Source organism: Mya arenaria, chromosome 3 (assembly GCF_026914265.1).
Source record: "Mya arenaria isolate MELC-2E11 chromosome 3, ASM2691426v1".
Taxonomy (NCBI): Eukaryota; Metazoa; Mollusca; class Bivalvia; order Myida; family Myidae; genus Mya; species Mya arenaria.
In genome coordinates this window covers 69,497,263-69,569,351 of record NC_069124.1, presented here as the reverse complement: position 1 = coordinate 69,569,351, position 72,089 = coordinate 69,497,263, and the positions used below count along the sequence as shown (strand labels likewise).

At 36.9% G+C, this 72,089-nt stretch overlaps 3 protein-coding genes across 3 annotated transcripts; all 3 read right to left on the bottom strand.

The window, feature by feature from the left end:
* Nucleotides 1-14,108: 14,108 nt before the first annotated feature.
* LOC128229303 (uncharacterized) lies at nucleotides 14,109-15,974 on the bottom strand. The gene is made up of 2 exons (XM_052941143.1): nucleotides 15,211-15,974; nucleotides 14,109-14,889 (listed from the first exon to the last, which is right to left on the bottom strand). Exons 1-2 carry the CDS (start codon nucleotides 15,774-15,776, stop codon nucleotides 14,109-14,111), a joined length of 1,347 nt encoding a protein of 448 aa, XP_052797103.1. The 5' UTR covers nucleotides 15,777-15,974.
* A 5,856-nt stretch (nucleotides 15,975-21,830) lies between these two features.
* Nucleotides 21,831-53,562, bottom strand: LOC128226822 (lachesin-like). The gene is made up of 8 exons (XM_052936893.1): nucleotides 53,333-53,562; nucleotides 29,107-29,219; nucleotides 25,324-25,528; nucleotides 24,305-24,451; nucleotides 23,608-23,736; nucleotides 22,945-23,232; nucleotides 22,375-22,548; nucleotides 21,831-22,093 (listed from the first exon to the last, which is right to left on the bottom strand). The coding sequence occupies exons 1-8, from the start codon at nucleotides 53,406-53,408 to the stop codon at nucleotides 21,993-21,995; spliced, it is 1,233 nt and encodes a 410-aa protein (XP_052792853.1). The 5' UTR covers nucleotides 53,409-53,562; the 3' UTR covers nucleotides 21,831-21,992.
* Nucleotides 53,563-64,130: 10,568 nt separating this feature from the next.
* LOC128228506 (N-terminal Xaa-Pro-Lys N-methyltransferase 1-like) lies at nucleotides 64,131-68,177 on the bottom strand. Its single transcript, XM_052939852.1, has 2 exons — nucleotides 67,912-68,177; nucleotides 64,131-65,159 (listed from the first exon to the last, which is right to left on the bottom strand). The coding sequence occupies exons 1-2, from the start codon at nucleotides 68,089-68,091 to the stop codon at nucleotides 64,647-64,649; spliced, it is 693 nt and encodes a 230-aa protein (XP_052795812.1). The 5' UTR covers nucleotides 68,092-68,177; the 3' UTR covers nucleotides 64,131-64,646.
* Nucleotides 68,178-72,089: the final 3,912 nt, after the last annotated feature.

Here is a 72,089-nt window from a genome sequence, read left to right as displayed (position 1 = left end):
CCTATAACTGTTCATGAAGTTTGATATCCCAACGAGGCGTAGTGTGCATATATTCAAAGGATTACCTAAGCCGAAAAAAATGATAACTAGCGATTATTGCTTAAAATACAGAGATAATGTTTCGTTTAACGTTTTCATTTACCAAAACAAAAGTACTAGCGGCCTAATTTTTCTCTATTTCAAAGCAATTGCTAATGCGTTTTTTGGAAACTATGATAAATCAAAGTGTTTCTTATTCATACATTAACATAGCGGCCTTAAATTGTTTTCTATTCAGAGCATTTTTCTATATGTTTTATTCTAAAACAATAATAAATTAACTGTTATAATGCACAAGTTATCACTCTGAAGCGATCATAAACATTTTTTCAAAAAAGTCGATCAAGCAGTTAATTGGCCTAACGGCCTAGCGGCGTGAAGTTAGCGGCCCGGCGGCCTAGCGGCCTAAAATGGTATCCTATTTAAAAGCATGTATACATGCCTTTTATTAAAAAAAGATATATTAACTGTTTTATGCACAAATTATCACTCTGAAGCGAAATTCAACATTTTTTTCAAAAAAGTCGATCAAGCAGTCAGCTATTTCAAAGCATTCAAAATGCCTATTCTTCTAAAACAATGATATATTTACTGTTTTTATGCACAAATTATCACTCTGAAGCGTTTTCCAACTTTTTTTTTAAAAATGTCGATCAAACACCTTAGCGGCCTAGCGGCTTAGCGGCGTGAAGTTAGCGGCCTAGCGGCCTTCAATTGAATCCTATTTCAAAGCATGCAATTCTTCTAAAACAATGACATATTAACTGTTTTTATGCGCAAATCAACACTTTGAAGCGAAATTGAACTCTTTTTTTTTCAAAAAATGTCGATCAAGCAGTTAGCTAATTAAAAGCATGTTAACATGCCTGTTCTTCTAAAGCAATGACATATTAACTGTTTTATGCACAAATTAACACTTTTTCGGAGTTGACGACGTCGGGGATTTCTTCCGTCGGCCATATTTACGCTATTTGTAACAAACTTACGGATGCTTTTTTTAACGTAGTTTTACGCAAAAACTTACGTGCATATCTACGTACGAACTGATTAGTAAAACGCAGTTACGCTAAAAAATTGTGCGTACGCAAAAACTTACGGAAATATTGGAGTTACGCTTACGTAAGTCCGTTAGTAAAACGGGGCCCAGAGTGATAATTTGTGCATAAAAAACAGCAAATTTATCATTTTCTTTTAAAGAAAATGGATGTTAACATGCTTTGAAATAGCTGACTGCTTAATCGACTTTTATGAAAAAATATTGATATTGCTTTAAAGTGATAATTTGTGCATAAAAACAACAAATTTATCATTTTTAAAAAAAATAAAATAAAATGGATGTTAACATGCTTTGAAATAGCTGACTGCTTAATCGGCTTTTATGAAAAAAATATTGATAATTGCTTTAAAGTGATAATTTGTGCATACAAACAGTTAATATATCATTGTTTTAGACGATAAGTCATGTATACATACTTTGAAATAGGATACCATTTTAGGCCGCTAGGCCGCTAGTCCGCCAGGCCGCTTACTTCACGCCGCTGGGCCGCTGAACTGCTTGATCGACTTTTTTGAAAAAAAATGTTTTTCATCGCTTCAGATTGATAATTTGTGCATTAAAACAACTATTTTATCATTGTTATAGTAGAAAACGTGTAAAAAATGCTCTGATTAGAAAACAATTTAAGGCCGCTATGTATATTTATGAATAAGAAACACTTTGATTTATCATAGTTTTCCAAAAAAACGCATTAGCAATTGCTTTGAAATAGAGAAAAAAATTAGGCCGCTAGGCCGTTAGGCCACCAACTTCACGCCGCTAGGCCGCAAGGCCGCTAACTTCAAGCCGCTAGGCCGCTAACTTCACGCCGCTAGGCCGCTAGGCCGCTAACTTCACGTACATTGTAGAAATGGCTAAACAGAATCGATTTCTAAAGGAGGAATAAAATGCGTTTCCGTTTGAGAGAATTTCAGAAAGCAAAAGGAAGTTACGTCATAATTTATTTCGGTACATTATGCGTAGGTCACACACAACTGATAGTTGACGTGTGGTTAGTAAATGATGCAGCGATAAAACAGGTTACTGAGAGCACTACATACTACACCATTAAACGAATTAAAAATTAAACAAAGGACAGTCTATGCCGATTAAAGAGCACTGTCTTCGTATTTTACCCGAAGTTTCATAAGGTGGTTTGGTTTATCAAACACTTCGACATACCTGTTTCCAAAATGATGTTTTGACAAACAGTGTTCTTCAGACGGCCGTATTGTGAAAAGGTTTGTCGAAGTGTTTTAAGAAACTGAACTCTCAATCAAACTCTGGTAAAAGACCGAAGGCAGGGCTCAGTAAGCGGCGTAGACTGTGCTATGTTTCATTTAAAATGGTGAAAAAATAGTGAAGTTATCTTTGTTTAAAGTCTTCATTTGAAGCAAAATATTGCCTTCCGACGTAGCATTATGACGCAATTCATCACGTGGTATACACACACTGATGATGCAGAGTGGATTAATTCCGTCTGCATTTTCATTTACGGGTTCTATCCCGGTGTGTGTATCCGACGTAATAAAGTGTTATAACTTATAAGACACTAAACTATCAATCACACTCTAGTAAAAGACCGAATGTGGGGCTCTGTAAGCGGCGTAGACTGCACTATGGTTCATTTTAAATGGCAAAAAAGACTCGATATCTCCGGAACCACGAAGGCGGGGAGGTCAGGACCGGACTTGTCGTTTAGGTCTCTCGATTCCCTATGTAACGCTAACGTCGGCGCATCTCTGACGTACCTGCGTCACCGTTTCCATTCGCATACAAGTTTCTTCTATACTGTCAAAATGGCCCCGAAATACCGTACAATGCGGCAGCTTGTGTCGAAGAAATCTCAGCATCCCTGCACGTGCGGAGGTTGGGACCAGTTTTTGTGTTTAGGGTACTCTTATCGGGACCGGTCTTGTCGTTTAGTACTCTCTATTCTATACGTAACGCGACCATCGGCGCATCTCTCACTTTGTTGTGTCACCGTTTCCATTCGCGTACATGTTTCTTCTATGCGGTCAAAATGGCCTGAAAATACCGTAAAATGGGGTACATTGATTCGAAGATAGCTAAGCATCCTTGCACGTGCGGAAGTTGGGACCAACATTGCTGTGTAGGGTTTTCTAATACCTATGTGGAGCAGTTTTCGACGTGACGCGACCGTTGGCGCATCTCTGATGTGCCGGCGTCAACGTTTTCTAACTCGTGCAACGTTTTCGCTCAAGATCTAAATGACGCGAAACTGCCGTGAAATGGGTTACCTCGTGTCGAAGATAGCGAAGCATCCCTGTAACTGCGGAAGTTGGGACCAATTTTGCTGTGTAGGGTTTGCTTATACCTACGTGGTGCAATTTTCGGTGTGCCTAGGACGTTATTCGGTCATCGGCTTCTAAGGCGGCAAAGTTCGTGCAAAACCGGAGTTTTTCAGCGGTTACCTTACAATTTAAAGTAAGTGGTACGGACCGGTATTGGCGTTTAGGTATCTCTGACGTGCCGGCGACAAGGTTTTCTAAAGCGTGCAACTTTTTCGCTTAAGATCTAATTGGAGCGAAAATGCGGTAAAATGGGGTTCCTCGTGTCGAAGATAGCCAAGCATCCCTGCACGTGCGGATGTTCGGACCAATTTTGCTGTGTAGGGTTTGCTCATACCTACGTTGCACAATTTTCGGTGTGCCTGGGTCGTTATTTGGTCACTGGTTTTTTTTGGACCGCAAAATTCGTGCAAAACCGTAGTTTTTCAGCGGTTTTGCCGTACCTTACAATGGAAAGTAATTGCCGACAAAATCTCCGGAACCACAAATGCGGCTCGGTCCGGACCGGTATTGGCGTTTAGGTACCTCTATTCTCTACATGACGCGACCGTCAGCGCATCTCTGACGTGCCGGCGTCAACGTTTTCTAACGTGTGCAACGTTTCCGCTTAAGATCTAAATGACGCGAAAATGCGGTTCAATGGGGTTCCTCGTGACGAAGATAGTCTAGAATCCCTGCATGTGCGGAAGTTGGGATCAAATTTGCTGTGTTGGGTTTGCTCACACCTACGTGGCACAATTTTCGGTGTGCCTGGGACGTTATTTGTTCACAGGTTGCTAATGCCGCATGTTTCGTGCAAAACCGTAGTTTTTCAGCGGTTTTGCCATACCTTACACTGTAAAGTAAGTGCCGACAAAATCTCCGGAACCACAAATGCGGTGCGGTCCGGACCGGTATTGGCGTTTAGGTATCTCCATTCTATACGTGACGCGACCGTCGGCGCATCTCTAACGTGCCGGCGTCAACGTTTTCTAACTTGTGCAACTTTTTCGCTTAAGATCTAAATGACGCGAAAATGCGGTAAAATAGGGTTCCTCGTGTCGAAGATAGCCAAGCATCCCTGCATGTGCGGAAGTTGGGACCAATTTTGCTGTGTAGGGTTTGCTCATACCTACGTGGCACAATTTTCGGTGTGCCTGGGACTTTATTCGGTCACCGGTACTATAAGGCCGCAAAGTTCGTGCAAAACCGTAGTTTTTCAGCGATTTTGCCATACCTTACAATGTAAAGTAAGTGCCGACAAAATCTCCGAAATCACAAATGCGGCGCGGTCCGGACCGGTATTGGCGTTTAGGTATCTCCATTCTCTACGTGACGTGACCGTCAGCGCATCTCTGACGTGCCGGCGTCAACGTTTTATAACGCGTGCAACGTTTTCGCTCAAGATCAAAATGGCGCGAAAATGTCGTTCAATGGGGTTCCTGGTATATTAGATAGCCAAGCATCCCTGCACGTGCGGAAGTTGGGATCAAATTTGTTGTGTAGGGTTTGTTTATACCTACGTGGCACAATTTTCGGTGTGCCTGGGACGATATTCGGTCACCGGTTTTTAAAGCCGCAAAGTTCGTGCAAAACTGTAGTTTTTCAGCGGTTTTGCCGTACTTTACAATGTAAAGTAAGTGCCGACGGAATCTCCGGAACTACAAATGTGGCGCAGTCCGGGCCGGTATTGGCGTTTAGGTATCTCCATTCTCTACGTGACGCGACCGTCGGCGCATCCTTGACGTGCCGGCGTCAACGTTTTCGAACGCGTGCAACGTTTCCGCTTAAGATCTAAATGGCGCGATAATTCGGTTCAATGGGGTTGCTCGTGTCGAAGATAGCCAAGCATCCCTGCACGTGCGGAAGTTGGGACCAATTTTGCTGTGTTGGGTTTGCTCATACCTACGTGGTGCAATTTTCGATGTGCCTGTGATGTTATTCGGTCTCCGGTTTCTAAAGCCGCAAAGTTCGTGCAAAACCGTAGTTTTTCAGCGGTTTTGCCATTCCTTACAATGTAAAGTAAGTGCCGATGGAATCTCCAAAACTACAAATGTGGCGCGGTCCGGACCGGTATTGGCGTTTAAGTATCTCCATTCTCTACGTGACGTGACCGTCGGTGCATCTCTGACGTGCCGGCGTCAACGTTTTCTAACGCGTGCAACATTTTCCCTTAAGGTCTAAATGACGCGAAAATGCAGTAAAATGGGGTTCCTCTTGTCGAAGATAGCGATGCATCCCTGCACGTGCGGAATTTGGGGTCAATTTTGCTTTGTAGGGTTTGTTTATACCTACGTGGAGCAATTTTCGGTGTGCTTGGGACGTTATTTGGTCACCGGTTTTTAAGACCGCAAAGTTCGTGCAAAACCGTAGTTTTTCAGCGGTCTTGTAAAACCTTACAATGTAAAGTAAGTGCCGACGAAATCTCCGGAACCACAAATGTGGCGCGGTCCGAACAAGAATTGGCGTTTAGGTTTCTCCATGCTCTACGTGACGCGATCATCGGCGCAATTCTGACGTACCGGCGTCAACGGAAGTTGGGACCAATTTTGCTGTGTAGGGTTTTCTAATACCTACGTGGCGCAGTTTTCGGTGTGCCTGGGTCGTTATTCGGTCACCGGTTTCTAAGGCCACAAAGTGCGTCCAAAACGTTCTTTTTCATCGGTTTTTTGCCATGCCTTAAAATGGAAAGTTAGTGCCGACTATATCTCCGGAACCACAAATGCGGAGCGGTCGGGACCGTTATTGCCGTTTAGGTATCTCCATTCCTTACGTGACGGACCGTCGTTGCATCTCTGACGTGCCGGCGTCAACGTTTCTTTAACGCGTACATGTTTCTCGTTTACGATCAAAATGACGCGAATACCGTACAATAGGGTATCTTGTGTTATGGATAGCTAACCATCCCTGCACGTGCGGAAGTTGGGACAAATTTTGCTGTGTACGGTTTTCTCATACCTACGTGGTGCAATTTTCGGCGTGCCTGGGACGATATTCGGTTTCCGGTTTCTAAGGCCGCAAAATGCGTCCAAAACGTACTTTTTCAGCGGTTTTTGCCATACCTTATAATGTGAAGTTAGTGCCGATGATATCTCCGGAACCACAAATGCGTGGCGGTCGGGACCGTTATTGCCGTTTAGGTATCTCCATTCTCTACGTCACGCGACCATCGGCGCATCTCTGACGTGCCGGCGTCAACGTTTCCTTCACGCGTACAAGTTTCTCGTTTACGATCAAAATGACGCGAAAATACCGTATAATGGGGTACCTTGCATCGAAGATAGCTAAGCATCCCTGCACGTGCGGAAGTTGGGACCATTTTTCTGTGTAGGGTTTTCTAAAACTTACGTGGTGCAATTTTCGGTGTGCCTGGGACGTTATTCGGTCACCGGTTTCTAAGGCCGCAAAGTGCGTCCTAAACGTACTTTTTAGCAGTTTTTTCATACCTTATAATGGGAAGTTAGTGCCGACGATATCTCCGGAACCACAAATGCGGAGCGGTCGGGACCCTTGTTATCGACTGAACTGGTTCAAACCGGTACTGTTGTCGAGTGTGGATGGCTCTCGAGTGAGCGAGAGTTTTCAGTCGATTGAAATCGATTAATAAAATCAATTACATCGATCAAGAACGTTTCGCGTTTTGGTCCTAATATAAAGCTTTTTGGTATGCACTTTTACGCCCTTGAGCTCGACTGAACCGATTGAGCTCCAGAGAACCAGAGCTTTTAATTGGCCAAATCCCGCTGATACGCGGGAAACTGTTGACGTCATAAACTGGTTACCCAATTCTTTCTTCGTTCTAGGACAGTCGCATACCCTTACTCGATCCATCATATAAGAACGGAAGCAGAACCGGCCAAATCTCTCACGGATGCACAAACTCCTGAAGGCCATAAACTACGTTTTTGAACGCATTTTGGAAGCATATGAAATGTGTATTTACCATAATCAATCTTTTATTAAAATATTTCATTTACGACTTACTCGTATAGTTGAAGTTATATACACTGGTTATTTATTGAAAGTTATAGTGGTCTGTTACTGTTTTTATCCTTAATAATTATTTGCTAATTTTATATAACTTCTTACATTTTTAATAAAAAATCACACCCTTTAAAACCTATTTTGTTTAGATAGTGTATAATAAAATTTGGGGTATCCACGCCGCTCTGTCCCAACGACTCTAAACATGCGCGCTTATAAAATGTAACGAGTTTTACCAAACGCAGTAAACTGTTGCCTGTCACCATGTGAAATGTCTAAAACTTTGTTTCTTTTTTTGTGAAACTTATTCACAACTGCAAGCCTGTTTTACCTGTTGACAGGTAAAAGCTTTACACTGTTCTCAAATATAATTATTCAAGGATAAAATTTATCGATATTGCTGAATGAAACTACTTTTTATATGCTCAATTATTTTACCATGCATTTTCATAGTCGATATCTAGTGTGAATTGTTTAAAGCAGCTATTAGACCAGACCAGATTCTTTTTTTCTTATGAACACGGTGGCTTCTCTTTCATGCTAATTGGTAAGTTTATATTTTTGTGGAATCCATACTACATGAGATAACGCACATATTACACATTTATTATAAGCCCTGGTGTAAGCGAAACCGGTCGGCTTATTAAACAAGGGGAAGGACGAAAGTTCGTTTCATGCAAACATTAAAGCTGCACTCTCACAGATTGAACGTTTTTTTATTTTTTGTCTTGGAACGAGCAGATTTTTGCGTAAATATCTGCAAACCAGTGTAAAAAGACTGCTGACAAAATATCAGATCGCAGATTGTCATATTTGAGTTCCAAATTAGATGTTTTATGCATTTTTCTTAAACCGTTAGTAACGGTTTAAGCCATAAAACATCAATTTTGGAATGGAAATATGAAAATCTGCGATCTGATCTTTTGTCAGCAGTCTTATATTACTGGTTTGCAGATATTTACGCAAAAAGTTGTTCATTCTAAGAAAAAAAATTTAAAAGTTGGAAAAACGGTAAATCTGTGAGAGTGCAGCTTTAAGTGAGAAAAATGTTTCATGGCAAACAAAATGGCGGATTTAGAATGAAAAGTACCGATTCTGGTACAAACTTTTGCCTGGTAAGTGGATTATTCTTTAAATTTTGAAAAATGAATGCGTCCAGTATGTGGCGAAAAATATATTCTTCGATCGACATCTGAGTTTGGTATCATAACTTTAAAGATAAAGAAGTTATTGAACAGATTGTGGCTTATGAGGCAATTTTTACAAATAAACGTGTTGATTTTATCCACAATTTTTCGTGTTTTCTCGGCAAATATGGCATATCTGTGCATGTTGTAACTGTGTTTGCATGTATATATTAATGTTTTCCAAACTTCATGGTTATTACTCGACTGGACATATTTCCAGACCGATTTTTGTACCTTAACCCCCTCCCCCCATTCTTGCAAGCATATTACCCACATTTTGGTAAAATATAAACAAACTTATGCACACTTGTTTAGCCTTGAGAGGATACGTTTTCAGATCAGAGAATCGCTAATGATCACGAGTCTTTCAGTTTGGTATGTGATGTGTATCATAATTTGAAATCAACGACTTCACTTCAGGAACGGGCTTTAACTTCAACATTGCCCGATTTAGCAGGCGAACGAGAAAAATCACAGAAAATCACACAAGACCACAGTGACAAAGACTGAAATCCGTCAATAAAACAAAAGATATTCTGATTGATAATCTGTGAGGCTTGTTCGGGTTGTCGACGTGATATATACATTACGGGGTTAGTAGGTGACCTGATATGGGATATAGGGGATATAGGACTTTATTATTTTCAGCATGGTTATATTTTGTTGTTTCCATCTATGACATCAATGTAGCATTCGGGTAACGGTTTAAAGGAGCATTTTGTTTTGTATCATGTTAGTCTCAATTGTCAGTTTTATGTAAAGAAATGTCAGTTAAGTACTGGATGAAGGTAACTAAGAACCCTGGATCACTAGTAGACGAGAACGCTGGACATTTGTGGATTATAGAAATGTATTTGTAAATACTAATTTAAATGCTTGTATGTAACATAGAATAATAATTGTTAAATAATCTTGGTTTCAAAAATGTATTAAATGATCTTAATCCGGGAGCTAATTACTTACATATGTGATGGTAAAGAATACGATAGTACTTTACAAACTTGGCACGATACATTATCAAATCAACCTAAATAGAATTCCTGTGCTTATATTTAAACACGCGTGGAAAATGAAAAATACAGGAAAGAATTATAAATATATTGACTCTCGTCACATTCTCTGTATACTGTAACTGGTAAATATATAGAGGATATTTGTTTATTTCAGTGTAAGATCGTATTTCTTTTCACGAGTGCCATAGAAAAACATATTTTTACGAGTGGAGTAGCCACGAATGAAAATATAGTTTTTCTATGATCACGAGTGAAATAAAACTTTTGAAAAGGGTGTTTTTACATCGTCACCCGTGGGGCGCTCCTCACGCAAATTCTATAAATATAATAGCAGATGACGTAGCTGTCAATTTTCTTTTTCCGGTTTATTGAGAAAAAGTTCTCTAATATTCTTTTTTAAAGTTGATTATTTGCTCGGTTTTTAGTGCAAAGATTTTATGAAAAGTAATAAATGAAGTTTTATTAGTGCATCTATGTTCCCAAATATAATGAAAACACTTTTATTTTAAGCGGGGCAGAACACAAAACCAAATCACTACGCCGCAATTTATTGAATGAACATTTGAAAGGTCGAATGTGTTAGCAAAACAATTGCGGATAATCATTTTCTATGTGTAAGAACGTGTTTCATGATACATGGATATTGTATTTTCCGGGAAGTTCGTATTACGTATTACAACGACAAACAGTTCAAAATACATTTGATATAACATTCTATTTATGTTCGAACAGTTGTTTTCGTCTGTCATTTGTATGGTATGAAAGCAAATGTTCGAACATTCAGCTTCAAGATTAAGAAAATATTTAAAAGACGGGATAACCATTTTTCTAATAAACGGTAAGTTGTTAATTTCCAAATATATCTTTATTTAAATTTGTGTAACATACATTTAAATATTAATATTTTATTTGCCAACATTTTCTGGTTCAAAGTGAAGTGTTCTGTTTTGATCAAGGGGAAGTAACTACAGTGGATTTTAAAAGTAGTTCTGAAAGTTGATATTTTCACTCCTTATTTTGCAGTGAAAATATCAAATTGATATTTTCACTGTTGTTATTTCACTGATAAAACTCAATATTTCATCGAAAAGAATGAAAGAAAATAATGTTAAAATAAAACATTTAGTATGTAAATTATGTGTACAACATTTTGTAGAATCCTGCTATACTACAGTTATTTTGGCTAATTTGCGATAAAATTAAGAAGTGGGCTTTTTTTAGCTGCTTCTTGGAAATGATATATGGCGTCAAAAATTATATTATAAAACAATTATCTATAGAGACTTAGTGGGCATTTAGATTGTTCTATGTATGTTCATTCTCGTTATATTCTTATTTAAATCATATCCAGTTTGTTTTTAAATGTCGTCAAAAGTTTGCTAGCTCGGATTTGGAAGAACATGTACAGCACGGGGATATATAAATTTTGGGCGACTTTTTAACGACTGTATATTTTCTGATAAGGCGGAGCTTTCTGTGTTGGCACTGTTTTATCATTAATAGTGTTGTTTATGATATCATGTATGTTGAAGTGTCTGTTATCCTTATGTGGTCGCGCTTTTTGAAGTCGATTCAAATCTTTTAACGCTACAGAAATTTGTATTTGTATGTCAAATGTATCCACTTATAGAGTTATTAATTTAAGGTTTAGGCCTGAACTATTAGAAAACATTTCTAGACATTTCTTCTCATTAGTTTCAAATGATTATCTACTATTTTTATGAAGGAATGTTGAGTCGTCATTTATAACATTCCCGTTAATTTCAATAGACCCTTTTCACTATACAGCGATATTTTGCCAAGATAAGCAGTCACGTGACTCGCAGAATTCCAGAACGAGGCTCTACGTGTAAAAACTGCCAGTTAAGCTTGGAGTCACCGGTACATTTACTACTCCGATATTCATATTGCCAACAAATATTCATAGTATAATTTCGACATGGCCCATGATGAACTTATTGAACGTAATTAAGTTACTTCTACCTGACCTTTTCTTTCATAAATATTTTCTTTCTGTTCAAAATATTTCTTGGTTTCAATTTAACATCTTCGGTTTCAATTTAACATCCGTTCTTATGTCAAATGTCAAATGTAAAAAAAGATGAAAATGATTTAAAATTCTCGATTCTCGTTATATTTTGAAAGTACAATTCAGGTGAACATATATTTCATTTTTAAAATTGGGAACTTTTAACTTACCGGGATGTATGTTATACGCTAGTGGTTAAAAAGTTGTCAATACTATGTTTTAAAAAATCCTACCCCACCCACAAAATCCTACCCCACCCACAAATCTCGAAAGAAGGGTTAATGAATGGACACAGGATGCTAAGCAATACAGTACACAAATTTAATGTATAAACTTCGTGGTTTAATTTGTCATGCTTAAGTATTAAGTCATGTCCCTTTCTTTTCAGTGTGTCATTGAACCATCATCTGGGCAAACATGGCCAAAAATAAAAAAGTCGAGGACAGATGTGTTGTGTTGTAGGGTGCAACAACTTTCGGTATGATAAGGAAAACCAAAAGAGTGGCGTGCACTTTTTTCAAGTACCAAGCATGTGATAGAGAACAAAAAACTTAAAGACAGGTGGTGTTCATTAATAAAGCGCCAAGATGGTAAAGGCAATTTTGTCATGACACCACGTACAGTGATTTGTGATAAGCACTTCCTACCATCTGACATTAACATTTCTTTAGTGACAAGAAAATATACTCTCAAGACAAATGTTGAGCCATCAGTGTTCTTGTGGACTACGAGCACACCAGTAAGGAAACCTCCCAAGGAACGTATTCCCCTGACAGTATCACCAGTGAAAGGCACCCAAAATCAGCAAGCAGTACACAACATCAGCCAGTCTTTTGAGTCTATGCTAGGCATTGGATTCCAAGACCTGGTATGCATGGTGATTTTGTAATAACATTTCATGATTTTAAGACATAGTAAAGTCTATACACAAATCTAATGAGCATTGTATTTGATTATTTTGTAATAGTTTAAAATAAGTTTTCAGACTTGTACCTGATTTCCAAAGCGAACTAGTAAACATTTTTGTATGTTTAAATTGACACCTTTTAATATCGTCACATGATGTCAGCCAAACGTCATTGATGCTTTCTGCCAGACCTCCGGACCCACAACAAGAGACATAGGATGTCAGACCGAGGATGTCATTGCCACAGAGACTACTACATGTATACGTATACCAGCTGATCATGAATACTGTTCAAAAGCAAAACTTGCATCAAGTAAAGTAGAAAGATTAGAAACAGCAATATGTGAAAAAAAGGCAAAAATGGAGAAAATGAGCCAGAAAATCCAAGAACTTAATGAAATATTAACTGATTATGAGTTAAATAGATTTGGACTGGACAAAATATGTGATGATAAAAGTGCAATGCTCTTTTACACTGGTTTTCCCAGTATTGAATCATTCAATGCCTTTTATAATTTCCTAGAAAAGAAGTGTAAAGGTCTAAAATATTGGAGAGGTCAAAGTGGTCACGAAGAAGCGCACACATCTGGAACAAATAAGGTGGGGAGAAAGCGTGCAATATCCCATCAGGAAGAGCTTTTCATGGTCCTTGAGACATTTCCGAGCGTTTTGGAATTTCAAAGGGTCACTTCAGTAAAATATTTACAACTTGGATCAACTTTCTGTCGCATGAACTTCCTTCATTATTTCCATTCCCAAGCCAAAGGAGCATTCGCAAAAACATGCCATTAGAATTCAGCCAGTATCCAACTACAAGAATCATAATTGATTGCACAGAAATCTTTATTGAAGTTTCATCAACAATGTCAACACAGTCACAGACGTGGTCAAGCTACAAACACAACAACACTTGGAAGTTCATTGTCGGAATAAGTCCCAATGGAACGTTAACCTACATTTCGAGTTTATGGGGTGGAAGGATCTCTGATAAGGAAATAACAAAGAAATGTGGCTTGCTAGACTTAATGGAATCGGGTGATAACATCATGGCAGATCGTGGTTTCGACATTGGGGACATTTTGCCAGAGGGGGTGACACTGAACATCCCACCATTCTTGCAGGGCCGGGGTCAGCTCTCTGCCATGGAAGTCACTGACACCATGGACATTGCATCGGTCAGGATTCATGTTGAAAGACAAATTGGGCGCATGAAAAACTATCACATATTAGATGGTGTAATGTTCTTGGTCCATGCATCAATGTCAGATGCGACCCGTTCAACATGGACATGTTCATCTGACAGCCATACCACAAAGTCAGCCCATGAAAGACCCAAAACATACATCTGTCCTTGAATTTGAATGTAGTAGTCATGGGCACGATTGAGCAACATTTGCCCACTTGAGTCCTTCACTAAGCAGAATGGGGTTTTGTCACAAGCTTCTGCAATAGTCATTTCCTTTCTTGACATTGGGCATTTAACTTCAAGGCAACCACTTGTGCCTGTAGTCAGGTCATTGACTATTCCATCAACACTTGCACCAATGCCTTGATAGTCTTTGCAAACTACTAGACCCCTTTTCTCCACAACAACATTATTTCCTTTACTTTCCATGAATTGCTTATAAGCATTTATATATGGCATTTTGTTCATGTTTATGCCCATATTGCATGGCAACAGTGAATACATCGCAATGGAAAATTTGTTTTAAAATTGACACAGGTGAACTTTTGCACTTTCCAAAATTTGAAGCAGTGAGTTTCACCTTATGTAAATCTTTCCACAAGGAAGATTGATTTTGTGCCCTAGTTCTTTTTTCAACCTCATCAATAATGTCATTTTCAACACGAGTTCTTTCAGGATATTGGTTGACTGCTTGTGACACATTTTCTTCATAAATATGTTCATTACAACCAAACTTTTGCATTAAGTGTTCATCTGACAATTTGGCTTTAACAGAATCATCAAGGCAAAATGAAGTACCAACTTCAACATGTTGCCCTAGAACAAAACTGTCATCTGTCACAATAGAATCTTCTTCCTGTATCTCTTCTTGTTTGTGAAACAAGAAGAATCCAGATGCTGGCATGCAGTCTTCAAGCTCTTTCTGAAGGTTGTGGAAGGCTGCGTGGTCCATGAAGCGATCTTGTGGAGCTCGCGGATCATATGAAGTGACTGTGAGTCTTCCACCTGTCTGTTTGCCCGGCTGGTTTCTGTAGATTTTAAGTTCTGCTAATGGTGCAGCTGGAATCTGTAGGTCGCGAGGCACATTCCAGTTGCTCAGCTTAGAAGTGCAGGTCAGGGTATCTAGTGCCTTCTGTAACTCCTTGCGCGTGAACTCTTCCACACGAAACAGGAGACCGCCAATGTGGTTGCATTTCCCTGCTCCATGCAGACCCAGTCTGAAAAAGCCAATAACAAATTATAAATATTTCAGGTTCAGAACATAATATATCATGTACTTATATACATTTTCAAATATATGTTTTTCTAAAGCATTAATAAAAAAATAATCTGATTTGTATCTTAAATTGAAGAATATATTTTATCAGTAATTAAGAACTATTAAATCATTTCCATTCCAATAATTGCACCATTCGAAGATGCATTTTGTATGATTTTTTTTGTATAAAATAGAGTATAGAAGAAAATAATATATATATCACAATGTGTAACTGATTGTCATTCCTTTAAGTATTGACACTGAAAGTACATGAACTTACCCTGCAGGACATTCACATGCTGCATACATCACATCTCCAATCTCACTAAATACAACAACCACCTTGTACCGACATTTCTTCATGGAGGCAATAACTTTACATTTTGCTAATGTCACATCTTTATTTTTAGCAATTTTCATGTCCGATATATGGTTTTCATTATGAAACTGATAGGCACGTTCACGTTTGTAGTTTGTCCCTTTCAAAACAATGGCCCCATACTTGCTGGTTTCTTGTACTAGATACTCGTACAGCTGGTGGAAATTGTGGATGGGTAAATGTCTCAAATCAGACGACCATTCTGAAGTGTCAGCCAACACGATTAAGTCCGAGAAAGCACAATTTTCTGGAATGTTAATATCAACTTTCCCCACCAAACAGTCGTCAACATTTTCACTTCCGGGTTTCGTTTTTTGTCTTTCCTTGCTTATTACAGCAAACAAGCGCGAAACTAATGATGCCTTTGACGCGCTTACACTTTCATCGTGAGTTCTCAATAGTTCTTTTAGTTGCTTGCAAGTCAGGTTATGTAGAGTTTCTAAATCAAATTGTAGGTAGTTCTCCATCTTTAAGATTGCGCCGTCAATAATGAGCAATCGATTTTTACACGTTGAGCCTCGTTTTGATTTCGGTTCGATCTGTCAGTTCTAAAAATAGTAACGCTGTCGATATTGTGAAACAGGTCTATTCTAGTCCATATAAACAGCCGCTTCAGAGTCTTTGGCGATTTTTGTGTTGGCGACTCTACGCGTCCATATCCCACTTGCTGTTTTCCTAGTCAAGATCCCAGCGCTAAGTATATTTAGCGCAAAGATAACGCGCACCTGTTTCGGTTAAACTCCACTAATAAAATGCGCATTTGAAATCAGGTAGTCATCTTCAGGTAAGGGTATCACTATTTGATAAATATGTGAAAACATATAAATAAGGTTTTTTAAAAGCTTTAATAAAACAAATATATTTATATATATTAACCAGGAAAACAGTCGAAAAAATCAACCTTATGAATAATGTATCGAGAATATCAATGTCCCGACAGGGGAAGTCACTGCGTAGGATAAATATACTAACAGTGGCTAACCCAATATGGCAGTGAAAAGTTGACAGAAGACGACCAGCGTCAGTTTTTCATAGAAAACTAAAGTTATAAGTAAAAAGTATTAACCAGTATATCATTTATATGTCCCTTTTATGTGTTCTTTTAACAATTCAGTGTAGTTGTAGAACAATAGTCGAATATTTTATTTTACATTGGTATAAATAAATCGACTTGTGGCGTTATAGGGAACACAATAAATATCCAAATGTTAAAAAACGTTCCCTAAACGCGCATTATTGTGGCTATTTTAATTCCTGATATCTGAGGAGTGTTCGTATTATAGTTAGAAGAGGTTGTCAACATATCATAAACAATGTCGCAGATATTGGGCAACTATATGTCGAAAGTCTTTTGAATAATAAAATAAATGCTTTGAACAAAATGTTTTGAATGTCATTGTAAAATAACGTCGTCCAATTCCTAATTCTAGTAGCAGATCCAAATTCACTCATTTATGACATTCAAAGACGTATTTTTAACAAGTTATATGGATTATTATTTTCTTCTAAATAGTTGACGACATCAAAAATCAATTTATCATTTTCGCCTTTAAAGCGTCCTTTGACTAAACCAAACTGGACATGACTTATTATTAAGGGTAACACTTTTTATATGATTGCTTATAGGTTTTCTGGATTTTTTAAATAAGGATCCAACAAGGTAATTACTCTCCAATTTGTGAATTCATCTATTTATTTATTTGGTTAGGCGAGGTTAAATATGCAGGTGTCATCAAATTAAATCTGTATTTGATTTAGTTCTATTAAGTGTTTGCCATATATTGTCAGCCATTCAGGGGCGCTAGATTTTAAAAATCTTTCGTTTCTTATTTGTGAAGCATCGTTACATGATATTTCTGGAGACGACTCTTCAGGATTAAGTAAATTGATGTTACTGCGCATGCGCATATAGACACGCCAACTGTTTGTACATATATGCAAAGGCGCAATTTAAGTGTCAACGCTAATTAATTTAAATGACGCCACAATATCTTGCATTGATTGACATATTTTTTTGACAGGCGCACGGCTTAATTTTAAAGCTGATGCAAATTGGGCGGGGCTAACAGTCGGTTAGAATTTATTTAGTAATGTCTTCGTGAATAAGAAACCACGGTTGTTTCGCTGCGCTCCGCTTCCTTAGGTTACTTATTCACGACAAAATTACTTAATATACTCTAACCTATACACAGTATTTTTCTGGGTTTCTGGTCTCTTTTGATTACCGATATTCCCATTTTTCTTTTTTCATTTCATATAGAACTGTATTGAAATCGCCACCGATAATATACGATTTATCATCATGATTAAATATATAACCGGTTTTCTAGCTGAAAACGGTACTGCTGGTCGCACTAGCGGATTCATGGCGGTGGTGCACCCGGTGCGTGTACCCCATATAATCGTCCAAGTTTACTTTTTATTTCAATATAGGAGACAAAAGGTAAAAAATATGCCCAAAAGCTGTTCGGACTGTTGAAAATTGGAAAATTGGAAATTGTTGAAAAAACAAGTTGGGTAGTACGAAACCCCCTGGCAACATTTTTACCCAAATAAATGTCGGTTCTGAGAGAGGGGCGCAAGTCAAAAGGTGAAAGCCCTCGGTTACGCCCCTTCTAATGTCAAATCCATGAGCCGCCATTAGATCGTCTGAATTGGGACCGTAAACATTTACTGATGTAACCTCGATATCGTCCAGAGCGATGTCAAAATAATGTGAACAATTCAAATTCGTACTTGTATTAATTCAATTTTGTATTATATTTCCAGTCTCCATTTCCACTCAGTTGCTTTGTGACTACGGAACCTGCTCAAGCTAGGAAATTATAGTACCAAGTAATCATTAATTATACTGCTCGTATGTAATTGAATTGTAGAATATAAACTTATAATAAACGGTACATATTCAGTTGGTTCATCCATCAGCAATAAAAAAAAAATGTTGTTGAATGAACCAACTTCGTGCCACCTAAATAAACATGATAAGTTTTTTGTTACTTTCTTATACATCCCTTTTAATGTTATTCAAATAAACTTAGCATTATTTACATTGAAATTAGTTGTATTGTCTTATTATAAAAGTTTGTTTTAAATTCACTGTTGTGTTTTGTTTTTATGGGGCAATTCGAAGGTTTATTTCGACATTTCTTGAAAGACGGTGGCATTTACAAAAGGTCAGAAGAATACCACCAAAGAAGTTTTAAGAAATAAAGATCGAGATGGTATAGTGTGCATATAGTTTATGTAAAGATATAGATCAAGAAATCAATTCATGGAACAAGGAACGACAGGTATGTTATGTCTCGAGTTGCAGAGGCTATTTTCAGGATCATAATATTGTATGAACTTGAATTCTCGCGCCAGTAAGGGTAACACTAAAACTTATATATGTGTGCAACAAAGTGTTAATATAACACATTATTTCATGCATATCGGTGAAAAATGAAAAATATTGGTGAATGATAATTTGATCATTTCACTCTGGCTCGAGTGAAATGATAACATTTGATCATTCCACTCTGTACAGACAACTCGGGACTATTTTTTTCCATCTTTTATAAGATTTGCTTCCCTTGACTTGGAAAGTACATGTATGTAACAAGTACATGTTTGTTGTCGTCTGTAGTGCAGTAATATACACATTGACCGAATCGTATAGAATTGTCAAAATTAACCCGATTGGTAGGTATCAGTTGAATATTTACTTGGCCACATGTGCTAGTAATAAAGTTGATAGATCATTTCTTCCTACAAACTCTAACCGCGTACATGTATGCACAAGCATTTTGAATGTGACCAATTTCCTTCAATTGTTAACCTTCATCGGTTCAATAATTCATTTTTTTTTTAAATTAATGCTCAGAAAAGGCTTGTCCAAAAGCTGAACAATAAAGGAGTCCAGTCTTATCAAATAGCTCAAATCATCGGCCATAAAAACCTGAACAATTAAAGCAGATTGAAAACTAACTAGCCATATTAGGCCATGGTGTTTTCCGACATCTTGTCGAGAAAACTTTCAAAGTCTGCTCTCCATCCTTCTCAAAAGCATCTACTGGCACATCCTCGACATTTCCTCTGGGGTCTTCGTAAACACAAAACTTAACGGAAACGTGACATTCGACTTTATTAGATATGAAACTAATTCGCTGTCTCAACAACATAACATCTTTCGGCTGCACTGAGCATGAATTCACCCCGAAAAAATACCGTAAGATCCAGAGTCTGAGAGCGACAGTGACTAGATATTATAACACTAAACACACGTCCGTTGCTTTTACGAATACACACTTGTATAAGTCCATCATTGTTAATTTAAATCTGTTGAAATTGTTCTTGAATGTACAAAAAATGTCACATGCTCAAGATTCATTTAATTGTATTTCTACGCGATACATTTTTTTATTTCCGAAATTCTTTTGTTTAAATACTTGTTTTGTGTCTCAATAAATGTTAAAAATGATAGGTTTCGTTGATGGAAGTAGGGTTTTACATAAAAATAATTTCAATTCCAACAACCATTTCCATAAAGTGTGGAACCTTTTTTTTAGTGGACGGACGCTCGAGCGAAAAGGAGGTAACTTTGACATAGCGGTTATGCCGCAGTTACTTCACTTCGCAAAGAGGCCACAGAAAGGGACTGTCGTCAAACAAAATTTACTCCAGCGGGGAAATATATTGAAAAAACACGATAAATGCATGAAATAAAAAGAAAATTTGTTGAATTCAGTGTAAGATCGTATTTTATTCCACTCGTGGTCACAGAAAAATAATATTTTCACTCGTGGCGTAATCCTCTAGATCATATAAACATTGATGTATTATGGCTTTCCGGTGGTTTATAAATATTTATCAGTGAAATAAAATTGATATTTCACTGCTTGAAACAGTGAAAATATCAGATTGATGTTTTTCACTGTTTTGAAAGTTTAGCCCTCTCTCAGTCCCAAATCAAGTCAGCACGCTTAGGGCTTGGACACAATTCCAACAATCTCATTAAAATCAGATCCCCAATACACGCTTCACGACGGTACGCCAGCCAGAGTAATGGTTACAATTCCAACAACGTCATTTCAGATATGACGTTACGTTACATGGCGTGTTTTTCTAAAATGTTGTCCTCGTGAAGAAAAAAAATGAATATTTGAATATATCTTGCTCACTCGGTGAATTATATTACGATCTTACACTGAAACAAAGAATTATTCTCTATGCTTTTTTAAAGGTGGGCGAACTGGGGGCTCGATTCGACCACAGTTTATAGAAGCATGTAACCTTTAAAAACAATTAGCTTAGATTTTTGTTTTTCGCACATTCACGATTGTTACTGCCGTCTTTGATAGGATCATTCCCGATTACAAGTTGTCAAAAGTCTGATCAGATCCTGTGAATCGCGGCTGGAAATTTAAAAGTTTAATTGTTTATTTAATCACGGCAACAGCCGGACGTTGTCTAGGAAGCTGACTGGTCGGTTTCTATTGAAATAATACAGCCGCATGCCGCTTGGGTCATGTAGCGCATCGGCCATCTTCCGGCACCTAGCGCTAACTACACATACAGTTTATCATTCTTTATTCACTCTTTCTGCTTAATGCGTTAAATACATGCACATAAACAATTGCAAAAATAATCTAATTAAAAGATTACAAACATTTAAATATAAGTGATCTGGGTGTACAATATAAACAAAAGAAACTAGAAACGTATTGTTAATTAGGTTTGTAGTGTATGTTTGAATCAAATCATGTCTATTTTCTACTGAGAAGAAATGTCTAAAATGCGTAGATCATTTTAACTCTGATAGTGATTATTAAAGAAATACATTGATGAAAAATATAAGTACGAATGTAAATGATAACATTTATCGCCAGCATAGTATACCGTATGCATAAATTATTTGTGTTGATATATTTCTACTAAACAACAAAATACATGACAACCCTATTTACAGGAGTGATGGGTCTGTTTTGCGACATATGTCGAATATAAATGATGTAATAAGTTATATTTATGTTTAAAGCCTGAACGTCAAATAGACTTCAGAAATTTTAGATTTTTTTGGAAAAAAAACCCTCAAAGGAATTAAACACCGATTATCATGCGGTTTAATAATAACCAATCTATAACTAGACTGTATAATGTACCGGGTCGCCCAAATCGATGAAATATTTCAAATGCAAAATACATTGTAGCAAAATTTCAATATATTTGGAAATATTAACAATGACACCATAAGCTCCGACACTCCGTTTAGTATAATTATTTTTTAAAGCTCAACACTTCACTTGTTGTTTTAACATTTTACACAGTCTTAATTTGTTTTTGTTTCACATGTTTTCCAGTAAATTACACATATGGAATCAACTTGTCTTGTGTATTTGGTGTGTTGCAATCAATACATACGTTCCAAAAAGCAACACTTATCACAAATTCACCGTATTCATGTTAAATCGACATTCGTTACACTTAAATTACTTTCAAACTAAAAAGTATGTCATTCAAACGAATCCTCAACATCCGTACATCCAGTTGCTTTGTCACTGTCATGTGATCACGTTAAAGAAAGATCTTTTCTACTGACAAAAATCTCGCTTAATACTTTAAGATCACATTTTGCATAATAAAACATTCTTTGAAAACACCAAGTACACAAATATATGTGTATTAATAATGCAGTCACAAATCCGCTATCTGAGCGCATTGAATACAGTCAATGAGAGCAGAGTAACTAACGGAGTCATGCGGTTAGCTGTGGCCACTGATAGTCCTCGGGCTGCGTCCGCATTGCCTGGAGAAATGGACATACATGCGTCATTTTAGACATATTTTAAATAGACGTATAACTCAAAATTACCCAAATATTTGCAAAATTACTAGGGTCTGCTTAATAAAATTAAAAGAATATATAAAAAGAGCATTCATCAAGATATTTAAACCTATTTACAAATTGTTCAAATCATTTAAATAACGAATTATACCCATATGTATATGTAAATAGTTTTAGAACATAAGACTAGTGCATCCAATATCGATATTTAATCTTGTAGACGCTACAAAGTGATGACCAACCCAGTCTGTTATATGGCGTGTTCATGTTCCAGTAAGGGGTGGAGTAGACCGGATTTTTTCTGTTGTTGTTCACGTAGATTACTTCGTCTTGACGATGCTTCGGGGGCCGGTCCACCTCTAATGGTGACCGCTCTGTCGTGGAGGTCGTTTGAGGGTGTCGCCGCTCAATAAATTCTGGGAAGGCATCGACTTATATTTCGTTTAGGTCATAAACAATATTAAATGTTCTAAGATTATCTATATCGATTCGGGATATGTTTAAAAACCTACCAAAAGTCATGTTTAACCTTACCTCAGACTGTCGTTGAAGAAAATACAATAAATGAAGTTGTTACATAGAAAACCATTGTTTTAGAGTCAATTGTCTACGTTTTTTCGAAAAAAAAGCGAGAATTATTTTAATCATTGTTAAACAGAACTATTTATAACATCACTGATGCATGCGTTGAAGTTGATATCAACAATTGCTATTATTGTGTCATTAAAGGTTTCGTCATGGAAGCAAATTCAGAATGGACCAGAACTCCATAACGATACGTATTATATCGTCCTCAAAGTAAGGTCCCTTACCATATAATAGGAATGACTCCTCATCACTACCGTATATGTTCTCAGCGTAGCATTTGTATTTGCCGAAATCCTCGTCATTAAGATTCCCAACCCGCAGCGAGAGTGTCTTTGTGTAGAGGTCGTCATTGTAGATAGAAATGCCGTGTTTAGCGTTGTTGGCCAGCTCCTGGCCTCGAAACTTCCATACACTGTACGCGTGAGGGTTAGCCGTGATAGTGCAGTCAAGGATGGTCTCTTTACCCTTTGCTTGGCTCAACTTCTGGCTCAGCAATCTCACCTCCGGTGCGACTGGAATCATTGAAAACATTTGAGATGCATCTTGAAATTAGATTTTAGATATAAATGTGTGTTCATTGAAAACAGAAGTAGTATTTTTTACAGATGCGTGTCACCAGTGACTATTCGATTTTAAAATCAGAAGAGCTTAAAATATTTTCTTATTTTACTGCTTTTTAATTACATATACTTTGGGTGCACTTTAAGGATGCACTCGTAGTCATGTGTTTCGCTATAGCACTTCATTTGCTTTTCAGAAGCGTTATTACAGTGATGGTGCACAACTACGGGACATAACGACATTATATACAGCAATTATTCGCCTCAAATAGAATGTATATTTATATTTATTATATCAGTTATCATTTCCCCATTTACATCTCGTACATTGCACGGTGACGGTCATCATCTGTGTGGCGATAGGCTCTATGCCGTTGTCGGCCACACATTCGTAATCGTCTTCGCAGTAACGGGATATGTTGTGGATCTTCAGACCGTCACCAGCCGCGCCGATCACTGAAACAAAGATTAAATATTTTAGTGTCGAGGGGCTTTAATCAGTCGTCTTAAAAATGGATTCAGGTGTACCCTTAAGCGGTAATTGCAGCCAAAGTTTATCAAATATACCACTGATGTCCTACTATTATAAGAGGAAAGTGGCAAGACACGTTTGTTCTCCTTGAGAGTGTGTATATTGTGACAGAGAACCGATATAGTGTATGTAATAGTTCAGAACAGCTCGTCATGTTTTGACTCTACAGTAAAAAGGTATTAAAATGGCGCGGTGGTTAATTAAGTAGTAAAACGGCATTAAAGCTTTAGGCAGCCTTTGAAACTGCGTGTTCGTATTTGTTAAGTAATATTTTGTTAAAGTAGAAAATGAAAACCCTGCTGAATCTCCTGTATTGATGTTTTCTCCATTACCTAGGTCCATATCACATCATCTCAATATCCGATACAATACTTTAACATGAACATGTACATGTAGTTTTAATTTGTTCTTTATCATACTATAATCATATTTTTAACTACAAAAATACAAGTAAATATAGTCATCTATTAAGAATGGCAGAGTAGTTTGAACCTTCGGTTGCCTTCCCGTGATCATTTTTGTTTTTCCTGTACCACGTGACCGATGGAAGTGGTTCCCCGCCTACACGGCACCAGAGCTCCACGGTCTCTCCTTCCCGCACCGTCTGGTCCCCGGCGTGGTCAAGAATTATAGGAGGCTCTGTAATACGGCAATTGCTTTACGTTCATTACGACAGTATCCGTTTTACAGTTCGCTGCTTTAAACAAATGATTAACAAGAAAAAAATGATGCATAGCATCAAGTCGGTGCGATAAAGAATGGAAGAAAAAAACATGCATGTAGACCACCAGAAAGAATTATTATTTGCTTTAACGATAACGTGTTCAGTATACATATGTTAGAGAGACATTATTTGTTGATAATACTGTAGCATTGTATTCGATTGTGTGAACACACTTTACTGTTATGAGTAAATTGAACCGGGATAAAAAGATAATACATTATGAGGACATATTTTGGAATGTATTCTTTTGAATGGCATTTCCAAAAATACAATTAAGCTTTATGTAAGTTTTCTTTTTCAAAACTCCCTTTGTCGCTGCTCGCCAAGGGAGGTTACTGCGTATGAGATTGAGAAACCTAGGAAATTGTTAAAGTACCGTGTAACATTCATCTATTCAGGGAAAAGTCGGTATTTAAATATCAATATTTTCAACAACAAAAAAAACAATATTCAGAGCCGTTATATTTTAAGACCTCGTTATTAGTTAAAGTATACATTTATTTCAATTATAATTCACTGTAAATTAACATTTTATCGGGCAACATGGAAAATATCAATAGCATTCGTCTGCAATTTATGAACTGGTCCTTTAGCTAAAGCCACATTTTGGACAGTTACAAACATAGTCGGTACCCCGACTAATTAGATCCGGATTTCATTGAACCTTGGCATATTGCAGAAACTGAAATTCCAAACAATCTACTGCAATTGAACGTTCAATTGATATTGATATTTCATATGTATAAATCTTCAACTCCTATGAAACGTACTTTCAGAAATATTTTACCATTCACAATGAGCAGAATCTTTGTGCTCTTGACAGGTTGTGTGTTGATTTGACAGAGGTATTCGCCGCTGTCATTGCGGCGGACCTGACGAATATGCAGGTTCCAATCGCGCGTGAACGGCCGCTCAATCGATATCCGCTGATCCACGATGATTCGCTGGTCTGATACTGTTAACAGCTTTAACTTAGGGTCCATCCACGCTACCTGTAAATGTAATAATCGTAGTTATAGTTTCACTTATGTTGGCAATAGCTAACAGCCACTTCATTGTTTTGTCCGGATAACGCGAAGAGATGCTAAACAGATAGTGAAAAGGCACCAAAACAAGCGAGAAAACGCGACACATTAATTTGTCAACATTTTGTGTTGGCGGGTATACATTTGTTATGGTACACAGTAACAATTCCATGTTCTGGCAAGGCGAGTATGAAACGTAGCTTTGTCGAGGTCTACATTTCGCTCAACCACGCAAAAGCACGAAAAGGCGCTAAAAGGCTACTCTCTCGCATAGTTTTACATTTCAGCCTTGGCGTTAATTCGCCAAAATGCAAAAGTTGTTTCAAAAGGAGAGCGGAAACGCAAAGGCTACATATCCGCCTACTCTAAAAGTACACGAATCTATATGTCGTATCGACGCCATCATTTAGGCATAGTGTTGCCTTCAGTTTTGCGCCTGTTCAAATTGTCCTGAAATTAACACCATAAAATATATTAGTATGAACTCGATGTTTAGTAACCCACACAAAAAGTCGAACAAAGTTTACATATATCGTTCCATGAATATAACGACTGAAAGACGTAAAGAGGTACAATATTTTTAATTGAGTGCACTTGATAGAAGAAGTCATGGAATGTTCGTCCCATTTGCTGACTGTAATGCCATGGTCGTGACAGTTAATGCAGTTGAGACGCCTGAATGTCCATATTAGCATTAAACCGTCCTTAAATTACCAAGAAATTCTCACTAGCTAATCATTTCCTCCGATCCGCAACATGTGTAATTATGGCAAACAAGCTAATAACCTAAATGGATATTTTGGAGGCCAGCATCTGTCAAAGAGTGTCATTTATCAAAATGTATTTGAGGTATTGTGTGACAAGAGTAAACAATAAGTATGTGTCTGCAGATATTAATCATTTTCGGGAAGGATCAATCTCACAAAGTGCGATGAAACGTTTCCAAGCGGTCAAAACACATCTAGCGTTCATTCTCCCATCGCTCTGTTAATGCGTTGATGAATAATGCCTGATAAAACGGCCACGTTTTCGGTATGGGTAATCACTAAGAGACTCTTGTGATTGGAATCATATAAAAGTATACATGTGTATATCTCATATGTGTCGTTATGTGTGTTTACAAACCAAGCTGATTTTTCGTGACACATATGATATCGAATTTTCTTTAGAATATAAGACAAAACAATCTGACCTGTTTTAACAACAACCATAAGAGTGTTTCTTACATAAAGGCCACAAGTATTTCTTACATAAAGGCCTCCAGTATTGCTTACACAAAGGCCTCCAGTATTGCTTACACAAAGGCCTCCAGTATTGCTTACACAAAGGCCTCCAGTATTGCTTACTCAAAGGCCTCCAGTATTGCTTACACAAAGGCCTCCAGTATTGCTTACATAAAGGCCTCCAGTATTGCTTACATAAAGGCCTCCAGTATTGCTTACATAAAGGCCTCCAGTATTGCTTACATAAAAGCCTCCAGTATTGCTTACATAAAGGCCTCCAGTATTGCTTACATAAAGGCCTCCAGTATTGCTTACATAAAGGCCTCCAGTATTGCTTACATAAAAGCCTCCAGTATTGCTTACATAAAGGCCTCCAGTATTGCTTACACAAAGGCCTCCAGTATTGCTTACACAACGGCCTCCAGTATTGCTTACATAAAGGCCTCCAGTATTGCTTACATAAAGGCCTCCAGTATTTCTTACATAAAGGCCTCCAGTATTGCTTACATAAAGGCCTCCAGTATTGCTTACATAAAGGCCTCCAGTATTGCTTACATAAAGGCCACAAGTATTGCTTACACAAAGGCCTCCAGTATTGCTTACATAAAGGCCTCCAGTATTGCTTACATAAAGGCCTCCAGTATTTCTTACATAAAGGCCTCCAGTATTGCTTACATAAAGGCCACCAGTATTTCTTACATAAAGGCCTCCAGTATTGCTTACATAAAGGCCACCAGTATTGCTTACATATAGGCCACCAGTATTGCTTACACAAAGGCCTCCAGTATTGCTTACATAAAGGCCTCCAGTATTTCTTACATAAAGGCCTCCAGTATTTCTTACATAAAGGCCTCCAGTATTGCTTACATAAAGGCCACCAGTATTTCTTACATAAAGGCCACCAGTATTGCTTACATAAAGGCCACATAAAGGCCACAAGTATTTCTTACATAAAGGCCATCAGTGCAAACGTAATCCAACACATCCTAGAAATGATTAAACTCTAGGTTGAGTATTACAATGGGGATGTCTAATGCTAGGAACCTAACAAAAAGTAACAATATCATTTAGGTTTACGTTCAACTGTTTTAAAGATATACACAAATGTACATACTGTAATAAGTGTTAAGTTGGGATTTTTCTTTTCGGCAGTACCTGTAACTTTTAAATCACCGTAAAGTCAAAAACAAGTTCGCAAAAGATCACATTTACAAATGAAATCTGATCCTGCTAGTAAACTGCAACGTAGCTATCTCGATGTCTTTATTTGTTGCATGTCTATCGACTGATTTAATTACTTAACGATTTGTCTTCGCATTGTTGAGATTAGAACGAATGACTTCTTGATTAATTAAATGCCATTCCACCAAACTTCGCCGACTGGTTTAGGCAAACATAACGGCAGTCGGGACTTAATGAAACGGCCGTTCGTTTTTAGCGGTAATACAGCGAGATAGAGAGGCAGTCTTTACGGGAAACAGCGAAATTGAAACACAGTTTCCACGATTTGTGAGCTTTTCTTCCTTAATTGGTTTTAGGTAGATGGAATTCTGACAGTTACCCCGTTCCTTAACCTCTTTAATTCGTAGAATGTCAACAAAGTGGTTTCCTAAGCCTTTTGAGATATTAAAAGGCGACGTTTGATACGATCTTGGAAAGAACTTCAAATCCGAAGTATTTGTGGCTGACAACTATGCTACATTAATTCTAGGAATGTTCTGAAAAGTATTTCCAATGTGTTTAAATGTAACAAGACCTGATTGCTGAGTTTTGAGCTAAACGTGCTAATCAACACGGTATAGTCTTGTCCTGTCACTGTTGCTGGAGTGGGAATCAGTTTTGGTTTATATCTCATCAGATATTTAACAAATATACCATTTCATTCAAATAGAAGGTTGGTACGTATAAATTGAAATCATACCCTACGTTTACCGGTCTACTAAATAGCAATAATATGAAGCAGTACCAAAAATATAACGGAACGCGTTGACAATATCGTACTAACGAGAGTGACTTAGTGTAAATTAATATAACTTTCTGCAGAATCGTTGTAAAATAAATAGATTTTAATCCACAACATAACCAATCGATTCAAGATGAATATACCGTTATAATTAAGTAATGTATAAACAAAAATGGTGAGAGAAAATACATTGACATTATCGTGTAAACATAATGGTATATGCTTGGCCACCAAATGTGTAAACAACTGTTTAGATTAAATGTCAGATTTTAATTAATATCGTAATGTTATTGTGGGACTACTAGCGTACAATATGGTGTGATTTTTTTTTCTTTTCTATACAATGGACACAAACAAACCTTGCGGTCGCCGACGTGCTGTATAGTGCATGGCAGGATGGCGGTATGGCCCGACACGGCTGTTACGTTGACGGCAGGAACGTTAAAATTCGGAGCCTGAATCTCTCCCTGAGCTGCAACATTAACATTTAAAATCAATTATATGATTTCCGATGGATTATAAATTGTTATCAGTGAAATAAAATTGATAGTTCGCTGTTTCAAACAATCAAAATAACCCTTTGACATTTTCCACTGTTTTGAACTTTTTGCTCGCTTTCGGTGTCAAACATCAGCTCTTACAGGGCTGGTACACAATTTCAACGATGTCATTTCCGACGGAACGTTACGTTCGCAAACGATAAGGCGTATTTTTGGAAAAAATGTTGTCGATCCTTTTAAGGCACTCTTGAAAAAAAGCTTTTGGTGAAATTCATAACTGTATTTTACACTGAAACAAACCCTTTTCCTCTTTCTTTATGTTACAGTTTCAATTTGCAAAAATAAATCCGAAAGAATTGGAGTTGTCTGGCTGTTCCGAAGCCAGTATTGCTGCATACTTGTTTGTGTCTGACAAATGGCGCCAAAATGCATTGAATGGAATGGAAAATGTTTACGAATTTATCGAGAAGGTTTTTGGATATGTTATTATAGTACTCTTTTGACTAAAAGTAGTACGTCTGTTAACATTAAACATATCGTATAATGCAATTACTCAATTAACAGTAACTGGTTAAAAGCAACAGCTTCATTTTCTTCAACAAGCCCCATCGTGACAGTCAAATAAATCTTTTCTAGTTATTTTATCAGAACTTGGATCACTTTTCATAATTATTGTGTGTATTTGTATTTTTTTCTGGCAAAGGTCATATATCTGTTTCCATGCAATCAAAATTGGAGCTCGGGATATTTGAGTCAATGTCAGAGAGTTAGATGAGAGCCCCGATAATGCACGTTCCAAATAACAAGGTCATTATGGGAGCAGATCTCCGAAATAATTGCAGCTTCCAAATTCATTTCTCATTCCGTCCGTACTGAGTCAGTCAAAATGGTGCTACTTTAATCGATCAAGCGTCAAGATATGAAGACTTGTTTGAAAAATTTGCTGACTTATAATTATCCATAACAGTTAAAGGTTGATGAACATAATCTATCGCGCGACGTTTCATTGCCTTGAATAACGCTTTAATCGAAACAATGTCAACCATTGCAAGAAAAACAACTACTATTGTATAAAACTACTCTGTGGCTTTTATTTATAAATATGTAAAATAGGAATGGAACATAAATACAAAGGAGTTCGGTTCAAAAACGTTCAACATGTACGAATAACGTCTAATATCCTGCTATGTTTTGGGTTCAGCATAACACAACAGGGACAATTCGTCCAAATGGAGTACTGAGTCCGAGCTTGACACTCGAATAACAAAATGATACATCCATGAATAAAAAAAATGTATTTAACATACATAATTACATTTATAAAAGTCTCCAGTCTGAGTCTTTGACAAATATGGACAAATTTATTCACAGAAAAGATATTGTATTTTAATAGGTAACAAAATCATATCCCCCGAAAAATGGACTACACAATCAACCAGTATATAGAACTGCGCACCTTAATTTAACATCTAACATATTGCATTATATAAAAATAAATATTGCCCTTCAATTATTCATAAAAAATGTCGTACGCCTATTCCTTTTTCACTTGTAAAGGCTTTCGTCCAGAATACAAATTATTTGACACGAACTTTGGAACAAGTCCTGTTATAAAAATGTCAGGAATAGGACATGCTTTATTGTTTAGGCCACTGGCATCAATTTGTGCTTTCAAAGACGAATGTAAAAACGCAAAGCTCAAAGTGAACAAACAGTGCTATAAAAATACAATTCTTCTGAAATTGGTTCTCAAGTCATCTTAGATATAATCTATAGCGCATATCGTAAATTTGGCGGAGAAAATCTTGTGAGTGGCGAAAATTGAAATGAATCATACCGACCGTCATTGTTTATTCTTCTCTGATTATGAGTTTTGGTTATGAGAAGTTCAAATTACAAATGCCGGATCTCGAATTGCTACTTGGGGACGTATTTATTGATGGAATCTAAATTTCTTTTTGGAAGGGGAGCAGAAAGGGTGTCGACACGAAGGGTCGCTATATGCGATCGATCAAAGAACCTTTTAGTTGTGGTTTCTTCATTGCCCTTACGTTTGTTATGTTAACTGTAATTGTCATTCACGCTAAGTTGTTTTAATAAACCTATTAGAGAACCTCTTCATTAAGAAATGTTGCCCTTCAACTTACACCTATTTTCAAAAAATGTTCAGACGGGTCGGTTTTGATAAATAAAGCCATTTGACTTAACAAGAGTTTCTCGCGTTAAGTGATTCAATTCAAACAAGTTGAAGTATTGGCATGTCGGTCGGGATCGACCGAACGAACTATAATGGCCTGCTATTTGCATTCTTTGCATGTTAAAAGATAAGAATCACTTTGTTAAACACAATAATTGACATTGATTTCAAATCCCTAGACAGCTGCCATATGTTTACTTTCGAGTATTCATGCCCATCATTTTGTTACAATTATGTTATTGTGTTGACATTCGGTTATGATTTGAAGAGCGCGTGCTTTGATCAATTAGTGGCTATTGTCTTCAATACAGCCGTTCCCTTCTTGTAGAAAGACAAATGCCAACATAAACGGAGGACCATTTCCGAGGATTACTTAGCTACCAGGAATCAATTTCAAGGAAATATCCGCTTGCGATGGCAGAGACCTCAATCTAGCAAGTGGTATCGAAGTGAATGGCTGGTATTCAGAAAGCATCTTAAGTTATTTCGTAACTTAAGTCCCTTTCCTTATTTAAGTATCTGAATGGTGAATAGATATAAAAACTTTATAATTTATGAAATACGTTATTTTCATTGAGCTTATATAACAAACATACCCTAATGTTAATAGTCCTTATACAATTCTTTGAATTTGACTATGAAAAGTTTAAGAACTCGACTTATGTTGGGAAATTACTTTCACATGCCTTAAGCCGAATACGGCCCATGCTAGAAAATGACTTAAGATGCCTTAAGCCGAATACGGCCCATGTTAGGAATGCATTAAGCCGAATACGGTACGTGGTAGGAAATGACTTAAGATGCTTTAAGCCGAATACGGCCCGTGGTAGGAAAACACTTAGGATGCTTTAAGCCGAATACGGCCCATGTAAGGAAATGACTAAAGATGCCTTAAGCCGAATACGGCCCATGTTAGGAAATAACTAAAGATGCTTTAAGCCGAATACGGCCCATGTTAGAAAATGACTTAAGATGCCTTAAGCCGAATACGGCACGTGTTAGGAAATGACTTAAGATGCTTTAAGTCGAATACGGCCCGTGTAAGGAAATGACTTAAGATGCTTTAAGTCGAATACGGGCCGTGTTAGGAAATGACTAAAGATGCTTCAAGTCGAATACGGCCCGTGTAAGGAAATGACTTAAGATGCTTCAAGTCGAATACGGCCCGTGTAAGGAAATGACTTAAGATGCTTTAAGCCGAATACGGCACGTGTTAGGAAATGACTTAAGATGCTTCAAGTCGAATACGGCCCGTGTTAGGAAATGACTTAAGATGCTTTAAGCCGAATACGGCCCGTGTAAGGAAATGACTTAAGATGCTTTAAGCCGAATACGGCCCGTGTTAGGAAATGACTAAAGATGCTTTAAGCCGAATACGGCCCGTGTTAGGAAATTACTTAAGGCCCGTGTTAGGAAATCACTTAAGACGAATACGGCCCGTGTAAGGAAATGACTTAAGATGCTTTAAGCCGAATACGGCCCGTGTTAGGAAATGACTAAAGATGCTTTAAGCCTAATACGGCACGTGTTAGGAAATTACTTAAGGCCCGTGTTAGGAAATCACTTAAGACGAATACGGCCCGTGTTAGGAAAACACTTAGGATGCTTTAAGCCGAATACGGCCCATGTAAGGAAATGACTAAAGATGCCTTAAGCCGAATACGGCCCATGTTAGGAAATAACTAAAGATGCTTTAAGCCGAATACGGCCCATGTTAGGAAATGACTTAAGATGCCTTAAGCCGAATACGGCACGTGTTAGGAAATGACTTAAGATGCTTTAAGTCGAATACGGCCCGGGTAAGGAAATGACTTAAGATGCTTTAAGTCGAATACGGGCCGTGTTAGGAAATGACTAAAGATGCTTCAAGTCGAATACGGCCCGTGTAAGGAAATGACTTAAGATGCTTCAAGTCGAATACGGCCCGTGTAAGGAAATGACTTAAGATGCTTTAAGCCGAATACGGCACGTGTTAGGAAATGACTTAAGATGCTTCAAGTCGAATACGGCCCGTGTTAGGAAATGACTTAAGATGCTTTAAGCCGAATAAGGCCCGTGTAAGGAAATGACTTAAGATGCTTTAAGCCGAATACGGCCCGTGTTAGGAAATGACTTAAGATGCCTTAAGCCGAATACGGCCGATGTTAGGAAATGACTTAAGATGCCTTAAGCCGAATACGGCCCATGTTAGGAAATGACTTAAGATGCCTTAAGCCGAATACGGCCCATGTTAGGAAATGACTTGAGATGCCTTAAACCGAGTACGGCCCTTGTTAGGAAATAACTTAAGATGCTTTAAGCCGAATACGGCGCCTAGACTATGCAATAATGGTGTGTATTCGAAACGAAATCATCATTATATAACATTTGTTTTGTTCATTTTGAATTGAAATCAAGTTTTTAACTTAACAAGTACGTGTCTGATCTAAGAACACATTTACAAATTGAATTTTTACTGTAGAATAATTTTCTTTGGAGATTAGAAGTTAATCTTAATCAACATATTCAATGAAAGAATGCACTTTTAAAAGGTGTAACGGCATGTACAAGTTTTGATAAATTTGATGCTATGTGGAAAAATGTGTTGAGAATGTGATTGAGATTTTACTTAAATACTGTCGTGATATTAAACAATTACCCAAGTATAGTTTTTGTTGTAGCAGCATTTTAGAATATTGACAAAAGAGTATTAACAAAAGATTCAACGTGAAAATATGTTTAAAAAAATGTAAAAACGATCTTGTATCATACTTTATTTTTGTGGTAAAATGAGTTAAGATTGAGAATGTGAGATTTGACATAAGAATTTTTGTGATATAGCGGCCAGTCAACGTTTACGGACAAGGCAAAGAAAGACAATCGATAACTGCAGCTACAGGACTGACATTAAAGGCTTTCCTACTTTAAATGAGCTTTTCTCACACACAGCAATGTTTAAACAATATTGTTTATCATGTTTTCTTTCCAATTTTATTTCCCCTGAGTGCACTTGAGGAAGAGATGGTGGTAAAGATATGATTGTTTTAAATTAGAATCAAATTACATCTGCCAAATACGATTTTGTTTTTATGGAACTCGTGAAATATGGTAACTGTTTCTAAGGTTTTGTTAAATTTGCAGTAAAAAAACAACAAGAAGAAATAACACATAATTTTAACCAACGAATGCACGATTCTTTGCTACTTAATGTTGAGATCAATATTATACTGCACATCAATTTGTTAGGTTATAATAATATCTCTACTGTTTTCTGAATTAATAAACAAGAGAGGTCGACCATGCTAAATCCTATTAAATTTCTCGGATAATAAATTAACTAAAGTTGTATTTTTTTCTCTGGAAAAGCTGCCAATGTGGAAAACCATTAATAACAATATGTCGATAGGCCACAAGAAAATGAAAAATGTCCTATTAATTTTAGAACCACTTTACGAAGTCGCATTAATTGGACAATAACTATTCATTTGTAGGGGTAAAGGGCTGTTGGTTTATGGAGGCAGAGCTGGACTTTATCTGTTTTCAACAACCACCAAGGGAGTCTCTGGCCTTTCATGGAAACGTCTAGAATTGCCACGACCAGCGTAATTACCTCTGCATGAAGGGGGAATTCACTTTGATGAAATCGTAAAGCATTTGGGGGCGACTTGTTAGATTTACATATGTACCATCAGGATAAAAAAATCTGACCGCAAAACAACGATGACCCTAAATTTTGTAAAATTCCAAACACTGCAGCGACCATCCCAGAAAAGCAACCTCTTTTAATTTAATTGAAATGGTTTATATTGCTCTCTTGTTATTGCCTCACTTTACATGCACTATTATGCTTATGTGTGACGTACTCAGTGAAAATCAGTCATGTGTGGGAAGTGACGTTTATCGTATTTAAACGTGATCGGGTGAAAAATATTTTACAAAGGGGCCAGTTGAAGATACTCTGTTCCAATTTATTTAAAAGGGATTTAGTCACACTTCTTCTCAAAATAACACCTGTAATAATCATTTTTTTTCTTCTTAAGGTAACATTTCTAACCCATGTGAGATATGAAACATATCTAGATATTCTTATATAGCTCCGAGACCAGGTGCTAGCTATGAAATGGATGAATATTTAAGTTCTACAGCGAATCGCATTTGTCGTGAAAAAGATTTAGCAGAAGTAAGGGGATTTCTGCCTGGCTGGAAGCTATATAAATGACTTAGAAATTGGTTATTTAGCTTGTGTAAGGACAATCAACCAGGATAAGGAACTATTTTCTAGATCAAAGAAAGCAATAATTCTTTTGTCGATATTGTAAATGGTTGTTTTATAGCTACTAATTAGACAAGCGGTGATTTCAGGTCCATATGCATCTGTTACACTTTCCTTCGATTTCCAAACGATTTTGCTTCTTTGTATTCGATAACTTGTGGGCATCTACATTGTAAATTATTGAATACATAGCATTTGGTATGAACTGTTACAAGTTCATAGTATGTTATTTAGCATGCCTATGATGTTGTTATATTTGAGTTTAAGGCAACTCGTTCACATATTATATGTTGGCAACGATTGTGTTGAAAGTTTTTAAACTTGTGTTATTGTATCTACTTTTATTAACAAAGACAACACAAGAACTTGTAGATTCTCATTTAAACATAATCTATAACATCCAAGCCTAAAATGGTCCACTTTTTAAAAGCGTTTCCAAGTATTTGGGCAAAGTAAAGCATTTCCTGCCACTTTTTCAATCATTCGAACCTTTGTAAATGTTTCATACACTGTATTTGATAAAATCATTCCGGTCACATAACATTCAAAATAAACACAAAATCAATGTTGGGCCCTATAAAACATGGGTGAGACCCTTATAATTGATTGTGTTCTACACTTATACCTTCTTACAATATAAGTTATGATTGTATATAGTGTACACTTTTGATGCGGTAGATTAAACTTTACCACAAAACATACATGCTTTTCACAAATATGTTGACAGTTAGCCAAGAGTCTTGGAGGCTGAATTTTGCCTTTTCTTGGTGTCTTGTTTCCGAAGAGGCAACTATGCAAAGAGTCCCTCTATAGAGAGTTTCAGCTTTTCTACAATTTCAAAATTCCATTGTGGGACTTAAACATTTAAAAGTCGCTGAAAAGTATTGTTTAATGGTCGTAACCGTTCTATAGTAACCGTGCAGGTAGCTTACAATATTGTCTATGACAATATGGTAAAACAGTTACGTTACCTAAAGCACCCTTGAATTATCTAAATAACTCGGATTTTGGGTGTCGCAACTTATAATTTAAACATATGCATATAAAAATCTTAAATCATTGCTATGAAAACGCACTATAAATTGATCAATGGATTGAACCCGTAGTTTATATCCAGCACGTAACAAATAGCAATTCGTATATATGTTTTGAACATCAACGTAAAAAGACGCCACGGATCACCCCGCTGCATCCCAGACTAAACGGTTCATGCCGGGCCAAGCACGGATGAACACGGATGAATGCCATGGTTGGTACCGGTAAATGTTGGCTGTGTGTTCATCCGTGTTCATCCGTAGTGGTGCCGTGTTGGGTGCGGGCTGGCGGCGATGTTTGCGACCGTCTACAGACCGTCGACTCAGTTTCACCCAGGATCACCCCAGATGAAGATATTTCTTGATCCGGGATGTTCCTTGTTAATCCCGGATGCTCCGTGTTGGGTCTGGCTTTGGTGTGACTATAGCTTAAACTATTAGTCTAGTTGTATGTATTACAAATAAAAACAACCTTATTCTAGCGGTCGCTGTTGTTCTCTTTGCAAAGCTTCTGTATGACTTATAATAACCTACTCATATCAAAAACAGCCATTAGACAATCGGTATTTTAATAACTATCCAATGTTGAAAGGCATTACTCATACAGGGGTGTAGAGAAGAAATGTCTGTCGACATTCTCGATGCTTGGTTATTAGTAATAAATATTGTTTTACAGTTTTCGGAGGATGTAACAACACTTTTGGGACAAAACATACTTTATTAGCTGTCATGGCTCGTGTTTCTTGTTCTCAGAAATTCCATAATATATTTTGTGGATACACGAGTTACGATCGGTATGAAAGAACGAAGTGATAATGAAAGTGTGCTTGATGTAACACCTTACTTTAACTGTTCATAATGCCAAGGTTTAATTTTAATCTTTACTAATTTTGATTCAAAAATATATAATTATTTCCCCAAAATAACGACTGAAACAAACTAGCAACGCTTTAATAGAAAATAACTATTGCATGTTTTCTCCTTACCAACATATGTATTAATTTGTGTTGTACATGGTTTAGTTAGAAATAGTTTTGTTTCTTTATTTGCATGAACAGTGCTATGCCAAAAGTTAGTCAAACATTTGCGACGCCATGAATAGTGTTCGTTATTTCACCAGGAACTTTTTTACGGTTGAACGCTCATACCCGAACATAAGTATTTTGTTGTATTTTCCTTGTAATGTACATAACAATGTGACCGTAAATATATTTTGATAACATCGTTGTTTCCTCAGGTATCTGGTCAAATATCGAAGAAACCATATATTCTTTCAAGCTAGGTCTCTACCTAAACCACAACCAGTTATTTATTATTTATATTTTGCAGGTTAAATCAATCACAAACATAATATCTTGTAAATTATTTATGGAGTTGCCGTAAGTAATAAGCTTAAATTAGCCCGCAATTATGGTTAATTGGCCCTAAAGGGATTGTATAAATATTTAGGGAAAACAAGTTAATTTACTTAAACGAATTAATTTGCGTCTTGGGATAAACATTTAGAGAACTCTAGTTTACCGAAGAAAAGAAAACAATAAAGACATCGACTTAAAGACAGAAAGAAAATTCGATACGCTTCATACAATAATGGAATAATGAAATGATCCCCTATTCTCTGCAGTTTTAATTACAATGCCAACACCGTCGAAATGATTTCTTGGAAGCATACGTTGAAGTTTCCAAGTTTTTGTGATTATGTCAAAGAATTCAGTTCATGAATTAAGTGGGTCAAAAAGATATGAAATTGATATGCTATTAAATGATTCGTGTTATATCAAAGGTCAAATAATAATTTCACGGCTAAAACAGTCAGTTGTGATACAAGAGATGCAACTGGTCCTTTGTCCGAGGGACATTCAGATTTTAATGTCATTAAAAGAGATATACAACTGGCCCTATGTCCGAGGGACATTCAGATTTTAATGTCATTTCAAGAGATATACAACTGGCCCTATACCCAAGGGACATTCAGATTTTAATGCCATTACAAGAGATATACAACTGGGCCTTAGCCCGAGGGACATTCAGATTTTAATGTCATTACAAGAGATATACAACTGGCCCTATGCTCGAGGGACATTCAGATTTTAATACCATTACAAGAGATATACAACTGGTCCTATGTCCGAGGGACAATCAGTATGTAATATCATTTCACGTGATCTATGTACAGTGGACATTCAGTATGTAATGTCATCAAACATGATCTCTGTACGGGGGACATTCAGTATGTAATGTCATCATACGTGATCTCTGTACGGGGGACATTCAGTATGTAATGTCATCATACGTGATCTCTGCATGGGGGACATTCAGTATGTAATGTCATAAAACGTGATCTCTGTACGGGGACATTCAGTATGTAATATCATTAAACGTGATCTCTGTACGGGGGACATTCAGTATGTAATGTCATTACAGGTGGTCTATGTACGAGGGACATTCAGTATGTAATGTCATTTACAAGTGATCTATGTACGAGGGACATTCAGTGTTTAATGTCATTACAGGTGGTCTATGCACGAGGGACATTCAGTGTTTAATGTCATTACAGGTGGTCTATGTACGAGGGGCATTCAGTGTGTAACGTCATTTCACGTGATCTATGTACGAGGGGCATTCAGTATGTAATGTCATTACAGGTGGTCTATGTACGAGGGGCATTCAGTGTGTAACGTCATTTCACGTGATCTATGTACGAGGGGCATTCAGTATGTAATGTCATTACAGGTGGTCTATGCACGAGGGACATTCAGTGTTTAATGTCATTACAGGTGGTCTATGTACGAGGGGCATTCAGTGTGTAATGTCATTACAAGTGATCTATGTACGAGGGGCATTCAGTATGTAATGTCATTACAGGTGATCTATGTACGAGGGACATTCAGTGTTTAATGTCATTACAGATGATCTATGTACGAGGGGCATTCAGTATGTAATGTTATTACAGGTGATCTATGTACGAGGGGTATTCAGCATGGAATGTCATTACAGGTGATCTATGTACGAGGGACATTCAGCATGGAATGTCATTACAAGTGATCTATGTACGAGGGACATTCAGCATGGAATGTCATTACAGGTGATCTATGTACGAGGGGCATTCAGCATGGAATGTCATTACAAGTGATCTATGTACGAGGGGCATTCAGCATGGAATGTCATTACAGGTGATCTATGTACGAGGGGCATTCAGTGTTTAATGTCATTACAAGTGATCTATGTACGAGGGGCATTCAGTATGTAATGTCATTACAGGTGATCTATGTACGAGGGGCATTCAGCATGGAATGTCATTACAAGTGATCTATGTACGAGGGGTATTCAGCATGGAATGTCATTACAAGTGATCTATGTACGAAGGGCATTCAGCATGGAATGTCATTACAAGTGATCTATGTACGAGGGGTATTCAGCATGGAATGTCATTACAAGTGATCTATGTACGAAGGGCATTCAGCATGGAATGTCATTACAAGTGATCTATGTACGAGGGGCATTCAGTATGTAATGTCATTACAGGTGGTCTATGTACGAGGGACATTCAGTGTTTAATGTCATTACAGGTGATCTATGTACGAGGGGCATTCAGTATGTAATGTTATTACAGGTGATCTATGTACGAGGGGCATTCAGCATGGAATGTCATTACAAGTGATCTATGTACGAGGGGTATTCAGCATGGAATGTCATTACAGGTGATCTATGTACGAGGGACATTCAGCATGGAATGTCATTACAAGTGATCTATGTACGAGGGGTATTCAGCATGGAATGTCATTACAGGTGATCTATGTACGAGGGGCATTCAGCATGGAATGTCATTACAAGTGATCTATGTACGAGGGGCATTCAGCATGGAATGTCATTACAGGTGATCTATGTACGAGGGACATTCAGTGTTTAATGTCATTACAAGTGATCTATGTACGAGGGGCATTCAGTATGCAATGTCATTACAGGTGATCTATGTACGAGGGGCATTCAGCATGGAATGTCATTACAAGTGATCTATGTACGAGGGGTATTCAGCATGGAATGTCATTACAAGTGATCTATGTACGAAGGGCATTCAGCATGGAATGTCATTACAAGTGATCTATGTACGAGGGGCATTCAGTATGTAATGTCATTACAGGTGGTCTATGTACGAGGGACATTCAGTATGTAATGTCATTACAGGTGATCTATGTACGAAGGGCATTCAGTATTTAATGTCATTACAGGTGGTCTATGTACGAGGGGCATTCAGTATGTAATGTCATTACAGGTGGTCTATGTACGAGGGACATTCAGCATGGAATGTCATTACAAGTGATCTATGTACGAGGTGCATTCTGTTTCTTATGCAAATGAAGTGATAATAATTTTGTTGTAGAAAAAGTGTTCGAACAAAAGCTACATTGTAGTGCCAAATTGGCAATTAAGAAATTTACAAGATTCAGCAATAAATAAATGTATCCTATGCATGTATATACACTATGGTAAAACCACATGTTACATCTGAAATTTATGCTTAATAGGAAATAATCAGTTGCATTGCGTACTGAATGCCCTCTGATTTTGTTCTATGTATAAAAGCTTCTTTTTCGCAATAGTTAGAAACATGATGATGTATGCGTATGCATGAACCATAAATCATAAACTGCAATTTCCCGGTCCAAAGTAACGGAAAAATCAGAACAAGCTTTGAAGACACCCGTCAGACATTTCCTGTGTGTCGGTACCTTTCCACGCCACAAATCAATGTTCAAACGACTTTTAGAACAATCAGAAAAATGATTGATTGATTGATGCGTATATATAGCTTTAAACAGTCATAAACATTTCAAATATTTACTTCTGCCTTGTTTGATTAAATAAACAAGCCAAAATATAAGATTTTCTAGGATACTTTACACAGATACCTATTATAGAATTTGCAAAACATCACATCAAACACCTTTTATCAATATTTCGAACTTAAAGCGTTTTGGTGTTTTCAAACATAGATTGGAACCATGTCGTTTGAGGTCTCTGAGGTTCTCCGCATTAAATCAGTGTTTTCAAACATAGATTCACGGCCTCTAAACGCCAGCTCCACCACTTTACGGTGGTACAAAGAAAAAGAGCTGTTGACACTTCCGTGGTGGAGCTCTGCCCTATGTTTACATGAATAAACGTGAGTATGATTTATATTTTATTTGATAATTTCATTTAACGGAAATATTTCGAAAATCGGAGAATGTGGTACCGTGTAAGAACACTTCTACTGTAGGTTGGTTACTTTTTCGTTTCAATATTGTGCAAACTATGGTGCCATGAGCTTTTCTCCCTATTAAATCGGACCATTGCAAGGCTACTGTTTGAGCTCCCCGAGGTTCTCCGCATGGCTCTCCCTCACATGACGAGTATGGGCAACGTAAAACTTAAAGATGACTAACATTATTCTTCAATTTTAAATGCTGTAATAAGTAGTCGGCCGAATTAGTTGCAGATAAAAGAAATAAGCACCTCCTGAGTGAATTTCTTATGTATCACTCCAAAAATGAAAATATCTTATAAGTGCCAGACAAATATTAATACCTCCTTATATTTCATCCGACATCAGAATTATATTCTGTAGCATCAGTGTCTGGCACTACCTTATTAAAAGGCGGAAGTACTGTGTCATTGTGTTTAAATAGTTGTGTGCTGTCAAACATAGAATGCAAGAAGATAGATAGATAGATGTGTCATCAGTAAAAACAACAAAATATAGGAATAACTCTTTCCGCTTTTATGCCAGTCAGGTATATAACAGCTTCCCAAAGGAAATAAGGTGCTCTCAAAACTACATAGAACTTAGAAGCGACAAGTCCCTCTTGTAAATGCTCAATGTGCAAATAATCTTTTATAATTTATAAACAAGAATAAATTTGTAATAATGTGGTGCTTCACTGAAAATATATTATTCTTCAAATGTCTTATGTACATCCTAGCAATACTTTCCAAAGATTTTTTTTTTCTAGCAAGCTAAAGAATAAAAAAGATAATTTGTAAAATTATTTACCAACTTCACTTTACTTTACCATGCTGCAATTTCCATATACATACTGCTGCCATACAACTTTGCTGTTTAAACTGTATACTTTAACTATCCTAAATTTATACTCTAAAAAGGACCATTTTACTATGGTATGTCAACTGGCGGAACCGTGCGCGTGTGAACTGGCTGTACGCCGGGAAATCTAGTTTATGCTATCATTGTATAGAGTGCTAAAAGCCATCTTACTTTTTGGAATTGTCTGCAGGAATATAACAAAAAACGGCTATTGTATTACTTTTTTCCAATATGCAACCTAAAGTAAACAACATGTTTTTTCCCAGGTCATCAGTTTTTTTTATTATGTTCTGTTATGGTATGTATGTTTGTTATTCATGTCGTGTTGTCCGTGTGGTTACTGTCTGTCTACTTCATGTTCAAGTGATCTTTACGATGACCACATGGTGTTTATCTATACAAAAGGTAGTTATGTACTGTAGTGGTCGTGTTTTTATTGTTTCAACGCTTCATACAATGTTCTACAACTACTGCTGGTTACAGTGAACTTTGCTGACCGGTCCAAGGTGGTAACCCAAGTTTTCACACATCAAGATGTTGAAATATGTGTAGTCTGGCTTTGTTGTTTACTGATATTGTGCCGATTGTTCAGAACCTTGTTAAAGTTAACGACATTGTTTACGTAATCGTTGTTAACCTTCAAATATTTACTGTTTGGAATGTTTAATGAAAACATTATTGATATTCAGTATTTTAACCAGATTCGAGACAACTGCTTCATCTGCACTGGTTTTCAATAAAATCTATAAGCGCATCATGAAATATTTCACGTTTAAAGGTTACAAAGATGTCTTTAATCACGTTGTTAACAAAGTTCTAAACAATCGGCCCAATTGTGTATCTCTCTTTTAGTGTGTGTATTGCCTTAACTTGTTGCCTCTAAACAAAACAATCGGCCAATTGTGTATCTCTCTTTTAGTGAGTGTTTTGCCTTAACTTGTTGCCTCTTATCAAAACAATCGGCCCAATTGTGTATCTCTCTTTTAGTGAGTGTTTTGCCTTAACTTGTTGCCTCTTATCAAAACAATCGGCCCAATTGTGTATCTCTCTTTTAGTGTGTGTATTGCCTTAACTTGTTGCCTCTTATCAAAACAATCGGTCCAATTGTGTATCTCTCTTTTAGTGTGTGTATTGCCTTAACTTGTTGCCTCTTATCAAAACAATCGGCCCAATTGTGTATCTCTCTTTAAGTGAGTGTTTTGCCTTAACTTGTTGCCTCTAATCAAAACCATCGGCCCAATTGTGTATCTCTCTTTTAGTTGTGTATTGCCTTAACTTGTTGCCTCTTATCAAAACAATCGGCCCAATTGTGTATCTCTCTTTTAGTGAGTGTTTTGCCTTAACTTGTTGCCTCTTATCAAAACCATCGGCCCAATTGTGTATCTCTCTTTTAGTGTGTGTATTGCCTTAACTTGTTGCCTCTTAACAAAACAATCGGCCCAATTGTGTATCTCTCTTTTGGTGAGTGTTTTGCCTTAACTTGTTGCCTGTTATCAAAACAATCGGCCCAATTGTGTACCTCTCTTTTAGTGTGTGTATTGCCTTAACTTGTTGCTTTTTATCAAAACAATCCGCCCAATTGTGTATCTCTCTTTTAGTGAGTGTTTTGCCTTAACTTATTGCCTCTTAACAAAACAATCGGCCAATTGTGTATCTCCCTTTTAGTGTGTGTATTGCCTTAACTTGTTGCCTCTTATCAAAACAATCGGCCCAATTGTGTATCTCTCTTTTGGTGAGTGTTTTGCCCTAACTTGTTGCCTCTTATCAAAACCATCGGCCAAATTGTGTTTCTCTCTTTTGGTGTGTGTTGCCTTAACTTGTTGCCTCTTAACAGGGTCTTCGTTATATATTTGTTTTATGGACCTGTGCCTGTGGTTTCCATTGTCACAGTGCATGTATGTAGAGATGTGTTTGTCTAGGCTTGTCGCGGTATTTCATTTATTTCGAATGTGAAATCACCAACGCAACACATAAAATAGTCCTCTCAGCTTCCCTAGCACTCCATATTTATAGGAGCAGTTCTGGTTAGAAATTCGTTCCTAATGGACGGCTCGGAGGGCATGTTTTCACAAACCTATTTAAAACACATTAAGAGGCTGTCGTAACTGTGTTTTACAAATTTTCTCTTGTCAGTAATTGTAGGCTTTAATTTAGAGGTCTGTCAGCATCCCACATTTGATTCACCGATTGGTGACGAGAATGAATCCGGGAAGCGGTGAAGGAAACGGTAAAACATATTTAATTCATTTTAGATTGAAATATTTACACAACTTACAGCCTTTTAATCATTTTGAATGTAAAACTTGCTTATAAGTGCTCGTCAAGTCAAATTATTTCTGGTTTGCCTTAATTGACTTTAAAATTGGAAGGTGTTAAATTTTAGATGCCCCATAAACAACTTGGTGAAAATTTAGCGGAAATTTCATTGCAATTGACATTTCTAAAATACATACATACAATGGTTGTGCCGTCTTGGTGATAAAGCCACATTTCTGTTGAAAAAGACCTGGCCAGACGGTTTTTTTTCTGTTCCTAATCATGACGGCATTCCACTAAACCTGACACATTTTAATATCTCTCACTGACACGGAACACTCAAGTAACTCTGTATTTCTGCTGGAAATCAAATTAACTCGAACAAATCGGATATTGTGATAAAAAGATTTTTCGACATAAATGTTTGTTTATTGCATAGTTGATGACAGGAAAGATCCATATTAACAGAATAACATTCCTTTCGACAGCACATAGAACTGTAAATGATTCTTAAGTACGTTATTAGAGTTGAAATAAAATAGAGATGGTGGCATAAACATGAATATTAGAGTCATAATATAGACAATATTGAGGCCAGACATTATATAGACAGAAACAAGACTTTATGAGACGGAGTAAAGAGATGTTATTGATTCCCGCCAAAACAAACGTCCTTGTTGCTCTGGCCTGCGACGGCGCATTGCATTTTCTTTCACGAACCATGTCCTCAGTGTCTTACTAAGATATGTTTGAGGGGAAAAGGTAATTTGTAAATATATCGGGTTATATAATTAAGTTAGTCATGTATTGACTGGCAGCTATACCAACATTATATAACTCTGCGGTTCGTAGATTGATATCGAAATATCATATTTCATCATTTATAGAACAAAAAGCGAACTTTCGAAATATTCTGATGGTCTCATCTAACGTCAAAGCGATACTATTCTTAATAGTTGTTGCTTTTTTATGTTATGTTATATCAATGATATACTTTATTTGATGTATATGTGTTTGTGTCTTACAATTCAGTCGGTTGAACTTTATCATTTTCCGTTGTTTTACCACTTCTAACGGACATTGGAATATAGTTTGTAAGAAATTTTCCCTTTCAGTATATTTTGCTTTAAACTGACGCATTTGTTCCAAAAATGTTTCGCAAAAGTAACACTGTTGAGGTTATTGTATCATTTTAATGGAAAGCATCGCTTTAATACAGCACGCAACAGTATTTAAACAAAGATTCACACTAAATCAAACTAGATGTTTTACATTGTTAAATATATGCTTGAAGAAAAAATAGCTGTATTTGTTTTTGCATTTATAACCGCCAATACAAAAACAGCTGTTGTTTATTGTTGTTGTCGATATGGTTGTTGTTGTTGTTGTTGTTGTTGTTGTTGTTGATGCTGTTGATAGTGTTGTTGTTGTTGTTGTTGTTGTTGTTGTTGTTGTTGTTGTTGTTGTTTATTCCTGTTGTTGCTGCTTCCGAGTATGCCACAAACATTTACTGCAAATGGCGTGTGTCAAAACAAGAATTAGTCTACACACATTATACGTTGAAATAATGCAGGTTACAAGTTTCTTTTTACGTAAAGATCTATTTGTCGTTTTTGACTCTAGTCCACCGTAATGTTTGTAATACTCCCTTCACCTTTTCCGATTTTTGTGTGTTTGCAGTTCCGAAATTATCGCTTGGAAACATTTAGGATTATTAAATGATTCACTTTGAATTGTTAAATCTTCTAACGTTATTTACTATTAACGTAACCAGATCTTGTCTTGAATTAAAAACAAAAAAATAAAGAAGTATATAGGCATGGCGCTGCAGGTATCAATCCATCTGTAACGTCACGTCATGTACACTTTATGTATCACAGTTTATGGAGTTGACACCAGTTAAAGTTAACGATTTAATGAACAACATCAGAGTTATAACTGCATCTACTATTGCTTCTAAAACAAATTATTTTACAGATATAAATGGTATTTCTTACACATGTATGTTAATATGAACGTAAATCATCGGAAGCATTTAGTTACGCTATACATTGACGACTTAGTTGTACCTTACTACACTGTATCTGTATCTGCTGGACATTAAAAGTATAATTATTGCATAGGGGCTACACACGATACATTTGCATCAGTTCAATTACAATATTTCAGAGAAACCACACTGGTATTTACCGTTTCTTGTTTGATGATCAAATCTTGATTAAAACAAAGCACTGTGGATAGATGGCGTCTTGACTTTAATTATTGTCTTCAGTCAGTGATCCTATCGCTACAGGAATCTGCCCTTTATTAAATTTCTATCCCAGCGAGGCCATTGCTGGTGAAATCTGATAGCACACAAAGACAATACTCATTAAGTTGATAAACCTGCTCCTACACAACGAAAACATATCTAGACACAATCATAGGAGTCTGTTAAGAAGGCATATCCTGGCCCGTGCCATTGCATTGTAAATGTGAAAACTTTAATAATGTGATAATTTTTATTATGTGTTAACTTTCATGTTGCTGCTCGTGCTTGACGTAATTATTAGACTGCATCAAACAATAGTTTTGCCTTTGAATGTGTTGTTTGATCGAAAATAAATATATGGTTTGACGTACTAGAATATTAAACTGCTCATGTTTTGTCATTTATCGCAGCTTTTTATATTAAGAAAGGCAAAAGAAAATGTATAATTGAGGGCAATAACAAATGTATAATTGAGGGCAACAGCAAATGTATAATTGAAGGCAATAGCAAATGTATAATTGAGGGCAATAACAAATGTATAATTGAGGGCAATAGCAAATGTATAATTGAGGGCAATAGCTAATGTATAATTGAGGGCAATAGCAAATGTATAATTGAGGGCAATAGCAAATGTATGATTGAGGATAACAGCAAAAGCATAATTGAGGGCAACAGCAACTGTGTAATTGAGGGCAACAGTTAATGTATAATTTAGCATAACAGCAAATGTTTAATTAAGAGCAACAGCAAATGTAATATCGAGGGCAATAGCAAATGTATAATTAAGGACAATGGCAAATGTATAACTGAGGGCAACAGCAAATGCAAAATTGAGGGCAACAGCAAATGTATAATTGAGGGCAAGAGCAAATGTATAATTAAGGACAATAGCAAATGTATAATTAAGGGCAACAGCAAATGTATAATTAAGGGCAACAGCAAATATATAATTAAGGGCAATAGCAAATGTATAATTAAGGACAATGGCAAATGTATAATTGAGGGCAATAGCAAATGCAAAATTGAGGGCAACAGCAAATGTATAATTGAGTGCAATAACAAATGTATAATTGAGGGCAATAGCAAATGTATAATTGAGGGCAACAGCAAATGTATAATTGAGGGCAACAGCAAATGTATAAATAAGGGCAACAGCAAATGTATAATTGAGGGCAATAGCAAATGTATAATTAAGGGCAATAGCAAATGTATAATTAAGGGCAACAGCAAATGTATAATTAAGGGCAACAGCAAATATATAATTAAGGGCAATAGCAAATGCATAATTAAGGACAATGGCAAATGTATAATTGAGGGCAATAGCAAATGCAAAATTGAGGGCAACAGCAAATGTATAATTGAGGGCAATAACAAATGTATAATTAAGGGCAACAGCAAATGTATAATTAAGGGCAACAGCAAATATATAATTAAGGGCAATAGCAAATGTATAATTAAGGACAATGGCAAATGTATAATTGAGGGCAATAGCAAATGCAAAATTGAGGGCAACAGCAAATGTATAATTGAGGGTAATAACAAATGTATAATTAAGGGCAACAGCAAATGTATAATTAAGGGCAATAGCAAATGTATAATTAAGGGCAACAGCAAATGTATAATTAAGGGCAACAGCAAATATATAATTAAGGGCAATAGCAAATGTATAATTAAGGACAATGGCAAATGTATAATTGAGGGCAATAGCAAATGCAAAATTGAGGGCAACAGCAAATGTATAATTGAGGGCAATAACAAATGTATAATTGAGGGCAATAGCAAATGTATAATTGAGGGCAACAGCAAATGTATAATTGAGGGCAACAGCAAATGTATAAATAAGGGCAACAGCAAATGTATAATTGAGGGCAATAGCAAATGTATAATTGAGGGCAACAGCAAATGTATAAATTAGGGCAACAGCAAATGTATAATTGAGGGCAACAGCAAATGTATAATTAAGGACAATAGCAAATGTATAATTGAGGGCAACAGCAAATGTATAATTGAGGGCAACAGCAAATGTATAATTGAGGGCAACAGCAAATGCAAAATTGAGGGCAACAGCAAATGTATAATTGAGGGCAACAGCAAATGTATAATTGAGAACAATGGCAATTCTATAATTGAGGATAATGACAAATGTATCATTTAGGGCAATAGCAAATGCAAAATTGAGGGCAACAGCAAATGTATAATTGAGGGCAACAGCAAATGTATAATTGAGAACAATGGCAATTCTATAATTGAGGATAATGACAAATGTATCATTTAGGGCAATAGCAAATGTATAATTGATGACAGTGGCAAAGGTATAATTGAGGGCAATAACAAATGTTAAATACAATGGAAACTACAACGGTTAACCTAGCAGCCACAACCGTTCTGCCACATCTATCGGAAGTAAAAGCCACAAGACAAGAAAAAGACATACAGTGTAACAATTTCCCCTAAATGGCCGTCAACGAGTCTTTTGACGACTTTTTACAATGGCAGACTCGAGACAGTGATACATAATAAATATCAAAATAATAAAAGAGTATCTCTTATCGCTCATTATTGTAGCAGTCCACGTAAATAGTAATCAACGTCTTCGAAAACAAATTTTATAGTCAGTTTAAACTGATCTTGACAATGAATTTTAAGAAATTATAAAGTGATCAAATAGTAAGTTGGAAATTACATTTTCGATCGCATGTACGAACTGCTGTATAAACAATAAACGAAGTAATGATCTCTGTTCATTATGACATTCATGTTCAAACATTCATGTCGGGTTAATAAAACTGCAGAGTTAAAACAATCTTACTTTGCCAACTCAGTTTCTTAAAACATTGCCATCAATCTAGTGTTGGGAAATGGGAGTTTTTGACCAACCACTGGAGTGCACCAAAATAAAAGTGTGTCATTTCATAGACCTGGCAAAGCCATAGACTAAGAAAATAATAAAATGAAAACATTAGTTTTACCGTGGAGAAACAATATGACTGACGTACTGTCGCTAAAGATGAAAGTTGTGTGTTTAAATCATACAAAAACACAAGTTCAAAAAATATTAAGTTCAATCTGTAATACAATTGGTGATTTAGGTGAGGGGTGTGTATATCTACAGCAGACTCTCGGCCAGTGCTTAACTCTTGAACACAGATGGCATGATATCTTATTTATTTCATTTCATCTAACCACATATTTAACAAACAAGATCGATAAATCGATGAAAATGTGTAAAATGTCAATGTGGCAAATCTTAGTTAACAATAGCGTTCTCATCCTGCCCCTCATGACAGGATGACAGTGCCGTCGCATAGACGTGACATGGCGTTGCACATAACTCTGGGGTAGGTTGGCCATTGATGATTTGTGGCGCTTTACCACTTCTTCTCACAGTGCGATCTAGTCCATCCGAAATGTTTTTGATGATATTACTTGGAAGTTTATTTAATTTCTAGTGTTACTTTCGGTGAAACCCTAATGCCACTAATTTATATTTTAACAACCAAATTAATTTCAAACTCATTTTTATTGGGTAACACCAGACTTTACCAAACAGACGGCATTTACACGTTGTTGTTTTGGCAACGGTCCAATTTATGAAAGTATCAAGTTTATTAAGTTCATTCCACATATTCGCAATTGGGCAGGAGTAGCGGCTGTACTTGTTACTTTTGAAACGCTAAATAACGCAAACTGCATCTAAATGCCAAACAGTTACATAATGTCAACACCAGAATGTATGTACGTCACAACCATTCGTGTTTTCGAGTTTAAAGACCTGTTTTATGTGTTATTGAGTTCACGTAAGTGCACCTCACAGTACTCGTATAACGAATGTTGGGGAGGCAGATATTGAAAAGCGTTTCAAAATCACATTTCCAAGAAAAAACATACATCTTTTGGCTTGATATGGAATTGAGCAATTTAACGAAGAGATAGATTTGTTGAAATTCCGTAACACTGAAACGGTAAAATATATCGACAAAATGGCTATGATCATGTGTAAAAAAACAGACTATTAAATCATGGCAACTTTGTCTTGTGGCTCCTTAATAATTTATTTTCAAATTCGAAATATATTCAATAAAACAATTAAAAATAGAAACTTTAATCCACATTGTGGTAACAAACATGCAAATATCCTTCTCAAATTGGAATCAATCAGCACAGATCAACAGAATATTACTCATTACGGCGTGGTTTATAAACGTTTGCGTAAAAATGCGAATACTGTTGGAGCCAAGATCTGATAAAATCTTCTTTCGTAATATTTGCTTCGCTCTCCAAACACCTACACTTATAATGTATGAAAGTATTAGTCTGGAGTTCCTTCCCCTTTCTGCTACGCAAAGACTTTCTAACTGTATGATTAGATGCCGGGAACCAGAACATGAAAGTATGAACGAACACATGTATCGCCTTTTAAATATTGACTCTTAAAACGACATAACATTTGTAGATTCAAACCCACTTTTCTGTATCTTCATTTTCGTTTCGTTTCTAATCAAGTAATCAATAAAGTGCGGTGTAACCGCAATGATGATTCCGGTTTTTCCATACCAAGGGGTGAAAGCGAAAAGGTTCTAAAAGACATTAAATAAATAAATAAACAGATATAACCTTTTCGCTTTCCCCCCTCGATACGTTCTTTTCGAAAAAAAGTGTCGATTGACTCCTGTTAATTGATCCGGCAAAAAGGCTTTAAAAGACTTTAAACAATGTTTTATCTAAACAGGTTGTTTATTTCGTATTTATTTTACCTCGTTACCAATAATTGTATGAAATAGTAAAGATGTTCATTATGACACAGAGAGGTGGAATTTGGATATGAATTTCGTATCAATAATTATTAAAACACATCCTTGATAGTTCCGATGTTCATTTACATTTCATCGAAATACCGCCACATGGATATTTGATATTAAATATATAAATATACGTTTTACATTTTAATCTCATTAATAATCTACGATATATAATGAGTTGGGGAGTAAAACCCCTCAGCATGTACGAGAGTGACGCGGTTACACCATATGTCCGCGTAAACGTAAAGACAATTTGCATGGTGATGTTCTTTTGTAAATTCTAAGAACTTCATACAGTTCTTAATTTGGGGTATTTGAGACAATTAATCATACTGCCTTCATGCTATGTGTCTACTTCTAGTAACATTTCAAAGCATCTAAAGTATCATCGTGAAGTATTCGCACATAATACCAACGCATATCAAATATCATTTCCGAACTTCACTTTACGTACTATTCAAAAAGTACAATGAAGTGGATACAGACAATTACATTCAAAGGACACAACACAAAGAGTACGGCAGATTTTGTTTAACATTTGTATAAAACGAATTAATTTCTTCTTGTATACTAATTTCGTTGATGAAAATCCATGTTTTATTGTTGTTTCTGATAATGAGAGTAAAACCAAACGGTTCTTTTCATATAATAGAACAAATGATAATATTTTAAAAACAATGTTATCAAAACATGAGATTGATCAATGATTCAGTGGCCCATTCAGCAAGCTATTTCAACAATCATGGTTATTTATGTTCAATAATTCCGAGTTGAAGTGTAAGAACAACTCGGGCTACGTACGTTTGTATTTTAGCATCGATCACCTATTCTTTTTATTTAAACAGCAACACTATTTTCAACAAAAACACCAAAAAAAAATCCTACATATTATTATGAGTTGTATCATCATCATCATCAATAATAATAATAATAATAATAATAATAATAATAATAATAAAGTGAGTCGAAGTACTTAATGTTTTTTTGACAAAATTAAAAACATATCGTCATTATCATAACAATAATTTCGTTTACAAGTTTAAAAAGTATTCAATACGCGACTGTTTCACATATTTTTCAGAAACAATACAGTCCTGTTTGTGCAATAGGAGCGGTAGAAGCAAAAGTAACACGGCACAAAAAATGGTACCAGTTTGAATTTAATTTGAGGTACAAAAAAGGTTACATAGATATACAACATATACACTTACAATAAACTGAAATTCCTTTATGTAGAAATAAGAATAAGCACAATAAAAACTCCAATCCGTGCACGAAGTGTCCCATGACTGTAAGTACCGCCACAATGTTAACTTGTTCAGCTTTATAATATAACTTCGTAACACAACAGATCGTTATATCCAAATGTTAACATATAAATAATTCACATAAATTTCTTATTCATTATGGCGACACGTGTTCGCAAATTTTGGAAATTATTTCCGGCGCAACTTTTCATCTGCAACGGCGACAACAAATAAATACCCAATCAGAGATCGTGTATCGTGGATCGATAATGCCTGACGGGAAGACAGTAGTGCTGTATCGGAGTATTTGATAGGTCAATTTCTCTGTAGGTGATATAGTGACATATCGCTCCGGTAATTGAATTACTTGCTCCTATTAATTTAGCGAGATTGTTCGCAAACATTTAAGAAAATGTCTTTTTAACTCCTAAAGGGACAGTGAAGCTTCAAACGCGCATTCAAAGAAAGAAATAATGGCTATTAAGCATCTGAGAATTTCTCAGTGACGATGATGTATGGGTTTCTTTAAACTCCGTTCTCTTTAAGATCCATGTATTTCTGTCGGATAGTTACTTCCATTTAAAGAAGTCATGGATCATTTATATAAGTAAAAGCCAAATTATCGAGTATGTGGGTTACTGTCAGTTCCAATGCTCAAATCAAGTCATGAAATAGTATTAATTTTTAATATGTTTGCAATGTCCTTTCATTAAGACTCAAAGTTTAAAAATCATTCTCATGAATAAACAACTCTTCTGTTAAAGAAGGAAAGAAATATAACAAATTGAAATGAATTTGGTTTAGTTTTTCTAATTCTTTGATATACTAACATTTTGTGGTTATTTGAACAGCAGTAAATAGATGAGATTTAGTTTTAAAATCGGCAATACCTTTAGAGACAACATAAGCTCTTATACGAGCCTTTATAACCGATCACAGAACAAGCATCACCCAGCCCATTCTTAATCATTAAAATGTTATTTCACGTCATTTTACTATTACGAAATGTACAATAGCTGTAAAAGAAAAAGATGAGTGTTCATACTATATTACAAATACAAATATACATGAAGCAAACGCGGTAATTAAAGAATAACATTGGACAGAGGTGTCCTGTAAGGTTTTAGCCATAACGTTGTGCCTTTAGTTTTCGCTATAGAAAGTTATACCAAACAGAAGACCATACATGAACTTAAAATGCATACACACATATCAATACAACCTTAAATAAGTTTGCGTACTAAAAATCAACACAAATAAAACAAGATTGAAAAACAACAGACACATTGCACAATACCAAACAAAACACAAACCCATCTCAATTCGCTACTGGCTAACTTTTCAGGAGAATAATGCAGCTGAAATATTATACACGAAATATATAGGAAGTACGAAGGCTTGCTTTACCTCACTGACTGGATCCCTGTACTCGGTTAGGAGCACAATTATGGAATTGGGGATCTTATTCCACTAACATATCACAAGGGAATATTCTGACCCCTATTAAAGGTAGCGTTTGGAAACACTTCACTTGCGTCTCTACCACTTCTGGCTACAAAATAAAGGGCTGTTGGGGACCTTTTGTATGGCAGTATGAAACAGATTTATGCCATGCATTAAGATATACGTTTGTGTGTAGCTCCAGCACAATTATCCACTATTACAGCAATAACAATTTTGCGATCAACTTTGGCAAGCTATAACGATATGAAACCTTGGTGAATAAAAAAGCTCTTAACTGACGAAACACACAATTTACAATTCTGCCGCTTTTTAACATAAACTTGACCTAATAAGAACGTACACAGGAAGAAGCAGATGTTGGCGAATTGTTTATACTTTTTTATATTTAAATAACGTTGACCGTTTTTGAAGTGGTTAATTGTATATGTCGATATATAATTAGAGCAGTAAACTCCATGTGTATAATAGCAACATAGTATCTATACTGAAATGGCAATTTGGGGCGGTCATCTAGGACGCCATCTTGGAAATTTCCTATTTGAAAGAGCCGCCAGGTGTCCAGCTCATTTTTTTTTCCCATTAAAAGGCATAGTTTTTACCTTTAGCATAATATTGAAATGTTCTTGGGGGTGTCAGGAGTTGTGTGAAGTTAGCAATTACATACGACATTCAAAAAATGAATGGTGTCCTGACACGACATTTTAGATTTAAAAAAATGAATGTCGTCCTGGCACGACATGTGAGATTTAAAAAAAATGAATGTCGTGCTAGCCCGACAAAAGACATTGGACAAAGATATATTTCTTGCTTGCTCGACATTGGACAGTGGGCATTAAATGCATAATTAGAGGACAATGGATATAAATATTTAATTTCCAAATATGACATGTCATCTAAATACATTATACTTCGGTTATATAACAGGGTAATTCCATACGTACGTTGTTCGAACTTTGAAGTTGGGTGCGATGCGATTTACTTTTTCCTGTTGCAAACAACATACTTAAGCTGAGCCAAAATTAAACTGAACATGCCAAAAAATGCTTTAAATGCGGCACCAAACAGAGAGTTTCTCTCAGGAATTATGTCTTCCAGAAGGAAATCGTAAAAGCTAAAATCCTTTGTCAGAAGCAGTCGAATAAGCTGTTACTGTAAGAAAATATTTTATATGTCTGACAGAGAAGTAATTTTGCCTTCCTCTGAAGCACAAATATTGTTTTATTATGAATGCGAACAATTCTTACTTTTGACAACGACGTATTATCTTGATGTAACTACAGAACATAATTACCCTATTTATGTTCAATTTGTCAGAGTTTTTCCTTCCAAAGACGAGGCAGGGAAAATATCGGAAGCATGGTTGTCTTGGTTATTTGAATATATGACAAATCAAAGTATGTCCAATAAATCATCGAACTAGGACGGTAAATGAATACACCGCACGCATGGTCAAACCGCGTGTGCAATGTGGTTATCTATTCCTGCTGATGCCTTCGACGTCATTGCCCTGATATGGCGTACTATTCATTGACTATTCTATTTCAGTTAAAGTGACCATGAATCTCAAAAGCAAACCCGGTTTTATGGACGCATCATTCCATTTCTGTTTATTTTCTTGACCTTAACTGTAAAGGGCTCAAACGGACCTTTCCGTGAACAAACCACAGGCAGGCGGCAGTTACGTTGACATGACCCACCCTATTTGCCCCTCCCCCATTAAAAAAAATCAAGGCTTAAAATGATTGGAACATAAGCATTATTTATTACAAAACCTTAGTATCAACATCCACGAAAAAAACACATACATGTATATTGAATTATTACATACCAAAAGCAAGTAATACATATACATGTAAACGTAGATCTAATGATTTGCACCACTTGGCCATTCACAAACCTAATCAGCACAAGCTCAGTTATGAGTCCACATCGCTATTAATACCATTTTCTCAAAGTCCCATAGGTGGTCTGAATAGAGGGTTTTACTGTACTTATTATGCTTATTTGGCTTCAGCTCGATTGTGACGAGAGTTTAAGGCTGATATGAATCAGTCCGCTTTCTGGGCTTGAACCAGATGGTGTCTTATTTGAGAGGTGACGAGAACGTTTCCCGCGTGAAGATCGTACCCTCGAAGGCGGACATTTATACATGCCCTTGGCGAACGATTAATCATGTGTATGATGACTTACCGCAAGGCGTTTTAATTTAAACATGACCGCAGCGAAAGAAGCAATATGCAATATATACTCGTGACAGGAGGTATCGGTACGCAGTCTTCAATTACCGGCAATTCAAGAAAATGCGAGATACCACACATTCTTGAGAAATTTAATTTAATAGTTTTAATCAATATTGGTAAAGATATGAGTATGTATCGGCACAAATCTGTGAGAATAACATTATGTAATCACTTTGTGAATAATTATTAAAAGAACAGTAAATAAAAGAAATATTTAAAAAAAGACATGGTCATATAAAACAATTAAGAATTTGTTTGTTGGCATCGGATTTTCTCAGGCAAACACAAATATGACGAATAGTGTTCATTTACCGAATGCGTGTTACCATGGTCAACCATCACAATTCAGAGACACTGGAGATTGAGTTTTACTATGTTTTATAAAAAGTATACATATAAAAGCTGCTGAGAGCGGTCTAGTGTTATATGTGTCCTCCATTCAACCAAGAGATTGTGGGTACGGCCCCTACTAGGGTGAGTGCGTTCTAGTGGTATATGTGTCAACCTCTCACCCAAGAGATTGTGGGTACGACCCCTACCAGAGTGAGAGCGGTCTAGTGGTATATGTGTCAACCTCTCACCCAAGAGGTTGTGGCTACGACCCCTACCAGGGTGAGAGCGGTCTAGTGGTATATGTGTCCACCTCTCACCCAAGAGGTTGTGGCTACGACCCCTACCAGGGTGAGAGCGGTCTAGTGGTATATGTGTCCACCTCTCACCCAAGAGGTTGTGGCTACGACCCCTACCAGGGTGAGAGCGGTCTAGTGGTATATGTGTCCACCTCTCACCCAAGAGGTTGTGGCTACGACCCCTACCAGGGTGAGAGCGGTCTAGTGGTATATGTGTCAACCTCTCACCCAAGAGATTGTGGCTACGACCCCTACCAGAGTGAGAGCGGTCTAGTGGTATATGTGTCCACCTCTCACCCAAGAGATTGTGGCTACGACCCCCACCAGGGTGAGAGCGGTCTAGTGGTATATGTGTCAACCTCTCACCCAAGAGATTGTGGGTACGACCCCTACCAGAGTGAGAGCGGTCTAGTGGTATATGTGTCCACCTCTCACCCAAGAGATTGTGGGTACGACCCCTTCCAGGGTGAGAGCGGTCTAGTGGTATATGTGTCAACCTCTCACCCAAGAGATTGTGGGTACGACCCCTACCAGAGTGAGAGCGGTCTAGTGGTATATGTGTCCACCTCTCACCCAAGAGGTTGTGGGTACGACCCCCACCAGGGTGAGAGCGGTCTAGTGGTATATGTGTCCACCTCTCACCCAAGAGATTGTGGGTACGACCCCCACCAGGGTGAGAGCGGTCTAGTGGTATATGTGTCCACCTCTCACCCAAGAGATTGTGGGTACGACCCCCACCAGGGTGAGAGCGGTCTAGTGGTATATGTGTCAACCTCTCACCCAAGAGATTGTGGGTACGACCCCCACCAGGGTGAGAGCAGTATTGTGGTATATGTGTCCACCTCTCACCCAAGAGATTGTGGGTACGACCCCCACCAGGGTGAGAGCGGTCTAGTGGTATATTTGTCCACCTCTCACCCAAGAGATTGTGGGTTTGATCCCTACCAGAGTGAGAGTCGTCTAGTGGTATATGTGTCAACCTCTCACCCAAGAGATTGTGGGTACGACCCCCACCAGGGTGAGAGCAGTCTAGTGGCATATGTGTCCACTTCTCACCCAAGAGATTTTGGGTACGACCCCTACCAGGGTGAGAGAGGTCTAGTGGTATGTGTGTCCACCTCTCACCCAAGATGATGTGGGTACGATCCCTTCCAGGGTGAGAGAGGTCTAGTGGTATGTGTGTCCACCTCTCACCCAAGAGGTTGTGGATACGACCCCTACCAGAGTGAGAGCGGTCTAGTGGTATATGTGTCCACCTCTCACCCAAGAGATTGTGGGTACGACCCCCACCAGGGTGAGAGCGGTCTAGTGGTATTTGTGTCCACCTCTCACCCAAGAGATTGTGGGTACGACCCCCACCAGGGTGAGAGCGGTCTAGTGGTATATGTGTCCACCTCTCACCCAAGAGATTGTGGGTACGACCCCCACCAGGGTGAGAGCGGTCTAGTGGTATATGTGTCAACCTCTCACCCAAGAGATTGTGGGTACGACCCCCACCAGGGTGAGAGCAGTATTGTGGTATATTTGTCCACCTCTCACCCAAGAGATTGTGGGTACGACCCCCACCAGGGTGAGAGCGGTCTAGTGGTATATTTGTCAACCTCTCACCCAAGAGATTGTGGGTACGACCCCCACCAGGGTGAGAGCAGTCTAGTGGCATTTGTGTCCACTTCTCACCCAAGAGGTTTTGGGTACGACCCCTACCAGGGTGAGAGAGGTCTAGTGGTATGTGTGTCCACCTCTCACCCAAGATGATGTGGGTACGATCCCTTCCAGGGTGAGAGAGGTCTAGTGGTATGTGTGTCCACCTCTCACCCAAGAGGTTGTGGATACGATCATCACCAGGACCCCAGATGTTGTGGGTACGATCATCACCAGGGGTACTTTCTCTTGGCCTCTCAAACAGGACACCATTACTTGTTTCTTTCCCAAAAATATATCCAAACGAATAACTTCTTAGTTAAAAATATGAAAAGTATAAAAAGGAAAATGGTATTTTTGCGTAAAGAAAGTCACGTCATAAGCAAATTTCGTAGTGATGTTGTGCGCGCCAAATTAGGACTATTCTTTAGGTTTAATGGCATGTTTGTTGATGCAATTAATACATTTTTATTCAAACTGGGGGTTAAAATATGTCAAAAAGGTTTAGAGACGTCATTTGGATATGCATACATTCCGATGATTTTCTATTAGATACCATGACTTGGACTTAAAATATATAGGATATATGTGGTTAAATTTAGATAGATTAATGAGTATTTCTATGATAAAACAGTAATAACATCTTGAAGTTTTAATAGGATTTTAGAAATAAATCATTTTTTTTTTATTATTAATTGAAAATATCTAGAATTTAATTAACATGATCCTTTTATATGGGACCTATATATCCTAGCATTCCTCTCAATACAGTACAGGTCGAGGTTGTGTATTCAGACTATTGTATTCTTGCTAATTGTTGAGTAAACAATCATGTGTTTTTTTTATTTTAAACATAATAAATGCTCATTTTTGATGATAAATACTATTAAACTTTATAATTACTTTGAATGTTTTTTTCTCATATATGCTCCTGTTTCTATTAGTATACCCCTTATACACCGGAAGAGTAGACTTTTCCTTATTCATCTAAAACACCTTGTCACACTACTCATAACTAAAAACATTATTACAGCACCTGAGATTTGAATACCCCAAAGGGTGCATATAGTTATCTGATCGTCCGTTCGTCTTTCCGTCTGACCGTACGGTTTCCGATCACTAGCTGAAGGTGCTTAAGCCCACTTAAAATGTGTAGGTTGGTCATGGCCAGCAAACAAAATATTGTATTTTTGAGGTCAGTTAGTCATAGGTCAGTGTCGTGGTGAATTTAAGATTACCTTTAGCTGATAATCAGTTTTCAAACAACAAATGAAGAACGCCTTGGCTCAGAGAGCTTAAACTATTTAGGTAAGTAGGTCATGGCTATGATACGGACTCAGAACTTTAGCTCAGTGGGTCAAAGGTCAAGGTCGTTGTGACCGTAAGTAGTATGCAGTTTCATATCAATAATTGAAAAATGCTTAGGCCTTGAGACCACGAACTTAGTAAAGGTCCCTCAACATGAGCAGCACAAACTATTTTGACGTGAGTAAGTCAAAGGTCAAGGTCGTGGATACATTGAGCTGATAATCCGATTTGGTTAACTAACTGAAAAATGCTTGTATCCAGATTCCTCAAACTTCGTATGCTCAAAATTAGTTTTAATTTGAATTATGTTTATTTGCAGGGTTGCATGATAAATGCAGTAAAGGCAATGTGCATACGATTTTCTGTATTGAATCATTTTTAGGTATATTCCATCGAAGAAGTTGAAGAAGAGAGAAGTTGGCAAATAAAACCCTTTTTCTTTGCTCGTACATTTCATGTCGACATTGTTATTGCGAGTTTAGTTGTTCCCTTCACACCAACACAGTTTATGGCCACATCTAAATTAGTTTCACAGTTTGGAAAACAATTCAATTATTATCTGGTCTTACTGTCTCTATATCATATCAGTCTCTTACTTTTCCTGACAGACGAAAAATTTACAGATGATATCTCTTAATTATTATAGGACAAATTCATGAATAATATAACTCCATTATGAACATCATGTATTTTTGTATATAAGTGTATATCCATAAAGTGGTCAAACACGTCAGAGAGCTATTTGGGGTTGTACACGGTTTTAGCCCAGTGTAAGTTTGATATTGCGAGGAAGAACCCCCTTTTCACTTGCGGCATCCAGTGGGGTTTAAAGGTTTAGCTTCAAAGACAATGTTCATTCTACACAAGAGCACCACATAGCGAACCCTCTTCTGTTATTACTGTTGTTGTTTTCAGTCTAAAAGGGACATTAACAGAAAAATATTAAATCCATATTTAAAGGCCTTGCCATAAGTATGAGTCTCTGGAAACATGTGTACCTAGTTTCATCTGAATATCGTGAACGGTTTTCGAGTTAAAGCCGAAGTTAAATTAATTGAACTATGATTGACGCCGATGTTGGCACAGAGTATGCGACAATACCGCGAAATTCTTTTCGAAAAGCATACGGAGCTAACTCGAATGATAATACATTCCGATATAAGAGTGCATATCTCGGGTTTATATGCACCATTTGCGAAGGTGGGCCAATACATAGAGAATACTAGGTTAGTGCCGTGGATAGAGGAAGTTTATCTGGCAAGGCGGAGGAATTTATAAACTAAATTCCGTTGCCGAGCCAGAAAAACTTTCTCCATCCACGGCATTTACTTAGTATTCTTTTTATCCTATGCTTTTTATAAACCGATAAATTACCTTAAAAATAACAAGTACCTTTTAGAAAGTGCTGGATGTTCAGAACTACACCGATAAAGAGAGAATTCATTTCTGTTGCTAGTGAGATTTTGCCATTTACCACAGAAATGGAATGAACTATCGTTGAATGCTGCACAGTTTTCAGCATTTGAGGGTGGGGTAAGTGCACATGTATATTTCCAGGCCGATTCTTTGCTAGTGTCATTATTATGCTAAGTGATGGGACTTTACGGACGAGTGATTGTTGAGGTCGGTTGTTGGCAGACTTTTGATAAGATACAGAAACAGTATTTGTTTTTCCTCTGACATTTCAGAATAGGAAAAAAGTCCGTGTTCGTGGTCATATGACCAAATGAGTGTAGATCTACTATGCTAATAAGCTAAAATTTACACGGCACCTTGTTATTGGCCCGAAGCTAAAACAGGGGATTGTACACCCTCAAGGTAAAGGCAGGTTATGGAAACGCCATGCTAATCCCCGCCCGCTGCGCAGTACTTCATGGTGGATTTTGAAAACATTCTGAACCGCGGTAAGTTCTTGATTTCTTAATACAATACAGAAAGGTTGTCTGTTCCATTTCACACGAGCGCTCAATCGAAGCTCTTGGTCTTTCAATCGCATGTGTACAGCGCCAAGGCAAGTGCCGCTTGTTAAGAAAAATGATGTCCCTTCCATTCCTTCCAGCTGAACACACGGTCAGCGATGGAAACCTTAAAAGACCTCGCGACCAAATCTAGCTACAAAGCACTTCAGACCTTGTCATAAGTGAAGGTCATCTGGTTCGAGTGATAAATCTGGCGCCCCGAAAATTGGTCTGTTCCCAATGAAACATTCTGAACCAATAATGACGTTGACTGGTGGCATAGGCGCATAAATGGAAGTGGGGAAAGGTGAAGCACCACTCTACGTTCGCTCCTCTCCTCCACTCTAACGCAGACACTTTCGTGTATTTATGAGGTATAACATTTATCACCAATGTTGTTGTGTTTTTTTGCTTGGTAATATATATTAATTGGTACCCGCCGATAACCATCTCAGTTGATCACACTTTATCTATACTATCGACTATATAACCTCTAAATGGAAAACTTCGTGTCGTGGCGGGTCCGTGGTCCAGTTACTGTCAATCCAGGGGTCGCAGGTTCGATTCCCTACCGCACAACTAAAATAACGCTAATCGTCTTCCGAGAGGGACGTTAAATCGGGTCCCGTGTGACAGTGCCATTCACTGGTGTACGTTAAAGATCTTGGGAAGCGTTATGCTCCGGAAACCTAAAATGAATAACAGTCTTATCGGAGCACTCGCCTAATGGGCAAGGCCCGAGTGCGAGTAAAAATAAGTTTATACACACTCCTTAGTGGCGTATCCGTGGTTACACACTACTGTGAATGTAGGGTTCACAGATTTGATTCCCCGCCGCAACACTAAATACATACTAATCGGGGCACAAGATGAGAGTGCCGTGTGACAAAGCTGTGCAATGGTGCACGTAGAAGAACCAGTGTAGCTCTAACCATGGTTACATCCTGTCTGTGCACTATGCTCCATAAACCTAATATGAATGGGCCTTGCGTGTGCAAGTATAAGTAAATTCAAATAAGAAAAATATCCGTATATGGCACGACTTTGTAGTGGTACGATATCGTGTTGGTACGACTGTTACCATATCGATACATGTACATATATATACATTTTTAATATTGTTTTTAGATTGTATTGTTTTACATTCTAAAACCCTTGCCCATTTATAAATTATAAGTAAAGTTTGATTGGTTTGAATTCAGTAGAAAATGTTAACTTAGTTATCACCCTCTAGAAACTTGAATACACGACGAACATATAAATTAATAAGGGGACACAACAACCGCCTAATAATCTAGAACGAAGAAGAGTTGCTTCCAGCGGACTGTATAGAGAAAATCTATGGAAATTTTACAAGAAACAAAAACTTGCACTGATCTTGCCAAAACAGAGCTGGCACATTTTCGGAAACTGTTTAAATTTGTATAAATAATGCTTCAAGCCTTATAAAATAAGTATTCCTTAAATAACGCCTTGTGATACATCATATAATTTAACAAGTTATGCATGTTATTTATGATGTACATAATTTATTACAGACATGTTAGAGACAATTTATCTCAGTGTTTACTGAAGTCGTGGATGATATCAATACTTCTTGACATTGCATTACTTAAAAATGTTAACAACCTTGACATTTCCCTTTAAAAACATGATGATGCTTTAAATTTGAGTGAAATGACCTTTTTTTAAAGAAATACATAATGTTCATGTAAATGTATACTGTTTTCTTTAAAAATAAAATATTAAAATATATTGACTAAAGGTTATTCAATTTGACCCTTTAAACTACAAACAAAAGCATTTATAACAATGGTTTAAGTTAGCTGCGCGAGTTATCTAGATAAATAATCTAAAACATTTTCAGTTTTAAGTTTTATCAATGCAAAAAAAAACATATCTCAATAGAACAAAACAAGTTAAATGTCACTGTCACTCATACAATTAGTAGGCATTATACCATTCTGGTGAATAAAACACATTAATTAAGTCACACAACTTTACAAAATTATTCAAAAACCTAAAGAACAGCATTATGTCAGCGAAGCCCAAACATGTACACAGAATACAAATCTTTGGGAAAACCTCTCTGCTTTTCTTCCTTTACTATAGTTAATCCTGCTTTCATCATTGCTCTTACATAACTATCTTTTGACCTTGTAAAACTACTGTCCACATCATCAAACTGAGTATCATCGCTACCACTCACATTTTCTTTTACTATAAACACCCCATTTGGTGCTAAACCTTGTTTACACCTTTTAAAGAATGACACAAGATGTTCGTCTGTGAGATGTCCCAATACCCACTGACTCCATATGACATCATAACGTCCCTCTTCTGGAGTGAAGTCTTGCAAACCACAACAAAACAGGTTCTCAACTCTAGATGATTCCTGCCCTATGAATGTTCTTGCGGAGTCTAGAAATTTCTGACACTGCTCCACCATATCCACTTGGTCAAACATAGGGAGAAGAAGCCGTTTTGTGATTCGCCCGATACCTGATCCGCAGTCAAGGGCTCTATGGTTGTTAGTGTTTCCCTTACCAACCTGAAAAATCAAACCTTAAAGCTTTCAAAAATATACATATACATGTACAACATTTTCACTGAAGGCATTTTAATCTTAAGTTGGGCAGTTTTCAAATATAGCATCAGTAATCATTCTGGTGCGGGCCTTTTGTTTGGGCAGGCATATTCTACATTGTTACTTTTTTTAATCCAGCGGACATTCATACCTGCCAGGAGGTGGATTAAATTTTTTGTGTATCTTTAATGCCCCGTACAGGAAATTTGGCGTGGATATTCAAATTGTGCAGAAAAAGTCATTATAAATGGTTATGCGATGGTTATTTATTTGAAGAATATTTCTAATCAATTTAGACATTTAACAAACATATGAGGTTTTTTTTATTAATTAGAATATATATGTAAGATTTTTTTTCCTTATTAAAGATGGGCATAAAACAAACATTTTTGTATAAAGCTTTAAAGGTTTTCAAACAGCATATTAAAACCCACACTTTTTTTTGTAAAAATTACCAACGTATTATAAAAACAGTAGGGTCAGGTATCCGAATCACAGTGTTTTTAAGGCCGCAATCATTAATGCTCATGTCTCCACCAATTGGATTGCCAGACAGATTATTGTGAAGTGGGTAAATAATGCACCAGTGGCAGTCAATTGTACCCCTCTCCCCCCAAGTCAGTGGAAATAGTTCGAACTTTGATTTTCGTTTCAGGCAAGCCCAAATAAAATCCCCACTTTGCGCATACTAACTGCTGGTAAAATCCCTGCCAAATGCCCCGCACCCTACGGAAGGCCCATTCCCCGCTATTTTTGATGTGAAGACAAAACCACCGCGCGTTCACCTGGCACTGCAGGGCCATCTGGAAGGCGGGTATGTCCTAGGACCTGGGGGTGGGGGGGTGCGTGGTTACAAAATGGACTGGTGCATAAGAATCAGAAATATATTTTTCTAACATTTTCTATTCATAAATGTTACAATTGATGCAATCAATGAATAAATCTAGAATATTTCACAATACTAATTTTGACAGTAGGAGTTTGTCATGTTGATAACATCATATGACACACATCTGTGCATACATGGGCATGTGCCATTTGAGTGAAATTTAAAGGATGCATTTAACCTAACATCAATTTCAATGAATTAACCCCCAAAAATACACCGGTAATCAATAAATCCAAAATAAGTCACACCAGTAAAATCGTATGTATCTGTAGCAGTAAAACCAAGGGCAAGTTTGGGCAATGGATGAGAAGCCACCAATTGGCATGACTCACAGGCATCTGCATCATTGTTTGTCACTTACATGTTGTTTAAAACCATTTTGGGTACATACAATGAGATAAACAACACATCTGAAGATATTTAGTGTCTTTCATATACAAAAAAGAAACAAGGTATGTAACTCAAACTTACCCAATTTCACGGTAGAGTCCAGTTTTATGCAAATTTCTCAACCAACATAAAAACAATCCATTTTTAAATAAGTGACATGGAAAGAAGAGTCAATTACCTTTAAAATGGTGTGCGATATGTTGGTATATCTATAATGTCTTTAGACAAACAAGCATAATTCAATGTCCAATTCTCGTGTTTTTCTTTAGTCGGAAAGAGTACAGCAAATTCAAATCTTCAATTTTCCCCCTGTAAACAGTACTAATGACAGTCCATTTGAAGTTATTTTATGTTTCAGTGTACAGATAAATTAATTCCATTTCTTAATATCACCATAAGACTAACACCACGGTTTAAGAAACAACCGTATCAGTCTTCAAATTAAATCCACTTTAAAATTTTGTTTGAGGCTGCCATTTTCCCGACAGTGCTCAGATGTTTCTGATCAACCTCCAAAGAAGAGTATTTGACCCATCCAAGCTTGTGTGGCTCACATTCAAGCCGGTACAAAGATGTTAAATGTACATGTCAATGACATCATCTGGGCGCTTGTCGGTAAAATGGCAGGCTGTCTACAAAATTTAAAGAGGATTTAATTTGAAGACTGATACGGTTGTATCTTAAACTGTGGTGTTAGTCTTATGGTGATATTAAGGAATGGAATTAATTCATCTGTACACTGAAGCATAAATTAACTTCAATAGGACTGTCATTAGTACTGTTTACACGGGGAAAATTGAAGATTTGAAAACACGAGAATTGGACATTGAATTATGCTTGTTTGTCTAAAGACATTATAGATATACCAACATATCGCACACCATTTTAAAGGTAATTGACTCTTCTTTCCATGTCACTTATTTAAAAATGGATTGTTTTTATGTTGGTTGAGAAATTTGCATAAAACTGGACTCTACCGTGAAATCGGGTAAGTTTGAGTTACATACCTCGTTTCTTTTTTGTATATGAAAGACACTAAATATCTTCAGATGTGTTGTTAATCTCATTGTAAGTACCCAAAATGGTTTTAAACAACATTTAAGTGACAAACAATGATCCAGATGCCTGTGGCATGACTGGCAGATTTAAAGCCTTCAACAGATTTCCAGTCCAAAACTCACTTTAAAACTGGAAGGTTGTAAAGGAGAACACAGTGTTCTCAATAAGAACCGGCTGCCGGCCAAAATGGACGGTTCAAATGGCAATAGGGCCGGTTCAGATTTGGAAAACTAAATGAATTTTCAGTAGAATAAGTAGAAGCTGGTCGGTTACTTCACCATTTGAGACGGTTTAACCGAAACTTATTGAGGACCCTGAGAACATATTACCTACAATATTATTTTATAATGTATTGTATTGAGTTTTACATAGATATACCTTCAAAAATGGACGTAAGAATGCTTTAGATCCATTGATATCAGTTGGAGATATTTTCTCAAATCCACCAAGCATGCCGTCCACGGATGGATTAATCGACGACCAATATTCTTTGCCATCATCGTAAAACTTCTGTTCATCATCAGGCCAAGGCTCGTCGCTATCAGATCCGTCTGCCATTTTGCAAAATAGTAAATAAACAACAATAAACCCTAGTGAACAATTCAGAAATATTGTCCCTAACGATTTTTGTAGGGCATGGAGAAAATTACACTCACACCGGTATGGTAGAAAACGTAAATCAATTCCTCAGTTCGATCGTTCCAACGCTAGGCAGTTGTAATCAAAGCACTGAAAGAGATGGTTGGCAATATGTAATAAGATGTTTATATACATAAATGGTGTAATTTTGTTGTACCTTATTAGACATTTAAGTACTACAATTACCATAAAGGTGTCAGAAACGGCCCCAGTCTTCAGTGGAGTGCATCAAGGGTCTGTCTTTTGGACACCATTAGTCAAGGTGTTTAACGACCTCCAGGACCTCCTACTTTCGACCATAGACTGTTTGCTGATGATGCCATTTTGTACTGTCAGATACATATGTATATATAGCGGAGTCCTGACAGTCCATTCTCCAATATGACTTGATCAAACTAGTGGAATGGGAAACTTCAAAGAAAATATGGCTTGGAATTCCACCCGCTGAAATAAAAGTTACCTCAATATCACTCGCGCCAGAAAACTGAAAACTTACAAATACACATTTAAATATGTCACTAGAAGAAGCCAATTCCTCTATAACCAATCAAATCTGTCGTGGAGCTACCATTTCGCTCATATAACAAAAAATAAAGCAATATTTGTTGTAAGATTTTGACAATTTTTTTCTTGCAAGTGTTTCATCTCGTGTCTAGCCCCTTTGAAGTTTGAGGTCTAATCTCGAATAATGTGCTTCAGCGTGGAAGCCCTACCAAAAGAACCAGGAGTATAAGATAGAGATAGTCAAACGCAGAGCCGCTCGTTATACAATCAAACGCTTCCATAACACCAGTAGCATAAATTCGATGCTGGAAGAAACATGCTGGGAGGCAATAAAATTCAAAAGGATCAGATTGCAGCTCACCAACTTATACAACATCTACCATGATATTATTGGTGTAACAGCATCTAAATACCTTCCAAAACGGGGTCATCATCCACGCTCAGATTAAATCAAGCTATTCAGTATCAACCATCTTCGGATCAAATTCAAGATCAGCTTATTCCAGCGGAAAACACGGCAGTGGAACGTACTACCAGCTTAAGTGGCCGAGGCTTCAAACATAGTAAACTTCAGGGGGGGGGGGGGGGTCTCCATCCAGCTAATGGGGGATCTTCTACGGTTGTGGCACCTCCACAAGTATTAAGCAGTACCAACTGGGGACTCGCCCCTTGCAGCACCACGCATGCCAGAGGGGTAAATCTTCTTGTCTCAACGGGGAATCAAACCTGTGTTTTCTTTTCTTTTCTTCCCTCTTTTTATCTATGGCATACCCTGGTGACCGTGTCTATTTTCTTTTTATTCTATTTTCTCTTTATTTTCATTTATTTTTTCTCTTTATTTTAATTTATTTTTCTATTGCACGGTATTGCTTCATAAAGAACATTTGAAAGATGGAATACAGTTTATTAAGAATCACCATGAAATATTAAGTTGGATCATTCGTTTTTTTTTTAATACAAATGAAGGTATATATTTGTGTGGTTCGTATATTTGGTGTGAGGATTCCCCAGCTTGTAATACATTTAATAATATTAACCTGTTTGATACCCTTAAAAATGACATTTTTGCTTATGATAGCTTAAGTTCAGTGTTTCTATGTGAGGATTTTAACAGTAGAATAAGTAGTAAAAACGACTATGTAATTCACGATAAGTGTTATATGTTTGTTGATGACATTGATTATAAACCAGATAGGAACCCGGTCAGGGGCTCTGTAGACAAAAGTCGCAATAGTCATGGTATTAAATTATTAGATCTTTGTAAATCATCATGAATACGAATTGTTAATGGTCGCATTTGTGATACAAATCAGTTCACTTTTTTGTCTCGTAACGATACTTCTGTTATTGACTATTTGCTATGTAATGAACGTCATTTTTCAATGATCAATGGCTTTGCTATCGGGCAATTTAAAGAATGGAGCGACCATGTCCGGTTACAATTTTCATTGATTTGTAATAATCTGACAATAAATGATGCTAGCTTTTCTTAAGAACGGTATATATGGAATGGTATGTATAAAGACAAATTTCGATCTGGTATAATAGGCAAATTACCAGAATATAATAATATTGTATTTAATTTAGAGAACTGCACCAAACAGTCATTAAACGATGCATCAAATAATTTCACTGAAATTGTTCGAAGTGTCGCAGATCCTTTATTTTCAAAACGTACTTATTTTGACAATAAACCTATTTTTGAGACAGAGAGTTATATGCAAAATACCGGATAAGTGGATGAATGGTATTATAATCCCTTTGCATAAAAAGGCAATGTTAATGATGTAAACAATTACAGAAATATTACCCTTGTTAGTTGTATGCCTAAGTTATTTACCTCTGTGCTTAATAAACGACTTGAACTTTTTTGCAATGAACATGACATAATTTCGGATTCACAAATCGGATTTCGCAAAGGCAGGTCTACGGTTGATGCAATATTTATACTTATGTCATTAGTACAAAAATATTTAAATGAAAATAAACGATTGTATGTCATATTTGACGATATGATGAAGTGCTTTAATTCCATATATAGAAATGCATTATGGCTTCAAATGTATAAAGTGGAACCCAAGGCAAAATTCTTAGAATTATACGCGATATGTACCAACAAGTTAACTCCTGTGTCAAATCATGTTCTAATTATTCGGAGTATTTCTATTATGCTGTTGGCTTACGCCAAGGGGAGGTAATGTCCCCTCTTTAATTTTCTGTCTTTGTTGAAGACTTTGAATTGTATTTACAAAATAATGTTGAATCCGGTTTACAATTTGATGATATAGTATTGATGTTACTGTTATTCGCAGATGACATGGCCATTGTACGTAAACACCTAAAGAATTGCAAGTTCATTAAGACACATTATACGAGTATTGTAATACATGGGGACTTAAAGTGAATACCACTAAAACTAAAATTATGGTTTTTCGTAAACTTGGTGGATTATTAGCCACTGAGCGTTGGACCTATAATGGAAACGTTATCGATGTAGTAAATAGAGGATATTTGTTTATTTCAGTGAAGATCGTATTTTATTTCACGAGTGTCATTGAAAACATATTTTCACGAGTGGCGAAGTGGTTTTTGAAAAGGGTGTTATTTACGCCGCTACCCGTGGGGCGCCCCTCACGCAAAATTATAGCTGTCAATTTTTCTATTTCCGGTTTGTTGAGAAAAAGTTCTCTGCTATTCATTCTTATAGTTTATTACTCGCAGTTTTTTTAGTGCAAAACTTTTATGAACAGAAATAAATGAAGTTTTATATGTGCAAACATGTTCCAAAAAATAACGAAAACAATTTTATTTTATGTGGCGCATGAATACATAACCCAATTACTACGCCGCCATTTAATGAATGAAAATTGTAAAGGTCAAATGTGTTAGCAAAACAAATGCGGATACTCATTGGATTTTCAACATTTTTTTTAGTTTAAGACTGCATGTGTTTCATGATACATGAATATTCAACAACCTTACGGTCAGAGACCAGTCTGTTTCGCTTGAAAACAGGTTTGTTTTCCAGGTAAAGAGTGATTGCCACGCTAGTTTGTTGACACATTTTGTGGCGCAGGTGGGGTAAAAGATATCCGATTATCTGTAGATTGTTGTGTGAATTTTCCGAGAAGCTCCTTTTACGTTTTACAACGGCAAACAATTCAAAATACATTTGAACGATGATATAAAATTATATTTATGTTCGAACAGTTGTTTTCACCTGTAATTTGTTTGGTATGAAAGCAATGTTCGAACATTCAGCTTCAAGATCAAGAAAACGTTTGAAAAACGGGTTAACCGGTAATAAACGGTAAGTTGTTAATTTCCACATATATATTTATTTAAATTTAAACATTTCTTTAAATTTTAAACATTATCTTGCCAACACCGGCGATGAGTAAAAAAAGTCACAT

What these genes read in the sequence shown, in the direction of transcription:
- LOC128229303 (XM_052941143.1), bottom strand. Translation starts at nt 15,776, where the DNA reads ATGGAGAACTACCTACAATTTGATTTAGAAACTCTACATAACCTGACT. An exon ending in GCATGTGAATGTCCTGCAGG is followed by an intron (nt 14,890 to 15,210) that starts GTAAGTTCATGT and finishes TGGCTTTTTCAG; the next exon opens with ACTGGGTCTGCATGGAGCAG.
- LOC128226822 (XM_052936893.1), bottom strand. Translation starts at nt 53,408, where the DNA reads ATGGGACACTTCGTGCACGGATTGGAGTTTTTATTGTGCTTATTCTTA. An exon ending in AGCACGTCGGCGACCGCAAG is followed by an intron (nt 25,529 to 29,106) that starts GTTTGTTTGTGT and finishes TTACATTTACAG; the next exon opens with GTAGCGTGGATGGACCCTAA. An exon ending in TCACGGGAAGGCAACCGAAG is followed by an intron (nt 23,737 to 24,304) that starts GTTCAAACTACT and finishes TCTTTGTTTCAG; the next exon opens with TGATCGGCGCGGCTGGTGAC.
- LOC128228506 (XM_052939852.1), bottom strand. Translation starts at nt 68,091, where the DNA reads ATGGCAGACGGATCTGATAGCGACGAGCCTTGGCCTGATGATGAACAG. An exon ending in TCTTACGTCCATTTTTGAAG is followed by an intron (nt 65,160 to 67,911) that starts GTATATCTATGT and finishes TTGATTTTTCAG; the next exon opens with GTTGGTAAGGGAAACACTAA.